Raw genomic sequence first — 52,777 nt, 5'->3', positions numbered from 1 at the left:
ATTTATAATATTTATGCATATTTTATATTGAAGAATATTATAAATAAAAATTACTGTTTGATAGAGAACCAATTAAATTTTATGAAGCTCATTTTTACAAAGGAATGACATGGATTATTAAGAATTGTATATATATATTCATTTTTAATAGGAAAAAAAATTTATATCACAGTATAAAATTAACTGTATCTTTTTGTTTTTTGTGATTTCTATTTCATGTGTTACTATGTTTACTTATATAATAATATTATGAAAAAAAAAAAATCTTTATAAAGAAATGTATATTTTTTAATTTCTTTTAAAATATTTTTTTATATAAAAGGTTTTTAAATGTATTTTATAACAATTTTTAAAGCTCAACATATAGAGTATTAACAATTGGTAACTAGGTAATTTCATATTTTTAACTTAGCATGAGATATTTTAGAAACTTATAAATGTATCAGTGAACATGAGTTTATAAAGATGGATTTGTATAAATTTTAAAATTTTTTTCATTGAATTATTAACTTATAATAATCATCAAAGCTCAAATGAAAAATGAGTAGATGGAAGTCTTCATATAAAGTCTTTTTTTTTTTTTTTTATCTATATTGTAAAAGACATTATAGTTATATGAATATTATTAATATGTTTATGGAGAAATATAAAATAATAAAATAAATGTTTAAAAAATAAATATAGTATACTTTATCATTATATATATAAATTATCGTTAATAGTTTTCTTATTGAATATATTGCAATTTTAATGTTATATATCATGGAACAAAGAATTATGTTCTGTTTTTTAATAAAATAGGTGCCTTTATCCGTTTAACTTTGATATGTTTATTTTATAATGGCGTAGTTTGTAAATACTATTTAAGGACATTTTAGTTGTTCATAATTTATAATTATATTTGTATAGTTATTGATTTCTAACCGTTATTTTATTTATACCACTGAACAATAAATATTTCTTCTGTTATTTTTATTAGGGTATATCTAATAAAATTGTAGGGGAGAATAAGCTTCATAGAAATATATATAAAAGAAATTATCGATAAATAAAGTTTTATGAGGGAAATAATGATTAAAATATGGTCGATTGGAAAGACCCAAAACATTATAATAAAGAGAACGGATAAAATATATGTCAATCAAAGAATAGTAAAACATAAGAAAAAACAGATGATTAAGTAGTTCTTTTTGTAAGGAAAGAATTAAAAAACAATAAAAGGGACATAAATAATTAGTATTTAAAAGAATAAAATTATCCCATTTTGAAAAAACGCTATTTAAGCATCATGATTACATAGATTTTATTAGAAAATAACCTTCAGTTAGTGATAAAAATCACAGAAATGCAATATGTAGGAAGTACATATTACTTATGTTTTTACCTTTTTTCTTTTTCTCGTGGAGGGAATTTTTACCATTGAAACATTTATATTTTGAAATAACAGATGGTATTATTGATATAGTACTATTCTTTCTGGTGTTCTATTTATTATCTGTAGTTTTCACGTTAGGGTATACTTGCACATTTATAAAAATTAAAAAGAACAAACGATTTATGAAGAAGAAATATTAAAATGAATAATAAGGAATATATTTACTTTTGTAACTTTTCATACGAATAACTGTAATTTTTTTCGTTGTATTTTTATTAATCCAGTACAAAACTGCTTAGATATAAATATCCTTACAAGTATGTTCATTTTTTGGTACGAAACAGTATAAAATATGTTGTTATTTTTTGTGGATTCGAAGGTTTTAATGTTTTCAAATTTGTAGTCTGAAGAATTGTTTAAGCTTAATTAATTATTATGTAATTATATATATATATTTAAATATTTATGTATGTAAATATATTCTTATGTAATATATATATTTGTAAATTAGAATTAATATGTAAAGGAATCATTCGTATAATTTTATTGAAACGTTATTATTTACCTTTGAAATAAAAAAAGAGTATTTCAATTTTTTACATTGTAATATAGAATAATTAGTGTTGACGTAATTAAAAAAGTGCATAATTCTCTTTAAATTAATAATAATTGCTTAAAATTTTGTATTTTATTGAATGAAGTTAATATATGTTGTTGCATGCATATATACATATTTTATTTCAAAATAAATAAACTTAATATTTAATCCATAAAAAATGTTTTGCAAGATATATAATATAAAGTATATATTTTAATGAGAAATATTTACCTTAATTTACAAAATAATTTGTTAGAAATAATTGAAATTATACGAAATGATTGGGCAACGTATTAATTTTTTATTGAGCACAAAAGTGTGGTAAAGTGAATTTTTCAAAAATTAAGTAAATATACATTTAATTGAAAATTTATTAATAAGTTTACTGTATATATACATACATATACGTATATATTTTATCCATTTAAATTATTAAATTAATAAATTAATTGTAAATATATATTAATAGGTAATATGTCGAAATTGTTTCTTTTATCTTTTTTTTTTTTTTTTTTATAATAATATACTTCTAAAAATGCGATATATGTATATATAATAATGAAAGTTTTCTATTTGTAAAATAAATTTTTTTTTTGTTGCAGTAGCATAATTATATGTAGATAAATACCTATATGTGTTCTATTTTTTATCATTTTCTATAAACATATTATGTAAAGTGTTAATATTACTTTATAGAAGTTTAAAAATATAGTCGATATTAATAATCAGTAATTACTTCAAATTAATAATGATAATTTAAAAAAAAAAATAAAATAAAAAAAATATATTATTTTTTTATGGATAGTTCATACATATTATATAGTTATTTAATTTATAATTTGTGAATGTGTTAATATTAGAGCACTGTTTTTTCTACATTGTATAATGGAAGTGTATATATATATCTTATAGTTACATTTTATATAAAATAATATATAATAAATATATAAAATATATTTTATTCATTTAGTGTAATAATAAACTAAAAAAATATATTATAAAACAAGAATTGTATTTACAGTATTGTTTTATTTTTATGTATATAAGTTGTTATTTTTTTTAAATAGAATTTAACTTCAAATAATAAATCTGGTAAAGGTTAGTACAATGCATATTTTTTACTATATCAAGTTTTGTTAAAAGTATAATAAGAATTTACGATAAATATTCGATATATCTGTTTTTCCTTTTCTATTTCTATTTTAGGTTTCTTATTTTTACATTTTAACTTTTTAAATAACTGAATTTTATAATTCATGTTTTATGCTAGCCTTTCTATTTTATTTTACTCATTATTTTACGTAATTCTTTTTCCTTTCCTTTGCATATTAGAAATTCAAGTTATCTGTTTCATCCATATAATATAGATTTAATTAGATGTTTTGTTAGAATATATTTAGAGCATATTATTATCAATTTCTAAGATTTATTTTTGTGAATTATTCTAATTATCTATGGAATTTACACATATATCATTTTCTTTTACCCAAGCTTTCGTTTCTTCTTTGAATAAGTTTCCCCAATATAGTCATGAATTTCACTATTTTTATTTCTTTCTGCAAATATCATAGTATTTTTAATAGCATTTTCTGTGGTCTGTGATTTTGCATCTGTATTTTCTTCTACTTTGCATTCATTTAAGGAGATATCGAAATATATTTCCTTATTTTCTATATACTCCTCTTTTCTGCATTCTTCTAATACCATCATAAGTACTAATATACACAGTTTTTTCAGTATTTTTTTATTAATAAATTTATATAATTCTTCATGACTTTCTTTGTGATTTAATTCTTCCATATTTATCAGCGAAATGTTATTTTTAGCTTCATCATTTTCATATTTATCTGACATATTCTGCAAATCCTGTTTCAATTCGTCGAACCATCCTTGTTTCAAATATTGTTTTATAATTATACCCTTTTTTGATATTCACTGTTTCCATATATCTTTTTCTTTTAATGAAAGTATAACTTTGCATTCTTTATTCGAAGATACCTTTTTTAGTTCTTCAATTTCTTTTACGTAAGCTTTTTCTTTTTTCCATTCATTTTTCAAATTATTAAACCAATCTTTTTTTTTAATTTTTTCCGAAAGATTTCCATGTTTTTCTACCTATTTATTCCATAGAATTTCGTGTTTTTCAATATCATTTATGTTTTTAATATTTTGCTTCATTAGTTCACTCTTTGTTAAATTAGTAAATGAATTATGTTATTCCTTTGTGAATTGATCAAGACATAATGCTGAAAGTTCTTCTTTGTTAAATTCGAATACATTAGCCCTGTATTTTTGCAGTACTTCCATATGTACTTCTATAGTAGTTTTTTTTTATCTTTTGCACTCTTTGATATATTTACATTTTTTATCATTCTATCTTCTTGTATTTTTATTTTTTTTATGATTTATTCTTAGTCATATATAGGATGTTCCATATTATCATTAGTTAATATTTTACCTTTTCCGCTAGTATGTGAAGGTATTAGTATTCTCAGGAATTTCACTTGAAATATTTTTATCCTTTTTTTTTTTTTTTTTGTAACCCTATTAAAGCGTACTATAATATAAAAAAATATGTTTATAAATTAAATTATTACAGTAATTAATGTTTATGGCATGTTTAATGCTTAAATTTTATTTTACTTTAATAAAAAGAGAAAATACAATAATAACTAGAAAGCTTATAATAAAAGATGATATGTTTTTTCTAAGTGAATTTTCTTCTGGAAATTTAACTGTATTTAAAAAGTATATGTTGTTTATTATGTTTACTTTAAAAAAAAAGAAAATTAAAAGTTATTAGTAGTACCTGGAGTTATTGGTACTGTAGTTGGTACAGGTAATTCAGGAGAAGTTATTTTATTAGGTGGCACAGAAATTTCATTCTTATAGGATACTAAGGAAATTGAATTTTTTTGGTTAACTGGTTCACCAGGTGATAATTCTTGTTGTGAAATTTGAGAAATTTTGGAATATACTACAGGTTGAGGCTCTACATCTTTATCAATTATAGTTTGTGCAGCTGGATTCTTAAGAAGAGGTTCTTTTTGTTGTTCATTATTACCTGGGGGTTCAGCATGTTTATCCTTTTGAGTTGGTTCTTGATAATCAGAAGAGTTTTCTGAATTTTGACCTTTTTCTGCTATTAGATCTTTATTTGATGTTTGACTTGTTTCTGAAGTTTGATAGTTTCTTTCTATTTTACCTTTTTCGTGTTTGTGATGTGTAGTTTTTTTACTTGGAGAGAGATCCAAAAATAAGCATTGGGGAACTTTATTAAATGTATGTGTATTCAGTGCATTACAATTTTTTCCAGTTGGAAATTTGATTTGGGTATTTTTTGTTTTGTAATGGCTATTAATGAAAGTTCTATTATTATTAGCAAAAATGATCTTTCTATTTTCAAACCACGTTTTATATTCATTACATTTACTTATACAATCACTATTACTATCAAATTCATATATATCCCCTTTTTTAAAGAGCTTTAGATCATCTATATATTTTTAATTCGGTTCACTGAAATTTTGTACTTCATATGATAATTTTAACAATTCTTTATCATTCTGATATAAAATTAAAGGACATCCGCCATAATTAGTGATATTATTAAAAGGAGCTTTTAAATAATTATAAAGTACTTGCTCCCAGTTTTGTGGTTGGCTAACATATTCAGGAGTTTTATCTTTTGCCTTAATTAAATAATCAGCCAATGATAAGCACTTTTCCCTAAATTTTTCTTTATCATGCAGTTTATGTAAGGAAGTAATTTCTTTACGAACATAACCATTAACCTCTATAAATCGAGGTTTCTTAATATATTCTCCTTCTCCAAAACCTAATCCACTGTAGTTCTAAATTAAAATTAATTATTAAGAATTATTTAAGCATTCATTTTAATGTTAGTTATATTACAGCATTGATTATCATAATAAAAATATATATATATATGTATAAATTTAGGAATATTAAGAATGAATAAAATTTACCCCTTTCATGATGACAGAATACTATTTCTCCAAATCGTTACAAATAACCATCTGAAAGAAAAATACTAAATTATATCTTCTGATTTTTCAGAAGTTTAATTTTATGTTAATACATATTAAGAGAAATTATAAAACTATAAAGTATATAAGAATTTATAAAACTATAAAATAATTGAACATATCATTATTTCATTCTACATTCTTCTTATATTTTTTTACTGTAAATAAATATATTACAACTGGATATATGTTCTAACTATATTTTAACATAAAATCACAGTTATATATATATATATACATGTTTATATAAAAGTAATATTCGCTTTATAAGTAAACAGCCAAATAACTAACAATAAAAAATTACATATAAATAATATTACTAAGTGATATAAAAATTATTTTATAAAATTATCATAATTGTTTATAATGTGTCTCTTTTTTTTCTTATATTTCTCAATATAGACTCATGAATATAACTATTATTAGTTGTATTACTGAAATGATTTCAAAATTTTTTTTGTTTTTTTCGAAAATGATCTATAAAGCAAATAAATGTTAGAACTGATTCTGGTTTATTTTATTTTATGTTAATTTGTTCTTTATTTTTGATGCAATCCATTATATTGATATAATTATAATGTTAACACTTTTTTATATTTACTGTTTCGTTTATAGAGAATAGAAGTAATAATATATAAATTATTCTAATTTGTCCATATAGTTGTGGAGTGTACATACCTTTGAATTGTAGTTATAATACTTAATATTATATATATGTATATCACATACCTAAAATTTAATTATTTATGGTTTACATTATTTTATTGAATAGTTTTAATGTAGTTTAATTAATAATTGATACATGTTTTACATTATATGTTTATTACGAATTTTGTGTATGAATGATTCCATTGGATATAAATTTTAATTAATAAAGTATGTATATATGTATATTAATTATTTTAAATAAGTTTGACGGCTCATTCAAAATAAAAAAAATTATTAGGATCTACTTATAAAAAAATTAATTATTCTATATGGTTAAAATAATGCAAAATATATTATAACATTGTAATAAAAAATTAATAATATTATAATTTCATATAAATGTCATAATATACTACGTTAAATAATGAATAAAGCATTGAAGTCTCATAATTATATTTCTGTAATTATTTATAGTTAAATTAGAATCAATATATTAAAAAAGTTTTCATTTATTTTATTATTCTTTTCTGCTTTTGTACAACTATTTAAAAACATATTTTCAACAGTATTAAAATATATTTATTTAGCACAGAAACTAAAAAAGCTCATGTATTACTTTATATATCTTTTTAAGACATTATATGAATAATTAAAAATAATAAAAGAATTTTTATGTATTACCAAGAGAGTAGGTTATTCTGTTATGCTGTAAATATATATTATTTCTAATTTTAATTCTTTATTAGAAACAAATACATAAGGGATAGATTATGGTGAGAAAAATAAAAAATAATTATTCATATCAACTGATAATAATATTTTGTAAATATTTATATATATATATATATAAACCATTATTTATTATAGCTATGTCGAATCAAACTATTGTATTAAAGAATAATTATTTTCTTATATTTCTAATTTTTGAATATTAATTTTATGAAATCTTTTTGTTCCTTGATCTACTACTTCTTACAGCTTTAATCATTAACATTATATCCCCTTTCTATTTAATATGAATTAATTAATATCAATATTGGGGGAATATGTATAAAATAATTTTTAATTTTTTGCGATATTATATATTTAAATAGTCATATTTTAATACTTTACATATTTGAAAAAGCATAGTATTTAATAAATGTACCATAGAGTCTGCGAATATAGCAACATAAAGCAAAATATGATTTCTTCAGAATTTAAAATAATGCGGAAATAACTGAATAATAATTGTTTTCAAAGATATATATAACAAATTTATATATATTTTAACATAATATATACATTATATGTACATTTTTATATAACAAAAATTTATTTTCCACAGAAAATTATTTGATTTTGATATTTAGAAGTACAATATATAATTATTCTATTCCTCATTTTTTAGGAGTTATAGTATAAGTATTTTACCTAAATAAGCAGAGACAGTATATTAAAATTTTCAATATATATACATGAAATAATAATATAACTGAAGTTTAAATATAATACGTAAAAAGTAAGAGCTTTAAAATTAGGATAAAATAGTTATTATCATGAAGATGTTACTATTTATAATTGCGCTATTTAATAATTTTTTTTCATGCGCTTATTAATATAATTTATTTCCTTTAATTTCTGTACCATTTAAACCATATGATCATAGTATTTCATTTTTTTATAATTATGAAGATTTCCTCATACTTTGGTTTATTTTTTATTAAAAATACAGAAAAAGGACCTTAAAAAAATGAATTAGAAATTTTATTTTTAGTATAAAATATATTTTAAAAAAGTTTAAATTCATTAGTATGAAAAGATAGAGAGATAAACAGAAGAATACTTTTATATTTGTAACAATTTAGAAATAAAATTATATAATGAAATCCAAATTAAGTGATATAAAATATATTAATATCGTTTTTATTGTTAGCTACTAATGAAATAATTGAACAACATTATTATAATATTCAATTAATGTATATTTAAGGATATATTTTATATACTGCTACTTCATAGTGAATATGCTAAATATATACATGTATCAAATAAAGTTATTACATATGAAAAAAGGAATATTTATTGTATATTTCAAATATAAATATTTTCTAAAAAAATTCCTAAGCTTTTTTTTATGTGTAATATTAAAAATACAGCTCGATTAGATTATAATATTATAATCATTTAAATGAATTTAATTGCCTATTAATATTTCAAATATATTTTTTAATAAAATACCTCATAATTTTTATATACATAATAAAATAAGAAAAATAATATATTTTTTAATGTATTATAGATAATCGTCTTATGTACAATTTCTACAAATAATATGGATTTTATGTTTTATATGGAAATATCCTTAATTCTGTTTGTTATAATATCAAAAAGGTTTGAGTAATTAGATTAATGCATTGAAATAATAATTCAATTTTTCTTTTTTCTTTTAATTAAACCTTAATTCATTTTATTTTACACTATTTTTTAAGAAAACTATGCTTATTTTTCAAAAATAAAAAAGCTACGTCCACTTTATAGAAATTTTAATTGTTAAAATGATAAAATTTCATATTATTGTAAATATTATATTATCGTAATTCATAAAGATTTTTTAAACTTTTAATGTTGTTTAAGTGTATCTATGGAAAATCCATTATTGGTGTTTTATAGAATAAATATTTTTTAAGTTTACCACATAATTATATAAATAGAAGATTAAAAAAAAAAAAATGAAAAACAAGGAACTAAATAAATTAATGAGTTTTAATTATTAAATTTAAATAAAAAATGGAATATGCAGAGAAATTTAAAATTACAAACATAATTCCTAAAAAAGTTTATTTTCTTTAATAAAAATATTTCTATGTAAATTTACCAAAGATATCTTCGTTTTTCCTTAGATTAAAAAATTTTTTTTCTTTATTCATTATTAAATTTTTTTGATACCTATGTATGCAATTTTTTTTCATTTTATACATTCTACTACAAAGTTATAATAATACATAATTAATATGGTTGGGAGATTCTTCAGTTATTGAAAGTATGCTTAATAGATTTGTTTTATGTATTATTTGAATATAATTCATTTTATTATATTTTTTCTATTACTAAATATTAGTACGAGTATCACCTCCTTATGTCCACTTTTCAGGATTCTTTTTTTAAAAGATTTTGTATTTTATTTGTAATCAATAAGCAATATTTCACCTAGAGTAATAAGAGAATTGTAAACCCCTATTACCTGTTCTTCTTTTGCCAGATTTTGGAGCACGGATAATAAACTGACGCATATACGGATCATCATAATAATCGTCAATTCTTTTTTTCCTTGGTACTTTTTTATGAAAACATCTTCCGAAGGGAGTAAACTAATATAAAAATGAATAATAAAGAATATATTGAATATATTTTTTTTGTAATTATAAAATTTTATAAAAATTAAAAATAGTAAATTAATATATGTGGGATTCTATTGAGGAACATTCATTTACTTTATAAAAAAGTAAAATAGTGAAAATTATTCCCGCTATGAGAGTAAATGCGATTCCAACGCGAAAAAAATTGTTTTTGTACATATAAGAATTAGGATTTAGTCTGATTATAATTGTTTTTCCTGGTGCGAACACGTTCAATTTTACTCCAATAGTATTAGTTTTACGTACATCTGGTTCTATACAGGCTCCTGATTCATCTCTTGCTAATTGTGGATTTTCACACGGAGTATCTTTTTCAGCACTCTTATCTTTAATTACACCTGATGCATGTAAATTGGATGAATGATTTTGTTGTTTTGAGCTTCCGCTTGATACTTGGTTATCACGCTGTAATTCTGTAGTTACAGGAGTTACAATATGTCCATCTATCGTAAAAGGAGCATGTTCAGGAGGACGATGAGTAAATGATGAAGAACGATTATTAAGAGATGCTGGAAATGATGGAAGAACATGACATCTAATTGTTCCTCCTATGGGTTTGTTATTATCAAGTCTATCAGTTGGAATATCTGTACACTTAACATGATATATTGAATTTTTAATATCTATTTGGGAACTCTCAGAATTATCTGAATTAAAGAATGTTAATGGTTTTTCAAATATTTTTAAGTTATCACAGTCTTTATTTCCCTTAGATGTTAATGAAGATAAGAGTTTACTAGGATCAAACTCATCAGAACAGTTAAAATAATCGAAACACTCATACTGCCATGATCCATCACAACATTCCTTCTCTGACCTATATTTATTATATAAATTATTAATATAATTAAGATATTTTTCATATTCCTCGGGTTTAACATTTTTACAAGTATCAGATTTTTTAATACTATCATAATTTTTGAAATAATCATGCAAATGTTTTTCATTTATCTTATCGTTTAATCGTTGTGAAATATTATCACCAAAGCTATATTGACAGTAATATAAGTAATAATCTTTATTCATACTATTTTGAGCTTGTAATAGTTTATTAATTAAAGGTTTGGCTTTCTCATTTTCTATATTATCTCCTAAAATTTTTTTTATATTATGATATGCCCAATATTTATAGTGTGAACATTGAGGAGTATACTCAATGTTTTTGAGGTAATTAGATAATTTATCTACATTTCTTGCAATTTTTTTACAAAGGCTACATCCCTGTCTACTTATTTCATCTTGTTGATTATTGAATTCAATACAATATTTATTATATATCTCTTCCTTAACTTCACTATCAAATTCTTTATATATATTATATGAAGGTGATCCTACTAAAATTTTATCCTAAAAATGAAACGGAGATAATTAATTAGATGTAAATTTATAATTTCTTATTATAGAAGTGTTTCTAAATTTATTTCATTAGCATGTAATACTAAAATTGTAAGATGTTAATAATATTTTTATATAATAATTGATATATACCCATGAATTATCATTAGTAGTTGACATATTTATTTGAGAAATGTAAAATAAAAAAAAATGTCATCACATTAAATATTCATTTGAAAATATATAAAAATAAAAATATAAAAATTAATGATATTTTGTGTATTTTTTTATATAAAATTTTCAAAATATATAAATATTTGTTAGTTGAAGATATTAGATAATTCTTGTTAAAGATTAATATTCCTTAACATCTCTTTCATCTAATAATATATTAGTTTTTAATTTTCAAACGAATAAAATGAATAACAAGATTACAATTATACTGCAAAAACTAAAGTATTAAATATTAATATATTATTTGTAAATATTTTATTTATCCTGCTAAAAAGTTACATAATACAAAATTTTTTTTTTTATTCTTTTAATATATGTATTTATCCATTTTTTCCTTTAAATATATTGTCTATATATAAATTTCCGATTAATAATTATTTCTTCATTATAAACAATTATATGGATTTTATGTGTAGTGATATTTTAATATAATTATTCTATAGAAACTCTTGTGGATGTTATTGTATTATATATTTTTTTTTTATCAAAATTATGTGAATAACTACGTAAAAATTTTTTTATATAAATGTGACAGAAGTAAAATATAAGGAATATATATGAAACATAAAAAATAAATGGTTTTAAATTAGATAAAAAAATAATAATTACTAGAAAATGTTTAACAATTGTAATTGTGCTACTTGAATTAGGAATGAATTTATTATAAGAAAATGGTTCCTTAAATTTCCATGCATTATATATAATATAATATTATTTATTATTTTTTTTTTTTATTTGCATTATGTTTATCTTTAAATAATATATAGATTTTTATGTATGTAAAATATTAAAAATACGAGTATAAAAAGAAAAAAAAATATTACATTAAATTATAAAATAAAAAAATATTATTAAAAAAAGGAAGATTGAACACTTTTATATATTTATCATAATAAAAATATTATTTTATGATAATATTAAAATGAACTGATATAATATAAATTAAAGATTTAATATATGCCAAATATTGTTTTTATTATGTTCAGGATATAAAAGTGCTATGAAAAGAATAATTATAGTTTTGTGAGATTCACAAGAATTTTATGATATCTCATTTATACATCTTATATTACTTAAAAATGTATTGATCCTAAAGTATAGTAAAATTATAATAAAAAATTCTTTTCATTTTTTTTTGTAGATAATTTTTTGCAATAGAAAATATTTATTTTGTATGCATTCAAGTAAATTATGTTCCATATAGTCCCATAAGATCATAAAATTATTGGAATAAAAATATGGTATAAGGTACTATCCGTATTATATATGTAATTTTTACGAATTTCTATTTTCTAGGAGTATTGTGTATGATATAATTATTTTATCTGTTTTTTCAAAATAACACAATAATGTATATTTAATTTTATATAATTTTTTTTACTTTTTAGTTATATTATATATTTCTTTTTCCTTAAAATTATTATATTTTATTGTTTATTTTGTTATAATACGGAGTACTAAAATTTTATGAAAGTTTACACATAAATGATTTATAATTAATTATTATGATATAAGTACAATAAACTGTAATTAACACGTAGTATGTATCAAAAGTAAAATTACCAATATTATACATACTTTTTTAAATATATTTTGTTATATTTTCATTTATATTATATTTTTTACAAGGTATATTCGATTATGGCAATGATTTTTGCGTATGAGACCATTATTTATTTAAATAATTTTATTAAGATTTTTATAAATCTTTTAATTGAAAGTAATATAATTCAAGTTGTGCTAGTGTAGCATCTTAGTTATACATAATATATTTTCTTTAAAATTTGTTATTTATTGATTTTAGTAAAAATTTCATTTTACTTATTTTTTTTGTATGATATATGAATGAATATTGTAGTAGTCTTTAACAGCATAATTAAATAATTTTAAATATAACCACTGTTAAATTGTTATAATGTATTTAATTCTTTTTATTATATGTGTAATTGTTCGGTGATTCAAACTAATATGTTCAATTTTTTTTTATAATATATTCTTATAAAATTATCTTGTTAATGCATATATTGATGCTTTTTTGTTTTTTTTTTTATATTGTAATATTGAATGCGAAAATGAAGCTAATAATATTTATAATAAATTTAGTTTTGAATATTTCATATAATATATATTTAAATATTCATTAAAATTGGGATAACAGTTAAAACAACAAAAATACAATCTTATTGTATATTCAATATTTATTGTGAATTGTGATTTGGTATTATTTCAGAAGACACATAGTTAAAAAAAAATAATATTTTCTTAAAATATTTGTATGATTTTTTTTCTTTGGAATAAATATCATTTAGTATTAATAATATATAGTGTAACAGAAATGAATAAAATATGTGAAAATATATAATTAAAAAATATAATAAAATAATTTAATATTATTATTATTTCACCAAGGAAAAAAGAAAAATAATTGTCATAAATATTTTTTTAAAACGTAATATATATTTTGAGTAAAGTATATCATTATGTTTTAAATATAATCCACAACATATTTTTACAATGCAAGAAATATAAAAAAAACATTTCGTTATTGTTAATTTCAATTTTTTAAGAGAAAAAATTTGGGCTTAATTTGAAATATCACTTTATGTCCAATAATTTATAGTACCGTTTATTTTAACTATAGCTATATAATAATATTTCAAAGTCCATATGTTAAATGGGGACTATAGTATTACATAATAAAGTAATATTTAATATAATTAACTATAAGTTAAAATTAATATAGATAGAGAAAACATTTTCATAACAATAAAATATGTTCTTCTTTTTAAATAAGAACATTATAATTAATAATTTTCAGTATTAACAAATATTTTTTTATGTAATCAGATAGCTATTATTTATATTATACAATATTTACCAATTTATAATAATGTTTACGATTTATTTCATTCTTTAATAAAAATTAAGTAAAAAACGTATAATGGCACATATATATTTTTATAAAATATAAATGTAGATTAATAGAATGATTGGAATTCTATATATATGAAGTTGAGCGCTTTTTATTTTTAGAAAATTATATTCATTATATTTTGTATAAGAGATATATATTTGTGTACATGTTTTTTTAAATAATTAAATAGTATTACTCATTAAGCATTTTAATAGAAAATACAGATTATTATTATATATTATAAATACGATTTGTTCTATTATGTATTATTAATAGTGATTTATAAAATACGTCTAATAAATTACCATTTAAAAGAGAAATAAATTGTCTTATAATGCTTCACTTTATGAGGAAATTGAACTCCTAATTTTTATTTAATTTCTTACATTACAGAAAATGCTTTTTTTGTATAATAATGTTAGTACTACTACAATTATATGTTAACGGATGATTTATAAGCTATTCTTACTAATATGTATTTGTCTGCATCTTATAATTAATATAGAAAAATGCTTAACATTTCAAAAGTTTAGAAATCGTTATATATTACGTACATATATAATTTTGTAATAAGGATTATTCTTTATATAATTATCATATTTTTAAGTATAATGGACAATTTTATAAGGGAAAGAATAAATACATTTTTATTTTTTATTATAAAAATTATAAATTGTTCATCATTTATGTGTTATATTTCTAATAAAGTGAAATGAAAAAACTGTTGCAAGGACGAAAGGATTTATATGATTGTACAGTTCAGTTGTTTTTTAATTTTTATGAAGGTATATTTACGGAAGTGTCATCAAATAGAAAATATGATGAAATTCGTAGTGATAACAAAACAGAAATAATACTAATGCTTAATGTACTAAGTTAGATATAACTAATAAAAATATTAAAAGTTTTTGTAAAAAAATTATCAACAAACTTAAATTATCTAGTGCTAATATGGAGAAAGGTTCGTAGACCGTTACTCTTATTCGTAGTATTGCATCTTCTGTATTATAAAGAATGCATTTGGTATTAATAGAAAAAGTTTTTAGTTAAACTGAAATTAAGAAATTTTTTACGGACGTAAATGATATTAATTTAATAGATTTATAAAGTACATCTTGTCAATGTTACATACATATATTTAACATTAAAATATAGAAAGAAGAGAAGTATATGCATGATCATTTAAAAAATTATCCTTATATAATTAAATGTTCTGCTGAAAATAGTAAGAATAATAATTGTAAGGTGAATTTCAAGTGCTTTAAATATATTAACAATTTATATAAAAATTATATGTAGGAATAGTGTTCGTTTTTTAGGGGACACATTTTAATTTATAAAAAAATATATCCAAATTATTTCAAAAGTAATGAAATATATTATCCATATAATGTCTTATATAAAATGGTACGTATAAATTAAAAGCCCATTGAAAGCAAAGAAAATATGTTTGAAGTTACATGAATTGTGCTTGATGTTATAAGAAATAAATAAAGAAATATTATAGAATCTAAAATAAGAACATTAATACGAAAAGATAGATTAGAAAGAGATTTTTTTTACATTGTTGTTTACGTTGGTTCTTCATTGCTTGTTATTTTTTTTACGTTATTCCTTATCTACAAAGAATAACATCTATTTATATTTACAAATAAATTGTGTAAATATCTATTTGTTATCTTTCGTAAAAATTCATAATTGTAAGACATATTAAGTCTATATATATTTAGTAGTTAATATGTATCTTAGTTTAATATTTTTGAAAACTGTTTTAATAACAAACGCTTGAAAAATGAAAAAAGTATATATCACGTTTAAGAAGTACAACGGAAATAATAGTAAAGAATGTTTCAAATATATTTTATAGTAATTCTAGAATAAAGAAAATATGTATATCTTATTATACTATATAAAAACATAAGGAATAACTTGTAAAAAACCCATCAAAACTATAAGAACGATGATATGCACAATAAAAAAGTTGGTTTATTCTTAAATATATTTAATAAGTACATAATATAAAAAAGAAATTAGCTAAAAGATGAATAATTGTTATTTCAATTTCAACTTGTATATTATTTTTTTATATAAAGAAGAACATCTTTATTTACGTTGGTTTTTAGTAAGGTAATTTGATTTTTTATAATTGTTTTTTCTTTAATTGTATTATTTAATAATATACAAATGTTGTATTTTATGTGTATAAAAATAAATAGGATTTTTTGTATTTTAAAATATATTGTTATTTTAATATAGTATAAACCACAAAAAAAAATAATATATATATTATTACAGATTCAGTTATGTTTAAGAAGTAGAAAAATGATTGAATTTCGCGTATTTGTAAGTTTAACAAGCTAATTATTTGAAATACATATAATTTAAATAGTAACATATATGGAATTATAAATATATTATTATTATATATAAGTTTTAATTTAACTTATGAGTTATATGTATTTTTTTGTAAAAATGTATTGAATATATAATATGTAGAATAAGTACAATTTTGCATAATTATAATAAGTTATAAAAGTTTATATAATTTTAAATAACTATTAATTTTATAATTGCTTTTTATTAAATTATTTTCTATATCCTTAATACAATTTACATATTTTTATATTATTTAATTGAGTACATTTTTATTTTTTAAGGAATATTAATTTTACGTAAATGATATAATATTTAGGAATGTTCTTAAAGGAATAACATGTAGAAAAATTTTGGAATTTATATGTAATTAATGTATAACATATAGCGCATATATGATTTATGTGTTTAATTTAATTTTTTACGCATATAATTATAGCTATTTATCTTTACTATTTCCTATATACCATTTAAAAATGGTGCTAAAAATTAGTGAAAAGACTTTATGAATATAAGTAAAAAACTATTTTAAATATATAAGTGAAATAAAACAATTTCATATATGTTTGAACTGAGTAGAAATATATTATATTATCCTAAAAATTAAAAAAGGCATATGTAATTATGGATTATTCTATAAAAAATAAAAAATTTATAAAAATAAAAAAAATAATCTGAATATACTCATGAAACAAATGTAAAACTATTAATACGCAAAATTTAATATATATTAGGAATAGACAATAAAATTATAAGTGATATATGAAAAGATGACTACTATTGTTTCTAGGAATATTTCTTGAATAATAACTTACCGGATATACATACATAATAGAATTAAAGAAATAATTTTAAATATAAAAGCGATTTAAATGTATATTTAAAACTATACTTTTTTAATATAATTTTTAATAGATAATTAAACAAAGTGGAATTTATAAATTTAATATGATTTTTTTTGGAAATAAATACGTATTATTTATTTGTATATTTTTTATGTAACTCAGTCGTTTATAAAGGATTATTGTCCGCGTTCATATATTCTGTTGAATTTTTAAATAGAGAGTTTATGTAAAATTTAAAATTACATTAATATATTATAAATATATTTAATATAACAAAAGATAAACAGTATATTTTTTTAATTTTTTGTATTTAATTAGTAACAAACGCTGAAAAGTAATATCCATACTTAATATATATTTTAAAAATAATATATTCCAAAAATACTATGAACATATATTAATTAAGAATAATATATATCATAATGAATAAAATTTGATAATTCGGTTATTCTGATTATATATTATATTAAATTATTTTTGAAAATTAATTACAGTAACATATCATGAAAAAAAAATAAATTCTTTTTAATTTTTTTATTACTTTTTTAATATAGTAGTATTACTTAGTGATATAACTATCACATAGTAGAGAAGTAAGTTTAATATCAATATATACATAACTTGGAAATGTTAATAAATTAATGATAAAGAAAAATAGGTTACTCGAATGAGAAAATTAATAAAAGTATAATAAAGTTAAAGTAAGAGAAGGAAACTAGATCCATAATAAAAACATAGTGCGTTCTGATGATAAGTATATTAGAGGGGGGAATCTATGACGATTAGTTGTTGGTTATTCAATAAACACAAAGTTAATGCTAAAGTAGAAAAATAAAGAAAAATATACAATTTATCATTTAAATAAACTTATTTAATGAATATTTATATTTTATTTAGCTAATTTACTAAAAAACGTACATTACATGTTGATATTTGCTCGTGTAAATTAATAAGAAAAGGAACTACGCATACGTAAAGAGAAGAATGAGATAACTATATTAACTTAACCAATTTCACATTGTTATAATTTGTGAATTTACAAATTTTAATATTTTTCACACAAATATACTCAAGAAATGTATATATATATCTATATAGATATATCGCTAAAATGTGTATTATTATATAACTTATGGAAATTTAATAAATTAAATTCAATAATTTATATATATGTTATTTACTTATATCAATGAATATATAGAATTGTAGTAAGACAAATTTTTAAAATGTAAGAAGAAAAAAAAAAAAAAACTTAAATATCATATAACTATATTAGGGGAATATATATTTTTACTATAAAACATATAAAATATTGCGTAATTTCTAATAACTGTAATGAATTTAATAATTTGTAAGTATAAATTTTTACCATAAATCTATTTTTCATATTTATTACTAGACATAGATCTATTTATAACATAATTTTATATTTATTAATTTAAAAAAGGTGTGTTAGTAATTTTAAACTGCATCTGTAAAACATTGGAGAGAGAAAGAGGGAGCTGAATTCATTTAAATCAATATAAATAGAAATTGCTAATCAATACAATATAGTAATAAACATAACTACTGTAAAAAGTAGATATAATATTATATATAAATTTGTGACTAACATAGCTGAAGGAAGTACTTTACATTTTTTTGGTAAATATAAAAATGTTTTAACTATATCGTGAAATTTAACAGATATAATATTTATTACTTGAAATGATATGGAATAAATCTGATTTGACCTTTGAGTTTACTTTATTTAATATTTTGTGCTGTTTTATCTATTTTTGACCGTTATCATAATATTTTAATATATGCGATTTTATTAAGTTATATTTAGAGTTCTGCTCATTATCTTGTTTTTGAAATTTTTTTCTCGTCTTCAAATCATTATGTTTTTTCTGAGAAATATATTTGTGTATTAATTTATTATTTCAATTTCAGAATTTTTCGTCATGCCCTCATGCATCTAAACTTTTAGCAAACATATCATCACTTGTGTCTAGTACGCCAGATATCTCCTTTTTTAACATCTCATATTGTTTTTCTTCCTATATTTCTGCTTAAGCATTTAATAATATGTTATATAGTACATTTATGACGTTATTTTTTTTGCATTCTTTGTTCCATGATTTGCCAAAAAGGATTGACTAAAAATAAAGGTACATAATTAAGCATTCAAGAATAGTATATTTATTAATTAACTAAATTTTATTCTCCGTATAAAAGCATAAAAAAACAAAGAAGAATAGAAGCAATTTATTCATAATAATTGTATGTTGCTTCATCGGAATAATTCCAAGCCAAGATTAAAAAGGGAAAATTAACTATTTTCGAAAAAAAGACGAGCATATAAGTATTATGTTTTATAATAAGTTTTTTTTAAATTGTTAAATCTTTTGTAATAATTGATGTAAGGTATTTATAATTTATATTTCGTACATATGAGCAAAGGTTTGATTTATAATTTTTTTTAATTATTTTATAATTCCTATAAAAAAATTTTATCTTTTTTTTTTTTTTAATAAATATTATTGTAGTACTTATTGAAGTATAAAAATAAATGTAATTAAAAATTATATATATTAGTTCGCGTTTCAAATAAAAATATTATTAATTTTTAATATTCAAGGTAATAAAAAATGTGTGTTTAGAGGATAAAAATGTATAAATTTTATAATTCAAGAGGGAATCAATTTATTTCAAAAAAAAAAAAAACAAATATACAAATATATTTACAATAAACTGATAAAATACTATATTAAGAAGTATATATTATAGAATAAAATTCTAGAAATAAAATATGCACTAGTATAAAAGTACAAAATATTTTGATAATAATTATTAATTTGAATATCTAGTTAAAAATTTATATTAATAATTTTTTAGAAATTGTCTGCTAATTATCCTATTGTAATATTCTTAAAAATTAATTTGATAAAAATTATTAATGTAAAAGTGGAAGTAATATATATAACAGTTATAAAATAAATATATGCTACATACATTTACATTATAAATAATATTGGATATAGTTTCATTATAATATAAAGTATTTAATAAAAACTATGATGAAAAAACTTAACGTTTTTATATATTCATAATTTTATTTTTATATTATAAAAAATATATGAAGGATTTATTATAAGTAATAGTTCAATTGTATGTTTTGTTTATTCCTTACATGATATGTGTATTTACATATAAATTCGACATTTTTAATAGTTGAATCCTAAAAAGTAGGTTAGAACTATAAAGCTTGAACTCTTGTTATATTTCGTTTTATGGATTTTTCAATATTAAAAATGGGATGTAATATAGGATATCAAAAATAAGTAAATAAAATGTTGTCTCTTTAAAATATACATTTTGGCTTTCAAAATTTTACACACATATAATTGTACACGTAATTTTATTTTTTGTAATTTTCGATTGGTATTTTTATTTTTAATATTTGTTAAATAATTATATATTTATTTTTTCATATCCAAGTATCTCTATTAGAAGAATCTATTGTAGTTAAGTGAAAGGTTGTTAAATAGTGTCAACGAAATATCTGTAGCATAAATTTATATTTGAGTAAATAAAAATTAGCAAAACAAAAATAGGATGTTTATATTTAATTATTGTGAAATATTTTATTAATTTATTCATTAGTTTATATTATTTACTATTTTATAAATACATAAAACTATATATTTCTTCTCCTGTACTGTATTTTTAATTATTCTGTCTTTATATATGATCAAATTTATTGCAGGATACTTTAATTTATATGTCATATAAAATTAAAAGTAATAAAAAATTAATAACGATACATATAAGTTATTGAATATTTTTTCTTATTATTTGGAATGTATTGTTTCTTTACATATTTATTTACTTAAAAATCAAAATTTAACATTAAAAGTGATATCTTTCAGATGCATACTTTTCACATCATATACACTAATAGAATTTCAATATATATTCACACAAAGATGCAGAGCATTTTTCTTTAAATATACATAAAATTAATCCTATATAACCTTCTTTAGTTACCTTGAATAACATATTATAATTTTTCCTTATTTAATATACATTGATGCATAAATTAGCAACTATGATACATAATATTATTAAAAGGAGGTAGTGTAACAAAATTTATGCTTTATATTATTTTACACTAGTGTATATAATAATTAATATATTCTAATAACGAATCAGACTTAAAGCAAGGTATATATGATAAATACAATGAAAAAATTTATTTTATATTAAATATATTATAATTTTACATTTATTCTTTTAGATATACATATAAATATGGATTTACATCACACTACCTTAGGAACTTGTCTTTACAAGTAATTCTTCTACTAATGAAATAAAATAAATATATCTATATTATATTAATGTAAAATACAGGATACTATTGTTAAGTTTTAATTAATATCTTTTAATTATACTGGATTTCATATTTTTGTTTTATGGATAATTTACTTAACATTAAATCTGAAGTTATTGGCATTATATTTTAAGAATTTATTTCAGTATTTATCACATTCTTGACAATATAATTATCATAATATAATACTCATTATTTATGTATTGATATTAAATTAATAAATGTCGTATTGTTACTATCGTGAATTTTTAAATAATTTAATTGCAATTCTCTTTATCTATTAGAGGTACTGTTTATGTTACACTTATCCTAACTTTGATTTGTTCCTATTGTTATATATCCATTTATATATATTATGTGGATGTATTTCTTATGAAAAATGTTATGTGTCTTTAGATGTTCAGAATTTATAAATTGTATGGACATTGTATATCCATTTAAAATTAATGCCTTTTTGAATTTTCTCTATTTCTTCCATTTAACGTATAATTTTGCATAATTTTTTTTCTTTTAATATAGTATTATTTTTTTACCTTATTAAACGAGTTTGGAAGGATAATTATATATAATATTTTTTCATATTTCTGTTATAATTATATTTATATATTATTGATTTTGAAATGTTTTTGTTAGAAAAAAATATATTTACACTTTTTTTTTGTATCTCTCAAAATGCACTTAAATTAAATTGTTTGTCTCCTTATTTTATATGCACATAAATTATAATTATTGAACATGTATAAATAAAAATTTTATAGAGTATAATATGTCATATAATATGTGCTGTTAATAGAATGTGTCTGATTATGTGTAGAACGATTTATAATTACTTGGAAATTTTGTTCATTGGGATATTTCAGCATATTTATATTTTTTTTGATTGAGGAAAATATCAAATCCCTGTGAAGTAAACTAGTATTAAAATAAATTACATATCTGCAAATAGAACAATATTAAAACTGTAGTTTCTTGTTATAATAGATTATATAGATAATATAATTATATTTATATTTTTAATTGGAATAATTTTAGTGTTGATAAAAGAAAAAGTAGGAAAGACATCTCAATAAATGGTAATGTAATTAAAGTAAAATACTTAAAGAATTCTTACTCAATAAATTCGGAAGCTGCATTTTGTATTTACAGTAAACACCAGAATGAAGTTTTTACAATAATTTTGGTTCACTGAAAAGGAGAATTTTTATGCTTATTTATAATTTTATGAATATTAAACTTTTGGGATTAGTAATATTATTTTTATAAATATCATATTCATTTTTAATGTTTTACTTTTGATTATAAATGCTATTACCATTTTGAATAACATATATATTTTTACAACTATTATATAATTGATCAAAAATTTCAGAATATTTGCTAGGGTTATATGTACTAATTGATATATGGGGATTTTTCTGAAATAGTAAAACGAATAATTTACCTTTAATATATAAAAAGCGAGAAATTTACAAGCTATTTTTTTTCAGAAAAGCATACGTATATATATTTTTAAATGAATTATACTTGACGTTATTTAATTAATACCTTAAATTTGATAAAATTGTATATTTAAATGAATATTTAGCTTTTTAGTTAAACTGTAATATTTAGCTAGTATAAATATGAAAAAAATATTTTGCAAATTGAAAATTGTTATTTTTTTATTTATATGTTGTTTTATTTGGATTGATTAAATATTAATGATATAATTTATGAAACATAAAATAGGTTGTGGGAAGTATGTAAATTTTATTTATATGTATATTTTTATAAGAATACGATTAGATTATAGTTTATATTCATAATAAGGAAAATATTTAATATTTTACAAGGGAAATAAACTATTTTTTTGTGATTTTCTAATTTAGCAAATACATAAATAATGTATATATTTATATTTATATTTTTTAAAGGCAAGACACATAAGATTACTTAGAAATAATGAATAATTCTAGAAATGCAAAAACGTATTCATAAGTAAATATTAAGCAAAATATTATTATATAGTTCTATAATTTTTTATAATTTATTATATAATTTATGTATGTGGATTATTATAAATTTTTAAAATCAGGTAACGTGTATTTTATGGAGAACAATTAACTAAGAGTAAAAAAGTGAGACGAAAAAATTGAACCAGAACATAAAGAAAACTATATAAGTTTCTTCATAAATATTTTAAGGAAAGTGATGTATATGAAAAAAATATAATTGTAGTTGTTCTGTTTTGTAAATTAGAAATAATATTTTAATTTTATCTATTTTTTTCTGTTTTTTTATTATTCACTTGAAAGCACAATATTTAGAAGGAACAGTAATCTAGTTTTATATTTTAGATGATTACGATACGTTTTGGAATATAAAATGTTTTTATAATAGGCCTTTCCAGAATTATAATACATAAGGAACAGATATATTTACTCATAGCATTTTTTTCCTCTAAAATAATTTTTAATAAAATATTATTTATATATATATATTAGTGTCGTTGCATTATGCTGCACTTTTAAAATATGTTCTACGAATTATGTATTTTTAAAAGAATAAATAAAAAATAATATATTTGTTCTATAAATAAAAATTGTATAATAACTAAATCATATATTTTTGTAGAATATATTGTAATTTTATCTCCTATGGTATATAGAGATTTAAACCCGTATATTATTCTGCTTGTTAATTTATTTTGTGTAATACATTTTTAAACTAATAAAAATTTATGAAATATTTCTGAAAAAATATCATCTTTAATTTTTCTATTTCTTTCTCGTTCCCTCTCTTTTTTTTTTTTTTTTTTTTTTACTATATTCACTTTTCTTTTTAAATAAATTTCATTAATAAAAAAATTAAGTAGATTAATAAAAGTTTGTTTAATTAGAAATAATAATATAAAATAAGCTTAATGAAGAATTATAGTTTTCAAATATTACTGCAGAAAAATAAAAATTAAGCATGTTATTACTTTTAAATTTATTTTTTCACATATATTAGGTAATATACTTGAATTTCGACGTTTTGAATATATTATAATATATAAATAAATGCCCATAGTGAAGTAGTACTAAAGAATGTGCTATAAATAACGTGACAAAAAAAATATTTTTTTCTTCATTTGTTATTATTATAATAATATGATAATAATTATTAATTTATTAGTAATAATTATTTTTTGAAAATAATATTTATTAAAATATAATTATTAATAAGAAAACATAATTAAAAATAGTTATTATTTCCTTAATACGTAGATAAGGGAATTATCTATATTCTCTAGGTTCTATATTCTATGTAAAATTAATATTTAGGAATATAAATAATTTTTTTTTTTTTTTCATTTTATTTTGAAAGAATTTAATAAATGAATTATCTAATTCTTCAAATATATTAAATAATTATTTAATATGTTTTGAATATTTATTAATTATTTCAAATCATATAATTTTTATTAAAGTTAGTTTTTTATGAATATCATTATGATAAAAATTTTGTAATTTTTTGTTAATGCTATTTTTCTTTGTTTTCATAGTAAAAATATCTTATAGTTATATATATTATCTTTTCATAATAATTTGATAAAAAATAAATTAAAAATTGAAATATATGATTCTTTGTATTTAAGAGTATACAGAAGTAATGTTATTTTACTCCATTAAGAACATATAATAATGTTAAATAACTATATAATAAGGGAACAAATTAAATCACTCTTATTTATTAACGTTGCTGGTTTTATGCTTTTAGGTTGTATATATCCTTTTTGCAGTGATTCTGTATGATAATATTATTTACGGATAATTGTATAATTCATATTTTTCGATTTTTATTAATAAATTTTTTTTTTTTGTTAGATTATTTATTCAATAAATAAGCAAATATTTGAACTTTTCTTTTTTAGAGCATATTTAATAAATCTTTGGACGAGAACTTTCACTTTCGTAAAACATTAAAGGGAAGAACTTACCGTTTACTAACAAAGCATAAACAAGATGAGGATTCAGATATTGCAAATATAAAAGAAGTTATGGCATATAATAAAGTGAATGAAAAAAAAAACAGGTGTAATAATAATGAAGAACTCACAGGGAAAAACAAAATTTATGATGTACGTTTATTAAATAATTCTCGGGGCGATAATAAAGATAAGCAAAGTAAATCTTGTATATATGAAACAAAGGAATATTCCCATCTTGAAAAAAAAATATTCAAGAACCTTGATTACATAGATTTTATTAAAAATAACAAGACAATTAGTGATAAGTTTTACAAAAAAATAATACGTAAAAAATACGGATTACGACTTGTTTTACCATTAATATTGTTCTTATTGTTATCATTTTGCCTCATATTAAATTTTTCATTGGATATGGCACTTAAAAAAGGGTTATTGAATGTATTTAGTTCTTGGTCCAGTTTTAGAAATTTAAAAAGCACTTTGGATACTATAGGAGAAGGAACTTTAGGATTTTTGTGGAAAGCTATATTTGGTACAGGGGATAATTCATTAAGTACGTTATATGTAATTATAATATATTTCTTACCTATCTTCATATTGGGTGTCATATTTTTAATGGCAACCTTTTATTATCATAAGAAAGTTAAGAAATATGAAAAAATTAAGTTCAGAAAAAGGTAACATAAATAATAATTAAGAAATATCTTTATATACTGAAATATTCAGTATGAACTAGTATATTTAATATTTTTACAGATACGTATAATAACAATACTTATAATATCTTGAAGTTTATAAGTTAACTTGCATATATCTGGACTATTATATAGATAACACAAAAAAAAAAAATATAAGTTCTTATTTTTGTGAAAATATGAATATCATAGTGTTTTTTAATTTTTTTTTTATTGTGTTTCTTCAGTTTAATTAAATGTTATGACTTAATATATATATATATGGGTATATGTATATGTGTGACAGGATTTCAATAGCTTTGTACTATATATATATATGTAAGTATAAGTGCTTCATACTTAATAAATAATAGGGTTACTTACGTAATTTTATCCAAATAATGTCTTAATATATATTTGAACTATAAGAATTGGTACTACTTGTTTTTTCTCTTGTTCCATCTTAAAATTATTATATGTTCAAATTATTAAGTAAATGAATGTTTAGTTTTAAATTAAAAATAAGTGTGTCTTGTTTTGCGTGTGAAGAAGCAAAGTGAATTAATGGCCTCGTTTCCGTATATTTTTATGTTTTTTTTAAAAATGAAAGAAAACTTAATGTTTACTCTATACGATATTATCAATTATAAATATATAATGAAATATATTTATTTTAAGAAATCTTTTAAAATACCCTTTATTTTTCAAGGTATTCGTATGATATTACAAATATATAATAAAATAATATTTTACTAAATATGAGGTATTTATTATAGTTTAATAATTTGGGGTTTCTAAACGTTTATTATTTTATTGATTTACTTTATTAAGGAATTAATTAATTTTTGAAAAAATTAAATATATATTACTTTGAAAATTTATAGGTAAATATCATATATATATTTAAATATTATTGTGTTATTAAAAGATTAAACTAAAGAATTAATTTTAATCGTATAATAAGGTTCAATATCTCTAAATTATTTAACTAGTGTTTTTGCTTTTTAAGCAATAATAGATTTCTAAATATATGTTATATAATGATGAAAATGAAATTATTCATTAAAAATAAATAATCCAATTTCCAGAATCATATAATAATGTATACAAATATATTTACATATATTCTATGCTTTTTATGTGAGTATATATATTAGTTGTAGGGTTCTTATTATTTTATAATGTTACAATATTATATATGGTTTATATGTATAAAAATTAATTATTTCGTTTAAGTGTCATTTTAAAAACAAAATAAAAGTAAAAAGAAAAAACATAAATTACTTTTTTAATGATAACAAATAAAAATATAACAATATTTCTGTTACCTCTGTAAGTTTAGATTAGGTCTATTTAAATAGTCAGTGGATATTTTTGGTGAATTATTTAGTAAATATGTTGCTTATATTTTTCAATGAAATAGATTGTGAGTATTTTTAATTATTCAAATCTAATTAATTATATTTGATTTCTTATATATTTAAATGAAAACATTAATATAATATCAAAATATGTTTTAGTTAGAAAATTTATATACACTTTATAATGTATATTTTATTCAATGAAAGAATACTTGCTTTTTTTTTATTTTGTAATATATAGAAATATATATAACTCATATTTATATATCTATATTTATTTTCCTGAAATTAAATAATATATAAAAGTATGATTATCAAATATCAGTAAATTTATAATTTTATATTAAACGTTTAATGCATAAAAGAGTTCAAAAAGTGAGATATTAATATAGTGGAGCAAAAGGAGGAGATTAAATTCTCTTAGTTTTTATATAATGAAGGAATAATCTAATTATTAAGGATTATATTAAATGTTATGAACCATTTTATCTTTATTTTAAATATTTTTTTTATAATAATTGCAAAAAAATTACTTTGGCATTATATAATCTTTCTACATGATAAATGTACATATCTAAATTAATTAGTAGAATAAACCTTATACTACTACATAATATCATGTTAGAAAAACTGACAATGCATTTCTTGTGATTATTAAGTATTTATTTTACTAATTTTACGTTTCTTTAATATTATTAAAATAAAATATAGGAACACTTATAATGCCATTTTTGTACTTTTTGAATAACAATCTTAAAATTAATTTCTACTAGAAGGTAAAAATTGTACTACAGAAAATATATATAAACAATACTGAGTAAGCATAATTTAATTATGACTATTTTGTAAAAATTCTTAGTAAAATTAATAAAATTTATTGATATATAATTGTTTTTATTTTTTAGTCAATAATAATTTCAAGAATAATACATCAAATGTATTTTTATGTCACCTTGTTAATATTGGATTATACTTATATATAAGCATAAATTCTGAAGTATTTTTTTTTTTTTTTTTGTAAATATATTTACATACTGTAATACATTGTAATATAAGTAAATACAGAAATTTTATAATTCAAAAAGTTTCTTTTAAAATGGCAGAAGTAATATTTTTGTTTTTTCTTCTGAAAGCTTTAATTCCATTCTTTACATGCATATTATAATTTTTTCATAACTGAAGGTTATTTTAATATTTCTTTTTATATATATATATATATATATATGTTTAATTTTCCTATTTACAATTCAAAATTCAGGAACATTTACAAAAGAGCACTGTTATCAATTCTTTTATAAAAATCCCAGTAAATTTAGCAGAGTAGACGATGCTAAATTAACAGGTGTTTTAGATTCTAGTGATCCACTTCTGAGAAGTATTTCGTTATCGCTAACTGAATACTATGAAAATTCTCGTATTTGGCATGAATTGGAGAAGGGGAATACTTCGTTGTGTGATTATTTGAATGATTGGTTAAACAATAAAAAACTAATTTGTACTTCTGGGGGATCCTGTCAAAATAATAATACATTATGGGATAAATACATAGAATCATTATGGATCATATTAAGTAATGTTGAAACATAAATAGAAGGACAAAAAAAAAAAAAAGACTGGTGCCTAAGGAAAAAAAATAATCTAAGGACTTATCCTTTACCTTATGATTGGATACCGAAGAGCTGTAAAAATTCTGAAATTGATTATTCAGAATATTTTATTCCTCTATCTGTGTGTTGCGCATCATTTGGAATAATACTTATTTGTATATTTATATATAAAGTAATACAGAAACTGTTCCCTTTATAAATATGAATATTCTAACATTCTAACATTTATTCTTTTTCCACGATGTTTAAAATTTAACATATATATAATTATTAATCGATTTTTTTCCTTTTAAATAACAGTTTTCTACGCTTGGATATTGTTTGGATAGACATATTAGAAAGATAAAGAAAAATTACAAAAATATTAATGTAGAAGTAATAAATGAATCATTAGAAAATTCTTCTGAAAATGTATCTTCACAAATTCAAAATAGAAAAAATTACATATTTTATCATTCCGTACAAAACTAAATATTTTAAAATAGATATGTATGTTATTTTATTAAAAGAATAAGTGAAATCCTTAAGGATAAATTATTATAGTATGAATTGAACTTAATTTTACAGACATATTATATTGTATTTTATATTCTCTACCATTTATATACAATAATATTTATTAATAATGTTTGTAAACAACATTGTTCTTTCATTATGAAAAATTATAATAATTTATAATTATAGAAAAAAATTATCAATTTATTAATATATTATATAATGTTTCAGTTGCATATATAGTATATCAGTAGGAATGAACTGTATTCATTTAAGAAAGTTCATGTTGTTTTATCATACATTATTATATTATTATAAAGATTTACAATGAAATTATAAATAAATATTTCTGTTAGATATTTATGTTAATATGACAGTTATTACATGAAAAGATGATAGTCTAAATATTACATATTTAATAATACATTAACATTTTAGTGTATATAAATTTTTGCAATATATTTTAAAAATAATATTTCACCAATAGTTTAAAAAAATAAAGATTATTTATCTGTTTTTTTATCTATATTATTTATAAATATATATATTATATTTTTCATAGACATATGAATATTATAGAAAGGAAATAAGAAACTACAAGTGTATTAAGTCCTAATATTTGACGATTATAAACAGATATATATAGTTGTTCATTTTTAAGTATGTAAGTATATGTAAATATAATATGTGTTACAATGATAATTTTTGAATATTTAAAATGTAAGAGAATAAAAACTTAGTATATTTTTATTTTTGTATAAATATATTTTTTCATTTTACAAAAATATTATATTTAATTTAATAAATTTTACGAATATTCTTGTCATTATAATGTTACTAATAAGTGTAATTTATCCCATAGATCAAAAAAATCACTGTATTATATATATTTTTTACTAATAGTACCTGAAAATTAAATAGAGATATTCATTTAATATTGTAATAGTAATGCATAATAATGATAAATGTTTACTGTTTTAATAATCAATTGTTTAATAAGTTAGTGGACAACTATTTGAATTAAGAAATATTTCGAATTAATTTCCTCTTAGGAATATCTATATGTGCGGCAATCATAATAAAAAATAAATGTTAAAAAAGAAATAAAAATTATGTTGTTTTTATCAAACATATATAATAAGAACACGATATTTGTGGGATATATATATATATATATATATTCTTTAAATAAAACACTTTTAAAAGAAAATTTCAATAAAGATGCATCACAAGAATGTGTTAATAATGCAAATTATCTTACTTTAGCAAATAAATAATTTTAATATATTTATTGTTGAAAAATGTTAAAAACTTTTCAAGAGTAATTATAGAGATTTAGAATAACTTTTACGTATAAATGTATGTTAAATATTAGTTATATACGAAGGAATAATATTTTTTCATAGTAAAATAAAAAAAATAAAATAAAATTATCATTCTAATGCTTATTGATTATTTATAATTATGCATATAATGAAGTATTTAAAGAGGTTCATTAGTTTACGAAATAAGCCCACAAATCTATAAGTGTTTAATAAATTTCATTTAATTCTTAAAATATAATGAATATTCGGCATAGTTATTGATAATAATATTAAGAGGTAAAATTTATATATATTATATAAATATATTTATTTATATATTCTTTAATTTTTCCCTTATTTCATTAATATATCATATTTATTAGTAGAGAATTATTTACCCTTAATGTTTATATGCATGTATATTATACATAATAAACTATATAACTAATATATTTTATATTATATGAAATATTAGGAGCACGTTAAATTATATTGTATTTTAAGATTATTAAATTTATATTATAATCATAAAATATTCCTTTAGAAGTATTCTTTGTTCTTTTAGTATATTATATTTTTTTTTAATATTCAGTGTTCCAGAAAACACAAATATACATGGAGTATGTATATAAATTATGGCACATATAAATAAAAGCTCATTCAAAAGAACAATATTATAAATTAAGATAAATAAGCGTTCAAATTTAATAGCAAAATATTTATATATTACGAAAAAATGATATATACATTATTAATTTTATAATATATATACAGATATTATATGAAGCAGAACAATGGTATTACCAAAAAATATATCCATTTATATTCAAATTATGGTAAAAATGTTTTTTGAATATAATTAATTTTTATCATTTCACCAAATAAATATAAAATGAATAAAAATAAAACAATATACTGATTATATTAATTTCCACGTGATAAGTTAAATAAATAAATATATATATATATATAAAAGCATTTAATGTAGAATATTTTTGAAGATTTACTAATTTATATAAAGAAAAAATAAAATATTAAATGGTCGTATATATATTAATGAAAATGCTTCATACAATGAACCATTTATTATTATTATTAACGAAATAGTTTTTAAATTGAGTACTTCAATAATCTTAAATAAACATAATTGTAAATTAATTCTTATTTTTTTTTTTAAATTAGACATAATGAAAAATGTACTCAAAAAATTTGAATTCCTTAAAAAAATATTATTTATAATTATATTTAATGATGATTAAAACGAATATTTCAGTCATTATATTTTAAAGAAAGAATTGGGATATGTATTAATAATTAAATTAGTATTTATATATGGGTTATATATATATTTATATCCTTATTATTTTTTGTTAAGCAGTATTACACCAATAATAACAAAGAATGTAACAGTAAAAACGTTTTTGTTGCCATCATAGAATTGAACAGAAATGTATATATTATTTAAATATTCGTAACTTCAATTTGAGAAATATGAATTTTACAAAAAACTGATTTTTAAAGTATTTTTTTTCTTCTTTATATTAATTGTAAAAAAATATAAGTTTTTTTTTGAAGAATTAAGTAGGTTAGTAAAAATATTATTTATGTTAAATAAAAAGAAAAAAAAAAGGTAAGTGTTATTGAAAAAAATTATTCTTGAAAATAGTAAACATCTTGACTCCATATTATGTCGTGAATTAAATAATGTTTCCTAATTAAAGGACCCTCGAAATTATAGATATTATTTAATGTATTTTCTGAGTTATTAAATAAAATATATAAAAAATAATTATGACAATTAAAATGTGAATACATAAAATATGTAAATATAACATTCATTTTTAAATAATATAAAAAAAAAAAAAAATTATAAATGTTAGAATATCTAATAATATTAAAAATGAAATGTGAATATAAGTATTTATATAACGTATGATATATATGTATCGTAAGACAAAATAAAGTTAGCAAGAATATTCATTAAATTAAATTTTGAAAAAATATATTTTATTTTTATTCCTATGATTGATATCATAGTAACTTTGTAGCATGAAGAAAAATAAGCGCTATGAATAATAGAAAATATTAGTAATCATTATTTTTATATTATAAATTATCATTAATGGAATACAAAATATTCGTTATAGTATATAATTAGTTAATATAAATATAAACGTTTTGAATTTAAATATATTTAAACTTTTGTATGTTACATATTTTATATATAACCCAATTGTTTTCTGAATCTATAATATCAATACAATATATTAAGTGATATTATATTAGTCTTTATAAAATTTAAGCAAATAAAAAAAGAAAGGTACCTTAGAAGAATTTTTAAAAAATATGCTTTAAAAATATAATTTAATTAAATTAAATTTTTGAAATTATACTATTCATTACTAAAATTAATGTCAATATAAGTTTATTATTAACTTTTTTTTGGTACTTATTAAAAGTATATAATTAACTAAAAGAATGTGAAATATAATATTGAATTATATAATAATACATAATATAAGAAATTATTGTCTATAAATTAATTTTAATTCATAATTAAAGGATGTATACATACAAGGAAAAATGTGAAGTCATTGTGGATATAAAGAAAACATTTGGAAATAACGTTTAATATATTATTTAACTATATTTTGTAGTATTTCAAATTTTTTTAATTTATATAAAAGAAATAAATTCTCTTTTTTTACTTATGATACTTTTTAGTATACTTATATTTAGAGGAATACAGCATAAAATTGAGTAATATTCAGAATATTTTTAATTATAAGTACAAAATTTAGATTTTTTATATTTATAATTTTTAACAAGTGCATACGATATTATTATTTTTACTGAAATCTATTTTATCTTTTAACTAATATAAAAATTGATAATAGTTAAAGGAAGAATAAAATTAAAATTTTTTTTGAGATTTTATTGAATAGAATGGATTTTATTCATTCTCTTCATTTTTACAGCATTAAAGTTATTATCATCCTAAAACTATTTAATTAATCCGAAAGGATATTTTTCACTTATTTCTTTTGAAATTTTATTATATGAAATCTTTGATGTTATATTAATCAATAAAAATATGAATAAAAGTATATGTATATATAAAAATGTAAAAAAAATTGTATAATATAATAATTGGGTAATATATTTTACAGTTAAATTAGACCTATACTGGAGGGATAGAAAAGTATGGACGACTAAACTTTTTGTATTATACATGATAATAAATAGAAAAAGTTATAGAATTATTCAATCATTATTTTATATTATATTTTTCTTACTGTAAGAATGATTATATAACATATATATAACTGTTTTGTTGCTTCCCTTTTATGTCATAAAAAAAAATAAATTAAAGTACTTCTGTTAACTATTATTATATATTTTTGTAATCTACGTGTTATTATAAAATAAAAAAAATATATCTTATATTATTATTATAAATAAATCATATTTTTAAAATATACTTGAAATATATTTATTAGAAAAAATAAAATATCATTGTGTGTGATATTCTATTTAAACTTTAGCATAAATTACTATTTATTCCTTAATACATATAATATAAGAAGTTAATACGAAAAATACAAAAATATCGGGTTTTCTAAAATTCTTGTAATAAAGATGGTTTTTACATGTTATAATCATTAAATGAAATATTATTAGAAAGTTAATGTGCATTTATTTTGTTGTAAATAATTAATAAAAAATATTATGTACTGATAAAAAGTTAATATTTAAATTTCTTATATATTATAGCTCATAATGTAAATATTGATATAGGATTTTTACATACAAAATAAACAACTATATATATTTCGAATAATTATAAATGAATTCATATTATTTTATTTTAATGAAAGTTTATTTTTCTATATTTAAATAAAATTAAGACAGATATTGTATAATATTTTTATAAAGTTATATATTCTTGTACATACAATAAAATGTATTAAAATTATATATAATTTATTGAATATTTACGAAACGATAATAAAAAAAAATTTTAAATTAATTGTAGCATCCTCCATAATTAGAAGTTTGTTTTATTATTATTAACTTTTTTTTTAAGGAATATATCAGAATATTAAATATTTATATGATGAAACAAAAAATTAAAGCATTCTTATCTATTAAAATATCTGCTGTTATACTTTTAACGTGTACATTTTATATTTTCAATGATGTGATATGATAATATTATTTTATAATATTTGTGTTATTCTTATTTGTGTGTGCTTTATTATTGCTGAAACGATTTCCTACCAATATATTTATCATACTATTAAATAAAAGCACTTATTTATTTATTTTTTATAGAGTATTCTTAACAAATCATTGTATGAGGAGCACAATAATGGCATAAAATTTTATTAAAGAAGTAATCGATTACTAGCTAAATATAAATATGATAAGGATTCAAGTTTTGTTGAGATAAAAGAACACATAAATAATAATGCAGGGTTTCAGAAAAAATGTACATCTAATAATGAAGTAATAATAAAAGGAATAAATATGCAATCTAATAGATCTTCATTAAATAAAGCACAATACTATACAGAAGTTACGGATTATGATAATGGAATTTTTGATGGAAAATATTTCCATATTGAAAAAAAATTGATAAAAAAAAAGGATTATGATAATTTCCTTTAAAGAAACAACAGAATATGCGATATAGCTTTAAAAAAAATAAAATTTAAAAGTTACGGATTTGGATTTGTTATTTTATTTCTTATATTATTACTGGGAATAGGATTAACCATATTAAAAGGATTAAAATTGGTGGATGATCTTCTAAAGATAAAACCAATTCAGGAATTATGTACACTTATAAAGAAAATTGCAGGTTTAACGAATGCTCAATATATAAGTATTTTTCTAGTCTTATTTTCTATAATTATCGTTATATTAGGTATCATAATTATAGTAACAATTCCTAAGATTTTAATAAATAATGAAAAATATAAAAAAATAAAGTTTATGATTGAGTAAAATAAAAAATATAGAATATATATTTTTCTCTAATGAAATTATTAATAGAAATTAACGTATATAATATATTTAGTAATATATTATTAATAAACATAACTATCATCTCCATAATTTTATAAATACGTATGCAAATATATGGTCTTTTTTGATGCACGAATGAAAAATATTATGTTTAGTCATTTGAGAATTTGAAAAATTTATTGCTTATAATATGTAATTTAAATATTTTTTAAGTCTAATTAAATGAACGTGGTATAATATATATATATATATGTTTTATGTAGTTAGAATCATATGACAAATATGTGTTTGTGCTTTATAATTAATATACAATAGAAGAATTCATATAATTTAATAAAATCGCGGTAATTTTTGTTAGCATGAAAATGCTCTACATTTTATATAATACGTTATAATCTAAAATGATAATTTAATAACTAAATTAAAAATATGTTCTATTAATTTTAAATTGATAACAAGTATTTATTATTTTGTATTTATTGGAAAAAAAGTATATAATATGTTGCACGAATGTGTATATTATTAATAATTATAATATGATAACATTTTTTTGTTATTTTTTCTCGCATATATTAACCCATTATTGTGAAACCTTGCATAATTTGTAAGGCACTATCCTATTAATTTTTGTATAAACACCTTTCAATCTACTATGAATTTTAATTAATAATTAAATACGTTAATTCACGATAGTCAATATTTATATTTAGTATAAATGTGTTTCTTTATAAGATAAAACTGTGATAGTACTTGTAATTCACTTTTTATATTATATAGTGAATGCACAATAATTATCATAAAAAAAGTACTTTGTAACATGTTAATACTTAGTAGTTAATCATGATGTAAAAAAAAATATGATAAAAAAAAAAAATATAGGGAACACATTTAACTTGAATCTTCATTAATATTATACATTTAGTGGGGGAAACATTAATACAATAGAAAATTAGGCAATATGGATCAACAAAATAAATAAGATAAAAAATTATTAACGAAATAGAATAATATAAGATATAAAAAAATAAATAAAATAATTATTGAGGTCAGTTAAATATGGATACTTAATAAATAAACATGACATAATGTCTTTGTATATATTATAGAAGAAGCAATTTCTTGCCATAAGACTTTTCCATCTGGTAGGAATAAATAATCTGAAAATATTTGAATTTCTTCATGAAGATGATTTATGTTAAGAAATAATTTTTATGAATATTATTATAACACAATAATATCGAGTACAATGTTCTTCTAATAAAATTCTTCGCATTTAGCATACAACATCTGTTCTACAAATTTATCGAAATGATTCATATAAAGAAGATAATTCTAAAGATTAATAATGTCCAAAATTTTAAAATTAACATATATATTGTTATTCAATTAAAATAATAAACAAAAAGACAACAATTTAAAAATTTCATAAAAAAAATAGTTAAATTAGAATTTTTGGGAAAATAACTGAAACAAATATATATGAGAAGCCTTACTATATATATAAATAAAAAAAATAATAAAATAAAGAATAATTTAAAAATTTACATTTTCATATTAAATGTCTGAGTAAATAATTGTATAAGAACACACCAAAATTTAAATGATATATAATCATTAAGGGGAAAAAGAATAATATTAATCACATATTCTTAGATAAGAGTAATATATAATTTTCATGTTATATAAAAGTTTGGTTCTTACGTATACGTATATTATAATCATAAATACATAAAATTTTAAGGACATTAAAATAGAGACGTGTTTTTTAAAGATTTACAAGAATCTTTCTGTGAGTATTATACGTGTAAATGTTTGAAAATTCACTTATACTTATTTGATTTCTTTTTCAACGATTTAGTAAAAATTCCAATTACTTTATAGTAAAATTAAAACATTGACTTGCAAAACGATTAATAAGGAATATGTTTCTTTTTTTAGTGTACCCTTTAATATGTACTTATATATGTATTGTCTTGAGGGATATATTTAATAAACATTTATATTATTTCTTAAATTTTGTAAATGCACCTAAAATTTATATAGTATATTTGATGCACAGCAGTAAAAAAATATATTCTTAGTTTTTTTGTAAATTTTAATGTTTCATTATTTTTTCAATTTTTATTTTATAGTATTAATCAACTTAAGTATTATAGAAAAATATATATATTTCTGTATTTAAATATATTCTAATGAACAATATTTATTTGTATGTTATAATTAATATGAAGTAGCAGAGTTCATATAGCTTTGTTGAAATGCTATTATTTATATTTTAAATAAAAAATTGTTTCGATTTTTTATTTTGTACTAGTTTAAAATGACTATATGTTTTGATAATTAAAAAAATGTATTATTACAATTAAATTAAAAATAAATATGCTCTTTTTTGTATGTAATGATTCAAAGTGTATATATTTTGTTCCAGTGATATATGTATAACGAATAATTAAATTATAACCTTTTTTTTTTTCTTACTTTCTTGTATTAATCCGTTGGTATGAAATCCTACATAATTTAAATAGTATCCCGTTAATATATGAGTTAGTATATTAGCAATGAAAACTAATATTTAATAATAATTAATTATGCTAAATCAGGATAATTTACAACAGTACACAGTTTGATTGTGCTCCATCTTGATCAAATTGTTTTGGGAACATATATTTTTATCTTTATAGAGAACAAAGGATGTATAATATTTACCTAAAAGAAATTAGTATGTAATATATTAAAATATTTTTGCTACTATGGTAAACAAGAAAATTAAAAAGCTCATAAGCTTACTATTTTTTTATAATTTTATAGTTGTATGGCATAGAAAAAGCATCCTTTAATACTATAAAAATCTAGTTCTTTGTAAAATAAAAAAAAATTAATATCATTTGTAAATTATTCTTAGTACATAAATGAACGCATTATTATTATATGATATCGTGCATCAATAAATGGTATAATATATCAATAGATATATCATATATTTGCATGATATATATATTTCATTACTAAAAAATATTATTATATATAGAATTATTAGATCTTTCGGTACAATATTCTATAATAAATTGTAACAATTATAGATTAACTAGAACTACTTATAATAGTACGTGTTATTCGTATATTTCATATATTGAATATATTATGAACAAATTTTATAAAAGATATAAAGTTACTAATTCATGAAATACTTGTTCAAGTATGCTTAGGTCATATATAAATATTATGATATAGTATTACTTATTTATATAAGGAACGAACAATGATAAAATGGAAATTTATGATTGAATGATAATTTTATTCATCACTACTTTATATTTTATTGTAAACTAAGACTTTCAATTAATAAAAAGTTAATTACATTCTAATTAATGAAACGAATAAAATGTAACATAAGGTATATATTTTATAAAGGGAATAGATACATTCTGACTATAAAAATTCAAATAAAAATGCATAAAATGTAACGAAAGTTGAAGGCATCTATTTTTATTATTAATAGAATATATCATGGAATACATGATTATCCTACAAATGTCTGTTATATATGAGTGGCAAATTAGTTAATTGTTCGGAAATCTATAAATAAAATCTTTTAGACTATATTATTTTTTTTTAAATATTTATGTTTTAAACTTATATTTTTATATGGTGAATATTAAAATGCAATGCATCTATAAAGATCTCTTTTAAACCATTTTAATAGCCATTATGAATTAATAATACTTAAAATAAATAAACTTAAGTGCACCCAACAATATGTGCTATATTATACATAATAAAATATAATATAGAACGTATTATAACTCAAATAATAATACACATTTTAAAATATTTGCAAAAATACAGAATACATTAGCTGTTTAATGAACAAAATAAATAATATATAATATTCCATCACTTTAACAAAATGTTCCCAAAATTACGAATATTCTCGCGTTACATAAAATATGAATAATTCTTTGTGATATAAACTTTTATTCATATAATTACATAGTTAATAAATGCTAGTGAGTAATATCATATTCCGTTACAATATTCTAAATGGATACGTGATCTGAAAACACCAATTAATGTTATAATAACAGTAAATATAATACATTAACTTGTACTTGATATACTATTCAATAAAGGATTCACTGAAAAGTTACAGGATTTACAAGAAGTATTTTATATATATTTATTCAGATTTTGTTTAATTTAACTCTTAGATATACTACATAAGTAATTTGTCGATTGCACGTTTAGCATAACAAAATTGAAGGAGAGTATATATAATGAAAATAAATTATGAAAAATCGTGCATCTTATTTGTTATTATTACCTCATAAAAATTATTGATTTCTATATATTTTAATCCAAAAATGGAAAATATGTCAAAACGAAATCATGTGTCACGTATAAAAGTTGTAATGGAAAAATTAACTTTGAAATTATAAATATTTATTAATTTATCTTGATGGTTTCTTTTCTATTTACTATCATGGAATTTTATATATACTTTCAAATTTAATATTTTTAGTAGTAATCCTAATATAAATGGGCTGAAATAGAGGTACCTTAAACATATTAAATTATAGAAATGCATAAAAATTAATAAGAATAAAAGGAAAAATAAGTTACGTAATAAAAAAAAAAATTATATATATATATATATATAATTCAATTAACTTTATTATTCTGAATTAACTTTATGCATTATTTGAAACGTAAGGTAAAGAAGAAACATAGGCATTATGATTTAACAAAATAAATAAAATGAAAATTAATTACTTGATTAGAATAATCTAAAAAGCAATAAAAATAATTAAAATTATATATGGATTAATGTAAAAATGTTTAATAAATGATCTTTAAATAAAGTTATTTTTTATAACACGAAGGAATTAATTCTACACTTTATTTACCGGTCAAAAAAGTTATAATATGTGAAAATATTAAACTTTACAAATACGGAATATTTCTACTGAGTGAAAATTATTATGAACTTAATTTATATATTTAATTAAAACATTTTATTATCTAGTACACTCTTTTTCTCAGGTAAATTATATAAATTTACATGTAGTACTGATTTGTGAGCAAATGCTAAATTAATTCACGTAGAGATGACAACTATAAAATTTAAGAATATTATATATTTTAAAAATTACATACGTATTTAATTACAAATGAATGTAAAAAATTATATACAATCAAAAAACTAAATAAAATTATTAGTAAAAATATAACTTCGACAAAAAAATTAATACAAGAATATACAAGCGATTATCTCACATATAAAATTAAAAAAAAAAATGAAGAAAAAAAAGAATAAGTTAAAAATTTACATTTTATTATGGAATATATGAAAAGATTACCATATAAATGAACAGAATACTTATAAATGTACTATTTAAACTAAGCGATATATGAATAACGCAAAAAGGATTTTATTAGATAAAAACTGAAAAGTGTATAATCCATATATTACATATATAATAGAAGTTTTTATGAAATTTTAAATACTTAAGTTTCATTTACATCAATGTAACTGGATTGAGTTTAAAAATTTAAAGGAATCATTTTTCCGTATAAGCCTTATGAGAGGTCGTTAATCTTAATATTTTACTTTGGCTTTTACCTTTTGTTTTGTTCTAAATTTGTCCTTGCGTTTGTTCCTAAATTTGGATTTCTGTTTGTCCCTAAATTTGGTTTTCTATTTGTTCCTAAATTTGGATTTCTATTTGTCCCTAAATTTGGTTTTCTATTTGTTCCTAAATTTGGATTTCTATTTGTCCCTAAATTTGGTTTTCTATTTGTCCCTAAATTTGGTTTTCTATTTGTCCCTAAATTTGGTTTTCTATTTGTCTCTAAATTTGGTTTTATATTTGTTCCTAAATTTGGATTTTTATTCGTCCCTAAATTTGTTGTTGCGTTTGGTCCTGAATTTGGTTTTTTGTTTGTTCCTAAACTTGGGTTTTTATTTGTCTCTAAATTTGTTGTTGTGTTTGTTCCTGAATTTTGTTTTGTGTTTGTCTCTGAATTTTTCCTTACGTTTGTGCTTAAATTTGACCCTGTTTTTAAATTTTCACTGTTTATTTTATCGATTTTTTTCGATATGGAGTACGAAGAAATAATCAAATGAAAAAAAAATAATGGTGGCATCGCAATATAAGCTAGTTTTATAAATAAAGGTAAGGGATTAAATGTGATAATATATCTTGCTAAAAATGGAACCATAGAAATAAGCATAGATTTCATTACTGAATTAGATATACCTCCTAATGTTGTTTGCAGTTTTTTTTTAATAAATGGTAGTCTTCGTACTTCTTTTTCATAGTCATCATCTAATTGTTTTATATATTTACATAAAAATGATTGATTAGTTTTTTCTGCTGATAAATTTTTTTTATTTTGATAAGACCCTTCCTTTAATTTCTTATGTTCGTTTCCATATTGGTTATGACTTTTTAATGAATTAGGTTGTTTTTGATCTGTGTATTTATCTGTATTTTTCAAAGATAATTTTAAATTCGGGGAGGTTAGAACTGCAGATCCGAGTAAAATTCTGATTACTTTTTTGTGTGATATATTACTTCGGTATATTTTCTTAATAAATAATTCGTCAAAGGTATTTTTCTAAAAGTTATGGTAAATATTTAAAAAAATATATATGATTCAACATAAATAAAATTTTAGTTTTAAAGTAAAAATGTAATACTACAAAAATAATACAAAACTTGTTCTATATAATAATAATCCGACCTCATAGGAATACAGGCACATCCATATTAAAAGGGAAAATGAAAAAATTTTAATGAAATGGGGAAATTTATTTATTTTCTCCATCATGTAGAATTTATTTTGAGATAATAAATATTTTGTGATGATAAAAATTTTAGAATTATAATTTTTTCGACAATATAAAATGGAAGATATGTTACACTTTTTCTTTATTGTATTCTGCTACTTTGGAGGTTAAAATTATTAAGCTTCCTTCGTTTAAAGATAATATAATATGGATTCAATAGTAAAAGGAGAACAGTTCATTATATAAAATTATGTTTGAAAAATTTATTGATGAAAATATTATTAATTAAAATACTATAAATAAAACGTGCTTTCAAAAAACCTTAAAATATATAAAATTTATTAATTATTGCAATTATAATATGAAAAAAACAATTTCAAAAAAATTTATATTTATATAGTTCATATGAGTATTAATAAAAGGTTTTATAAATTTGATAATTACAATGGAAAAAATGTAAAAAAATTACGTGACATAATATACGTAAGCTTTATGTTGAAAAAATATCTTTTTAAATTTATTTGCTACTATTAAAATAATGAAAAATATTTTCAAATTATATGAAGTCTTATGTATGAAAATTTTTGTTTACATAATTTACAATAATCTTAATATATTTAAAATAAAAAATATATATTATAAGGATTTATTGGAATTTAATTGAGAATTAAAATATTAGAGATTTATATATATGCAAAAACGCTTGACTTTTAACGATATAATATATATATTTTAAGTTAGGTGCGTTTTATTGCTATTTAACATAGGATAAATAATTAAGTTTTATTTTTTTAAATAATATGAAAAAAAAAAATTCCTATGAAGTAATGTCATTAAGTGAATGTAAACCTAATTCAATATTTTTAATAATACAATTTAAGAAACACTATTAAAAATAAGAATTTGAATACAAATTTTCTAAAATTCATTGGATTGAAATAAACATATATTATAAAAAAAAAAAAAAAAATTAATAAAAAATAATAAATATATACATGATGAAAATGTTATAAATAATTATAAATACTTATTTGATTACCATTTTAATGACACTTTAGTGCTATTATTAACTATTTAACATTATAAAATAAGAAAGTACATATACATAAGAAAATGAATTCATAAAGATATATTAGTGCAACTATATAAAAATATAAACCCAAAAAAAAAAGAACTACCATTAGGGGAAATAAAACGTTAGTTGAATTATATATATTATTTTTACAATATATCATTAAATTGATATTTTTTTTTTTGTTTCCTCTTATCTTTTTTATGCACTATTGTTTTACCACGTTGAACCAATGTACATATATTTCTTCCTTATAAAATTGTTTTCATATATAAAGAATTATCTATGTAATATTTTAATTCTAATACATTTATTGAGTTTATGGTAATTGTACATTAATTGGTATATTTTATACTATCCATTTTTTAATGTTTATATATCAGTAAGAAAATATCTCTTTTTATATTTAGATGGTTAATTATATAAAATATATTTACATTTAAATCTGTGTATTGTATAAATGAGAATGGTTCATTCCATACCCCCCAAACCCATACAATGATCAATATCGTGTTTTTGAAATCATAGTATCTTGACATGGATCTAATGATTTAAATAGTTAGTGGTTGAAACTAAGCTTAAGAAAGTTTAGTTATCCATGTATTTTATATATAAAGTGTGTAATTACTAAGAAAAAATGCGTATAAAATATTAGCTTTATGAGTATATCAATTCGAAATGCATTTAGAATAAAAAAATTAGTAAGATATTATTAATTATTTAAATAAACCTAAAAGTGATAAAATTTTATATAGAAAATGACCTTTTAAAAGAACGCATGCATATGTATGTATATATATTTAACAGTTCTATTAATACTAGATATTTTGAATTTTAGTACTCTTGTTTGTTCAGTAATATGTATAAATAATGGCATTACGTTATAAATGTTTAAAACAATCTAATAAGACATTTTGGAATTACTAGAAAAAATAAAATGTAATATATATAGTTTGTTACATATTTATGCGTGTTAGTGGTGCATTTATCATCAATTTTAATATGATATGCACTAAATATAAATAATCTTTATACTATATGAATAAATTGAATTTATTAGAAATATATTATATATATAATGAAATTACTTTTTACTTAAACTTTTAGTATTTTATAGAATGTGTATCGAAAAATAAAAAGAAAAGTATAATTAATTACATAGATACAATTGTAACGGAAAAGTTGAAGGAATAATGAGAATGAAGTACATTTCTATATTTTTAATATGAAATACGAACTGGTTGTAAATATAGTTCATGAAAATTTTTAGGAAAACATACTCTTATGTTATATTTAATTTTTTATCTATTAAAGTTGTTTTTTCATAAAATGTAATTTAAGAATTTTGTTTTTCCTGTATACACTTATTTACATAACACAAAAAAATAAAATTAAATTAAACTAAGGGAGTGAAAAAAATTAATAATATGTTCTGTAGCTTTAGAAATAACCAGTTTACAAAATAAAATAAACATTTTCCATATATAAACATTTAACTTCAGTATTGTTAAAATTATTAATATCTATAATAATACATTACAGAAAAATAATATATGGAAAAAAATATTTTTCTCTTATCCACTTAAACGAATAAATAAAACATTAAATATAATTATATATATATATTTTTTATTATTCATATTATAGATATTTCATTTTTTATAATTTCCTTTTAGAATTACTTATAGCAACATTAATCATGTTTTCCAAATGCTCTAAAATGTATTAAATCGTTATTTTATTTGTTATATATATATATATATATAGAAAACAATATACCCTAAATAAATAACTTAAAGTATGCAGGCACCGAAGACGAGTGAATTTTTTTTTTTAAATTAGAAAATATCTAATGTAGGAAATATAATATACTGTTAATAATTGTGTTTCCGCTCGATCATAAAATTATACATTTTATGTATATTATGCCTGAAAATCTTATTTATCAAAGAATAATTAAATTTATATGTTCTACCATGTATTCACATAAGAAAAAATTCATTAACAGTTATATTACATTATACATACTATAATGTGCCATTAAATATAAAATTTAACTTTATATATAAATATTAAAGAAAAATAAATCGTCAAAGGAAATAATAATTTTTTTTTCTATGGTTCATTAAAAATGTTATTATTAAACATATGAAAAATTAATTTCAATAAAATACAACATAATATTATATTGTTACAAAGTAATGAAATTTCCATAATTAATTAAATAATGGAACTTTTAACAAATTAATGATTTGAAAAAAAAGGAAACAAATTAACATATAATATATAGAATTGAATGAATTCTTACTACGGTATACTAAATTTGGCATGTGCATCATTCTATTTTTATTTAATTAAAGATAACTATAATTTGTTTGTTGATATTCAAAGAAAAAAAATTTTATATAACTGGAATATTTATTAAATAATTGCCTTGCTTATTGAATGCTTCATGGTTACGTTATTCTTTTATATTATGAATTACTCCGAATTACTCTTTTTTTTTTGTCCCATTCTGATATCAGAAAATTTAATATATATGATTCACTGACATTATATGCGATGGCTTAAATATCTTTAGGATATATTTTGATTGTATTTTTAACATTTTATAGATTGTACTTTTCCATTAATAGGATATATCTACTTTGGTTTAAATATCCGTAGAATTTATATATGTATAATCTTCTCTTATTCAATCTTTCATCAATCTACTAAAGCAATCTTAACTTTTGTAATCATGAATTTTTTTTATTTTTTTTATTTTCTAAAACTCTGCTGTTCTTTTGTTTTGTTTTTTATGTAATTTCTGTTTTACAAAATGGATTTTCTACTGTATTGCATTTATTTGTTGAACAGTCCAAATGAATTACCTATTTTCTGTATATTCATCTTTCTTAAATTCTTCCAATACTATATTAAGTACTAGTATACGCAATTTTTCTAGCAATTTTTTTTTATATATTTACATAATTTTCCATAATATTCTTTGTTCTTCAATTTTTCTCTATTCATTAGTGAAATATCATTTCTAGTTAATTCATCTTCATATTCATCTGATATATTCTGGAGTTCCACTTCTAATCCCTTAAACCAGAGCAGTTCCAAGTATTATTCTATAATCATACACATTTTTGATATCCACTGTCTCCACATATTTTTCTGTCATTCCAAAACGGGAATTCTTTGTTTTTCAATATCACTAGTACTTTTGGTATTTTCTATTAATAGATCTTTATTTATTAAATTTAGTATAATTTCTATACCTCTCTTCTGTGTACTAGTATGGAAATATTTCCAAAAATTTTCTTTTTTCTAATTACAATTCTTCATTTATACATAACTTTACCTTCATAGTACTTCTATAATAGTTTTAGATATGTTTTTTTTTCTGTTCTACTAGTTTAGATGGCTCACCATGTTATATTCAATTATATTTATATTTTTTATTATTTATTCATCGTCTTTTATTTGGTGTTCTAAACGATGATGTATTAACAACTTACTTTTTCCGTCAGGAAGTGAAGGTAATAGCATTTTAAGTAATTTTACTTCTCTTCTCTATATTTTATTTTTTTTAACAGCTGTGTTATTGTGTACTACAATATAAAAAAAAAAAAACAAATTTATAAAATAAATTATCGCAATAATCAAATGTTTACCAGGTTATCAATATTTAAAATATAATTTAATAAAATGGGAAAAGAAAATAATAACAATAGAGCTAATTAAAATAGATGATATAAATGTTTTACGTGAATTTTCAACAGGAGCATTAGTAGATTTTTTATTTAGTTAAATTAATTAATTTAGTTACTTCAAAAATAGAAAATTAAATATAATTATTGATACTTCGAATTTAATAGGATAACAAGGAAGAGAAGAAAATAATCGGGTTTTCTGGGAATCAAGAGAGAAAACCATATTATCTAGTTTATGGGATGTTGTTACGTTTTGAGAATCCGAAACAAGTGATATAGACTCACATATAATTTCTAGAGGCGGAGTTTTGGAATATGTAACTCATGGTTTTTTAGATTGTATATGTTTAGATTAAATTTTTACATTTCGATCCTTAAGAGATCATCAAAATTTGAACTTGTACTTCAATTTCAGGTGAAGCTTGAGGATGTAGTTTCTGTTTATTATAATATGTTTCTTCAGAATTTTTTCGCAGTCTTTTTTTAGTTAAAATATGGTGCTCTAATAGAACGTCATATATTTTTTATGCTTTAATTTGTAATCTTTTTTATCCATTTTTATATACATGTTAAGGAGATAATAATGTATTATGGGATGTGTACTCACTTATTAATTCTATATTTTTTTGTTGTTTTCCATTTTTTCCTTACATTTTTTGTTGGTTTTTCTGGTAATCTGTTTCAAATAGTTTTTTCTTTAATATAAAATATATCTCTTTCCTGTCAACCCCCACACTATATTCTCTAAATTTACTTAAATGTACATTGGAATTGCTTGAGTTTGTGCTTTTTAATTATTCTATTTTAGCCCAGATCAATACTTTTTTTTTTTTTTTATAAATTTTATTCTTCATATTTAAATTTTAAAATTTTTTTATATTTTTTGTTTATAATCATGGGATATACCTCTATGTTTATTTATATTTTTATAGTTACATGCTATCCAATCCTTTTGTGATTATTTCTACGATATTTTATTTTTATATGATGATGCATTATTATTACTAATTAAATAGTTCATGAGTGTTCGATATAAATTCTTAAAAGTTTCTTTATTAGTCTTATGATTTAAAAAACAAGTTTTATTTTGTATATTTTTTCCAACATATTTATATTTTGGTTCATTATAGTTGTTTAATGCATTATACAATTCAACACCAATATTCTAGATTAAAACGAATTATTAAAAAATTAATTTTTACATGATTCATTTTATCACTTTTTTTATGATAAATAAACAAATAATTTATATTTAAATTAATGAATACTATCGAAGGAAAATAATTATCTATGGTGGTTCTAGATTAATACTCTAGTTCGTTGAAAATAACAAACTGAAAGGAAAATACTATTTCATAAATTTTTTCAGTATATTAATTTTATAATTAATGTATATTAAGAGGAACTAGAAACTATATAAGAATTTATATAAGAACTAAAAAATAATTAAGTACATCAATTTTTATTTTATATGATTCTAAACTTTTATTACCATAAATGAATATATAACAAGTGGATCTATACTATAACCATATTCTGATATTTAATATCAAGTATTTATACATTTTTACATAAAAACTATATTATACTTGTAAAGAAGAAGTCAAATAACCATATAAAAGCACACATAAGGAACAATAATATGTGAAATAAAAATAATTGCATAAAATTTACTTGTATATACATATATATATTATGCCTTTTTGTTTTTTTTATTTTTTCTTCTACTAATTAAAATACACGTATCATCTCCTTATGCACATTTTTCAATATGCTTTTTCTAATTAATTTTGCATTCTATTAGAAGTCCGCAAATAAGGTATCATATGTAATAATAAGAAAAACGTAATCCCTTATTTCCAGTATTTGTGTTAACCGATTGTGGTGTATGGAATTAGAACTTCAGAGTGTATGAATTGTGAATAACATGGTTAATTCCTTTATTCCTTGATATATTTTTATGTAACCATATTCTAAAAGGCGTATATCAATATAAAAATGAATAATACAAAATATACATAATATATTTATTTTATAATTATAAAATTTTACGTAAGTTAAAAGTGGTATTATATTATGTTTTGGATTTTATTGAGCTTGAATTTACTTTGTAATAAATAAAAATTGTAAAAGTTATTCTAATTCCCAAAGCATTTACGACACCAATGAGAAAAATATTGTTTTTGAATATATCAAAATATTCATCTGAACTATTATAAGAAATAGTACTATTAATGAATGAAATTTCTTCTTTTGTTTCGTCTGGTTTGTATGTAACCAATTTTAATACAATAGTTCCTGTTATTTGTGCACTTGAAACTATACAAATATCGAAAGCCCCTTTTGATAATCTAAGTTTTTTACAAAATGTTATTTCTTGAGGAGTTTTAGATTTTTGTCATCTACTGTCTCTGGAGTAGACGGTAATATCTTACACTTTGCATTGGAGTTGGGGGATTTTTAACCTCTTCCATTGTTTTTACATTAATCTGCACTTTCTGCGATTACTAGAGAATAACGAATTGCTAGTATTGAGATTCCTCTTTATTATATTCTTTCAAATTCTAGTTTGGAATTCCCAGAATTTTCTGTTTGTACACCGACTACAAATGTAACATCACAAGGATGTTAATCAAATGGTAAAGGTTGATTATTAAGGGATTTAGCAGATGTTGGAAGATCTTGAAATTTAAGTTTTCCCTTCTTATTTTTGTTACCTTTAAGTACGTTAATTTAAAATTTGTCATTTATGAGGTCCGTAACTTAAAAAATACATATAAATTTACAATATCTGCTTAAGTACTACCAGAATTCTGTGAATTACATGGTGTTCAAAGTTTTACTAATTTTTTTAAGTTATCATATTTTTTGTGCCAATTAGCTTCTGATTCGTATAAGAGCTTAGTAATATCATAATACATTTTACGTATAAAATAATCTGGACTGTCGGTCCAAAATTGATCTTTACAGTATTCATTATCATTTTTATGTTTCTTCTACAGTTTACTAAAATTAGAAAGATAATCATTATATTTTCCAAATGTAACACGCTCACAAGACAAGTGCATTTTAATGGTATCATGATTTTCAAAATAATGAAGGAAAAACTTCTCTCCAATCTTCTCATTTAATCCGTGTAAAAGGTCACCTTGAAGGTTATATTGACACATACGTAGAATATAATCTGAATTAATACCATTTCTCACACATAAGAGTGTTTTGCCATGAGATTTAAATTGATTATTTTTTAATTTATTTTCCGATATTTTCTTTTATTTTTTATATATTCAATAGATATGATGTAAACAATTATAATTACCTTTTCGTTCATTTATACTTTTTGATAAATCCTGCGCCCTTCTAGCAATTTGATTGCAAATATTTTAACATTTTGGTGTACCATTATTTTATGTTTTTTTGAAAACTTTACATTTTACATCATATAGGCTTAAATTAACGCGTCTATTTAGTTAATTATATATATTGATGGCGATACTTATAAAATATGATTCTGAATATTAAGAAGAAATAATGTATTATTTGACTTTAATTTTGATTATAAAGAAGTACGTTTTATTATGTTTGATAGAAATAAGATATTTAAATTATAAATTATTTGTAGTTTTATATATCTGATATAAAAAAATACTAATTATTCTTAGGTCAAATTTTCCATTTTAATTTGATATAAACAAAATAAAATATAATATCATTATTATAAGTGTTAAATGAACTCTATATAAAAAATAAAAGCCAAAATTTTATTCTTACATAATTCATTTATTAATATATATCTTAAGAAATATGTAAATATTTGATAGTAATAACTCTCTGCTAATTGTACCTACTGCATATAAATCAATTGTGCAATTGGTAAAGAGAAAAAGGAAAAGTTTTTAATTTTTTAAAAGTAAATAACAAAATAAGTATGATGTTTTACAAGTAAATTGATATACTTATTAATAGAATATTATTCTGTATTATATTAACTTACATAAGTAATATATTATTCCATTAATATGTTACCTATAAGAATTACTAGTTTTTGTGCTTATCTTAAAAAGTTGTATTTTCTATTGAAATAAGCATTTATACATTTTATTCACTTAGTGCTTTTTTTTATTTGTAATATTTCGACACAATTTTGCTTCCTTTATTATGAATAATTATTTGGGTTTAACGTGTATACCTAGATTAATATACTTATTCTATGTAACATGTTGTTGCATATATTGTATTATACACTCTTTTATATAAAAATTAACTTAATATATACTACATGGATATTTATTTATTTGAATGTGCCAATAGTAAAAATTAAGAGTGATTGGGGCTATTAAAAAAATTAACGGTTTTAAATAAGATAGAACATAGATAGTATTGAAATATTTTTACCAATTATAATTGTTATATTTAAATAATTGTTTTCCTTTTATTATGGCAATATAGTTCCTTCAGTTTCTGTACGTTTTGAAATATATATATATATATATTTTACTTTTTTGCATTAATATTATCCTAGTATAATATATAACATTTTTGTATCAAAAATATTAAAAGCAGACTGTCATTAAAAAAAAAATATATATTAAATAATTTGAAAAAATATAATAAAAAAAATTGGAATTATATATATTAACAAA

The 52,777-nt window shown here is 19.5% G+C and overlaps 7 protein-coding genes across 7 annotated transcripts; 3 read left to right on the top strand and 4 right to left on the bottom strand.

Annotated features, from left to right (window-relative positions):
- Positions 1–3,455: 3,455 nt before the first annotated feature.
- Positions 3,456–5,971, bottom strand: MKS88_005236 (STP1 protein; the record flags this gene model as incomplete). The annotated part of the gene is made up of 6 exons (XM_067218479.1): positions 3,456–3,839; positions 3,972–4,088; positions 4,617–4,708; positions 4,783–5,469; positions 5,560–5,827; positions 5,963–5,971. The coding sequence occupies 6 exons, from the start codon at positions 5,969–5,971 to the stop codon at positions 3,456–3,458; spliced, it is 1,557 nt and encodes a 518-aa protein (XP_067070451.1).
- A 3,884-nt stretch (positions 5,972–9,855) lies between these two features.
- On the bottom strand, positions 9,856–11,583 carry MKS88_005235 (PIR protein; the record flags this gene model as incomplete). The annotated part of the gene is made up of 3 exons (XM_067218478.1): positions 9,856–10,020; positions 10,204–11,415; positions 11,557–11,583. The coding sequence occupies 3 exons, from the start codon at positions 11,581–11,583 to the stop codon at positions 9,856–9,858; spliced, it is 1,404 nt and encodes a 467-aa protein (XP_067070450.1).
- Positions 11,584–15,263: 3,680 nt separating this feature from the next.
- On the top strand, positions 15,264–15,850 carry MKS88_005234 (uncharacterized protein; the record flags this gene model as incomplete). The annotated part of the gene is made up of 2 exons (XM_067218477.1): positions 15,264–15,419; positions 15,707–15,850. 2 exons carry the CDS (start codon positions 15,264–15,266, stop codon positions 15,848–15,850), a joined length of 300 nt encoding a protein of 99 aa, XP_067070449.1.
- A 9,962-nt stretch (positions 15,851–25,812) lies between these two features.
- Positions 25,813–29,721, top strand: MKS88_005233 (fam-l protein; the record flags this gene model as incomplete). Its single annotated transcript, XM_067218476.1, has 3 exons — positions 25,813–25,917; positions 26,043–26,652; positions 29,393–29,721. 3 exons carry the CDS (start codon positions 25,813–25,815, stop codon positions 29,719–29,721), a joined length of 1,044 nt encoding a protein of 347 aa, XP_067070448.1.
- A 5,936-nt stretch (positions 29,722–35,657) lies between these two features.
- Positions 35,658–36,211, top strand: MKS88_005232 (fam-m protein; the record flags this gene model as incomplete). Its single annotated transcript, XM_067218475.1, has 2 exons — positions 35,658–35,716; positions 35,935–36,211. 2 exons carry the CDS (start codon positions 35,658–35,660, stop codon positions 36,209–36,211), a joined length of 336 nt encoding a protein of 111 aa, XP_067070447.1.
- A 5,976-nt stretch (positions 36,212–42,187) lies between these two features.
- On the bottom strand, positions 42,188–43,336 carry MKS88_005231 (uncharacterized protein; the record flags this gene model as incomplete). Its single annotated transcript, XM_067218474.1, has 2 exons — positions 42,188–43,189; positions 43,316–43,336. The coding sequence occupies 2 exons, from the start codon at positions 43,334–43,336 to the stop codon at positions 42,188–42,190; spliced, it is 1,023 nt and encodes a 340-aa protein (XP_067070446.1).
- Positions 43,337–47,376: 4,040 nt separating this feature from the next.
- MKS88_005230 (uncharacterized protein) lies at positions 47,377–50,608 on the bottom strand (the record flags this gene model as incomplete). Its single annotated transcript, XM_067218473.1, has 6 exons — positions 47,377–47,520; positions 47,611–47,706; positions 48,286–48,428; positions 49,140–49,299; positions 50,242–50,485; positions 50,541–50,608. The coding sequence occupies 6 exons, from the start codon at positions 50,606–50,608 to the stop codon at positions 47,377–47,379; spliced, it is 855 nt and encodes a 284-aa protein (XP_067070445.1).
- Positions 50,609–52,777: the final 2,169 nt, after the last annotated feature.

Source organism: Plasmodium brasilianum, chromosome 14 (assembly GCF_023973825.1).
Source record: "Plasmodium brasilianum strain Bolivian I chromosome 14, whole genome shotgun sequence".
Classification (NCBI taxonomy): domain Eukaryota; phylum Apicomplexa; class Aconoidasida; order Haemosporida; family Plasmodiidae; genus Plasmodium; species Plasmodium brasilianum.
This window is presented reverse-complemented; position numbering and strand designations above follow the sequence as displayed.